The sequence below is a fragment of the Oryzias latipes genome, chromosome 3 (assembly GCF_053564925.1).
Source record: "Oryzias latipes strain Hd-rR chromosome 3, Olatipes_Hd-rR_3.1".
In the NCBI taxonomy this organism is placed as follows: Eukaryota; Metazoa; Chordata; class Actinopteri; order Beloniformes; family Adrianichthyidae; genus Oryzias; species Oryzias latipes.
The window spans coordinates 35203972-35276060 of NC_136239.1; the positions used below are offsets into that span (position 1 = coordinate 35203972).

At 40.6% G+C, this 72089-nt stretch overlaps 2 protein-coding genes across 8 annotated transcripts in view; one reads left to right on the plus strand and one right to left on the minus strand.

The window, feature by feature from the left end:
• The window catches only part of LOC101168446 (homeobox-containing protein 1), a 16270-nt gene extending 1672 nt beyond the window's left edge, over positions 1-14598 (plus strand). Inside the window, exons 2-10 of one of the 6 annotated variants that reach the window (XM_078944653.1) lie at positions 8258-8749; positions 11410-11495; positions 11572-11682; positions 12353-12509; positions 12592-12674; positions 13010-13123; positions 13306-13394; positions 13494-13577; positions 13652-14598. In XM_078944653.1, the coding sequence (XP_078800779.1) occupies positions 8259-8749; positions 11410-11495; positions 11572-11682; positions 12353-12509; positions 12592-12674; positions 13010-13123; positions 13306-13394; positions 13494-13577; positions 13652-13981 (1545 nt within the window). In that variant the 5' untranslated portion in view covers position 8258 and the 3' untranslated portion in view covers positions 13982-14598. Of the gene's footprint in view, positions 1-8257; positions 8750-11409; positions 11496-11571; positions 11683-12352; positions 12510-12591; positions 12675-13009; positions 13124-13299; positions 13395-13493; positions 13578-13651 lie in introns of all 6 variants that reach the window. The other 5 variants (XM_011493848.4, XM_078944651.1, XM_078944652.1 and 2 more) reach the window with 5 other exon arrangements.
• Positions 14599-21235: 6637 nt separating this feature from the next.
• On the minus strand, positions 21236-56753 carry kif13ba (kinesin family member 13Ba). Of its 2 annotated transcripts, none has more exons than XM_023953661.2 (39): positions 56613-56753; positions 56047-56389; positions 50642-50735; positions 43911-43923; positions 43233-43293; positions 43021-43113; positions 42393-42573; positions 41392-41479; positions 40854-40988; positions 38495-38607; positions 36836-36947; positions 36532-36744; positions 36340-36450; positions 36112-36246; positions 35712-35842; positions 33588-33674; positions 33319-33509; positions 32948-33227; positions 32711-32873; positions 32488-32643; positions 32225-32374; positions 31981-32106; positions 31675-31848; positions 31419-31576; positions 31207-31339; positions 30961-31116; positions 30778-30877; positions 30527-30653; positions 30387-30442; positions 30179-30303; positions 29832-30107; positions 29598-29750; positions 29445-29522; positions 29310-29360; positions 27693-27846; positions 26943-27040; positions 26795-26854; positions 25231-25819; positions 21236-25143 (listed from the first exon to the last, which is right to left on the minus strand). In XM_023953661.2, exons 2-39 carry the CDS (start codon positions 56114-56116, stop codon positions 24950-24952), a joined length of 5385 nt encoding a protein of 1794 aa, XP_023809429.1. In that variant the 5' UTR covers positions 56117-56389; positions 56613-56753; the 3' UTR covers positions 21236-24949. The 2 variants fall into 2 exon arrangements, with proteins under 2 accessions (XP_023809429.1, XP_023809427.1); XM_023953659.2 differs by having other exon boundaries at positions 26943-27073.
• Between the last annotated feature and the right edge of the window lie 15336 nt (positions 56754-72089).

Sequence of the window (72089 nt, forward strand, 5' to 3'; positions counted from 1 at the left end):
TACAAATACAGGATGAAAACAGAGTATTAGTTGGCCAATGATGCTTCATGAAAGGAATAAATAAATAAGTTTGAGAAAAAATTACTGTGAAATTATGAGATAAACAGTCTGCTATGATTGTGTCATATAAGGTTGTGAAAGTTAAAATGCGACTTATAGTCCAGTGCGACTTATCTGTGTTTTTTTCTACTTTATAATGCATTTTTGGGCTGGTGCGACTTATACTCCGGTGCGACTTATAGTCCGGAAAATACGGTAAATACGACACAAAAAGTGTGTTTGGAATAAAATGGACGGATAAGTGGAGTTGTGAAAGCTCGACTGTCTGATGTCTTTCTCTGCACAGACCTGTTGCGGTCCTTAGACTTGTCGGTACACCCATGTACCTGAAGACAAATAAATTCAAGCCGTGCAGGTCTCAGGGTGTTTGCAGGTTCAAGTGTTGATGGAAGGCTGTCGCATCACAAATTCTCAGCATGTTTAATTGCATTAGGAATGCAATAGCACTGCTTCTATAGTGACTGGTGGGACCAATAGACTAATGCAGAACTGGTAGGGGGAGACATCTCTAAACCATAAAACCTGAATGCCAAAGGTGACCTCCTGTAACAGCTTTGACTCTGTTACAGACGTTTGATTTAGTTAAAGGTGTTCCCAGTGGTCTTTTAATTATGATAATTCTGTTTTCATGCATTCATTCTCATTTATCTTCTGCTGTTTTATCCCTTTCGGGGTCACGGGGCTGCTGGAGCCTATCCCGGCCATTTGTGGGCGAAGACAGGGGACACCCTGGACAGTTCGCCAGTCTGTCGCAGGGCAATATTCTGTTTTATTGTCAAAATTAAAAAAGAGAAGCTGTCATTTTCCAGGGCATAGTTTCTGCAGAGCAGTAGGAGTTCTTTAGAGATTTGCCTCTGAGCTGTTATGGCATAACACACCTGACCCGTTTCCCATCATCCATCTGCTTGCATCCTCTCCCGCTAACTTACAGCTCCTCACAACCCCAACCTAACATTAGCAGTTCAACAAAAATGGTGAGCAGTATTGGAGCTATTCAGCTGTACATTTTTCTAAACCAAATACCAGCCTGATTCACAACAATTGAAATAAAGAAGTTCAAGAAATGCAATTTTAAGAGGCATTTTCTCTATATGTGTCCTCTTTAACGTGCCAGAAGAATATGGAGGGATATTTCTGCCACCACGTTGCACACAAAACTTTCTAAGTTGCAAATGAAAATATTAAATATTTGCTTTCCAAAACTACTTTGCGTTTGCTAAACATGTGTTTTCGCATGCATTTTTATCAAATCTCGCTTTGACTACTTTGAGCTCGATTTAACGTGATACGACTGCCACTGCTAAAAAAGTTGTCATCTCACTTTTTTCCCTATCTTTGATTTTGCTGACATTTGTTTCAGTTTAGCGCGACGAAGCAGCCATCAAACAGCTGCTGATTGGTCCAGATTTTAACCAATCAAATCGCTGTATTTATCTAACATGGTGTCTGCTACTGAGGCTCAGAAAGCGAAGCAACTCTGTTTACCCTCAATTTTGTCTCTTTGGATGAAGACGTTTTCATTTTTTATCAATTTAACAATAATTCATACTTTCTTTCTTTTTTAGCATTGATTAATTTTTAATAAGTCAGATTTGTGAATTTATGGCAGAGGATCTCCGGAAACTGTAAAATAAACTGTCAAGTTTATCTGCTGACATTAAATCAACAGGCCAGTGTGTGATCTGTGAATCCTGCAGAGCAAAATATTGGTAAAAAGTCTGAATTTCTTTAAGATCTGTTTGTTAAAACAATAAAATATTTAAAGCACATATTATTTCATGCTGCACAAGTGTTTGGGATTAGATTAGAACAGCAGTGAAGAGTACAATGATGATGGCTCACCACAGTAGATTCAATGTATTTAGCATAAGAAGCATTTTTAACTTTTATGTTCATTTTCACAGTGTCTTTATCTTTTAGAACACGTGAGCGTTTGTCCAAAGTAAAAAAAAAATACTCATGAAAAAAAGGCTATTTTTTTCGTAATATTTCAACGTTTATTGATAAAAATAAAACAATAGTTCAGATACAAATCTTAAAAAGTGTTACTTCCGGCTGGACAGAGTCGGAGGTCAGATGTTTTTTTTCTGCTGCAGACATTTTAAACACGTTGGTCACTAAATAAATACAAAACTCTGGTTTATTTTAAGCTGCTTTGCTGCTCTTTCTGGGTTTTACTCTGAGAGAAACGGGCCAGAATGGTTGAAAACGGCAGAATCCCAGAACAGAACCGATACAAAGTCCAAAGTCCATGTCTGCCTCCCAGACGCATCGCTATGAGACAAAGACACCTGATTGGTTGGAGCAGCTTCGTCACATCAAACTGAAACGTAACTCAGCAAAATCAAAGATAGAAAAAAAGCGAGATTTGACACAACGCATGCGAAAACGTGTGTTTTGCAAACGCAAAAAAGTTTTTGAAAGCAAAAAAAAAAATGAAAAGCAAATATCTAATATTTTCACTTGCGACTTAGAAAGTTTTGTGTGTAACGTAGTGGCAGAAATATCCCTCCATACAAGAACAAGTTAAAAACACCAAAGATGCGATTTTCATTGGAGTGTGTCTTTAATTAAACAAATAACAGTAGTTTGAAACTACTGCTGTGCTAAAGGGATAATTATAGGGCGTTGAGTTTAAAGCTGTCAGGAAGGAAGCCCAAGGAAAGACTAGAGATGAGGCTTGTAGACGCTGTCAGAGATGACAGGAAGTTGGAAGACGTCAGAGGATCAGCTTTGAATTCCAGTTGGACACCATGGTAGCAGCGGTCGGTAGTTAACATTTAAAAACCTAATTTATTGTGGAAAAACAATCACTTACCATGATCCAAAAAAATGGATTAAGTGAAAGAAAAAATAACCCTTTGATGGCTGAGGTCACAACACTAATTGCGATCCAGCAGGAGGCTACGATCCCCAAGTCTGTAGAAAGACGTTAAACTCGAGAAACGAGTGGATGACTTGAATAACCCAGTGTAATCACCGGACTAAAGATGATACCACGGTCATGTGCACATGCAGGGACAACGAGGAGGAACCCAGTGAGCTGGTGAGGAGCTCTGCTTAGCAACAGGTGGAGGCTCTACTCCAAAGGGATTTCCCAGGATGTAAAGCAAGAACATACTGAAGGGAACAGAGTCTACTAGAATGAGCATCTGACTAAAACAATTGTGGAAATTGACAAAAAAAACTGGAAGAAAAAGGAGAAAACTTAGAACACTGGTGAGAAACTGTAAAATATTTATCAAATTAATATGGAGGAGTTGGAGAAGGTCTTGATCACAGCAGTCAGAGTATAAGATATGTAGCAAGACATACAAACTGAGATCTTCACTGGATGTTTGAGGCGAGAAAACAAACAAAAGTCAACGTTTGATACGGAGAATTCCGAACTGTGAACAACTTGACCTCAACTTACTGATAACAACCCACAGGAGGACCATGATAGCACGTTTTTTTTTCTTCAAGAAAACATGGACAGCAAATATAACAGCTTAGAGAACTTCAAAAAGTCTTTTAACCGAGCAGGAAGACTGTTAATCATTCACTTTAACAGTAGAAGAATGTATACCAACCTGGAGCCATCATGGATCATCTATAGAAAATGGAACATCCATTTAACACCATAACCATACCTGGAACTTGATGCGTCCCCTGAAGACAGAAGTCAAACGTCGTGAATTGTTTTTTAAGTGGTTTCGGTAAACAACCCTCTGAAATTGGAAGCAAACATTTTCCAACTCACTTTAAACTTTAGGGTTGTTTTATTACAACGATTTGAATGTAATGTAACGAGCTAGTATTCCTCACATAAATGTGAAGTAATGCTCTCAGCACATTTAGGAAAAATAAACAGGTTATTTACATTTATTTATATTGTTCCTTTTTATTTTTGATAAGAAAAAAACATTTAGTAAAGAATTAAAAAAAACTACTGGGGGAAGAATTTTCCTTACTTTGTGTTTAAGTCAAAGCTGGATTATGTCCTTTTCTAGAGCATTTTTTTCAAAGGACAACAGAAACTGTTGCTTTGTCTTTTAGTATTTGCAAATGTTTGTGGGTTTTTCATATCTTTTGGAATTCAATTGTTTTTTCATAAGGGAGAGGAAGCAGAGTTGCAGGAAACAAGATATCTACATATGCTAAAAATATGTTTAAACAAATGAACAAAATAAGGAAAGAACCCCCCCCAAACCTCTTGAATGGGGGATACTTTAATTTGATTTTAATGTACCACAGAAAAATCATTTCTATGTAACAGTTAACAGGTCATATTTATTTTGCACGCCTGCATTGATTATTTGTATCAGAGCAACTGTGAGTCATTCTATGCAGCTGGGTGAAAATTATGCATCTGCTTGAAATGCAGTTTTATTGGCATTTTTCCCAGGATGCACAGTTTCGCTCGCTTTCTTTCTATCCCTCTCCCTTATATCTGTAACGCTGACATGCCTGCTGACTTAGATTTTCTGATATTGCCTGTTTTCTCCTCTGCGGCTGAAAGAAAAGAAAGCTGTTATCTTTTTTATTTTTATTTTTTATCGCCCTCTCTTTGCCAGAGCCCTTTTGCTCTCAGACCAGCTTTATGAATATCAGATTTACTTCTCTTATGCTGCAGTGATATGAAACATAAAAATATACCCCATGAAAAGGAACGGTTTATGAGGCAGAGCCACATGGAAAGTGAGTATGCATTTTGTCTGAACACAATAGCTCCTGATGAACGGGGCTCATTTGCATAACTTCAAATGAATAGTGCATTTAAAAACATCTTCAGGGGGAAAAAAGGCCTAATTTAGTCTGGAGGAATGCAGTTAATAACTGGATCACAGCTGCAGAACAGTGTTGAGGGTTTGTTTGTGGGCCTGTTCATGTATTATGTTCTGGGGGCAGGAAACAGAAAAACGAGACTGTTGTCTCTGTATGATCCTTGTGCTGTTTAATAGGTGAAGATGGTATTAATTTAATTTACAGATGATAATTTTTCATGCACTAGTTATTCATTTCATGTGTAAATGCTTAATTATTTCTTAATTTCGTAACATTTAAAGTGAGGTCAAAAGTAAAAGCCTATTCAGGATTGCAGGCATGACATTTTTCTGTCTTAGTATGTTATTTCTAGAGGCGATGAATGCACATTTATCCATCTGATGTTCAGAGTTTGGATAAAAAATGCTTCAATGTTTATTAGAAATACAAAGAAAAAAAAATCAGCATCAAATTCATAGAGCATCCTTCATGTGTGATCAGTTACCCAGAATTCACAGTTCTGAGGAACGGTATTGTTTAGAAATATTGCTGGGTATCCAATTAGATAGTTTTTAGGCACAGACTGAGTGGCCACTATCACTTTTGAAAGAATATTTTTATTCAAAACCAGTTTCTTATAAAGAAATTCATGTTGTCAATCTGAGTGGTAGGCCTGCAAATGTATTGTTTGCACGATATCAAGCTGTGCAATATGCAAATTGCAAAAGTCGGCGGAAATTGCTATACAGTTTTTCTCAGTCGCTTTAGTACAATTCTCAGATCAGAATTGAAGTTTGCAAATACGTGTGTGCATTTCTCCAAACAATTTGTACAAACAGCAAAACACTATGGATTTCTTGCAAAAGCCTGTAACTTGCTCAAAATCTTTAGTTCATCTCTCAAAACTAAGTCTTTATGTCATTGAACATGTCAGTGCCATCAGAATGTCAAGTCCTTGTGTCATTGTCTACGAACAAGACAGTCAAATTACTTAGTCATGTTGTCAATATAACTGTGTACTTTAGAGGGAGGTTCTGATGTGAACTATGGCTAAAGTTTTAATGACAATTATTGTAAAATGTAAGTTACACATTTTTTGTTTGATTGCAAGAGACTGGACAAGATTCACATTTACAGTTTTACTGTTCATTTTGTAATTTGTTGGCCGACCATGTCATACCAACATAGAAAAAACCCACTGCAAACAGTAACACAAAGGGAAAAAAAGATAGGACAATATTCTGTACAACAGTGCAGGCAGTGCAGTAGGAATTGGTGTGGTCTTCCTACACCTCTTGTCGTTCCTGTTTGTTAGGCCACACATTCTCATCCACATTACAGCGAATATCCTCTCTTGCAATGCAGCGTGGAAAGAATCTTTTAGAGTGTCTTATCCAGCCTCTGCAGACGTCTGCTGTGATGTCATCACACGCTGCATCCATGGCAGCCAGGAGGGTCATTTGTGTATGTGGCTGGCGATCATAAACTTTCCATTTCCATGCTGAGAAAAATTCTTCAATAGGGTTACAGTAAGGAAAGGAGAGTAGCGTGAAATGAACTCCATCCGCATCTCATCAGGAACACGTACATGTCTTCGGCCTCTTCCTCGGTTTTGCCCCCTAACTCCTCCACCACGCAACCTCACTACTCTTCCTCTTCTTCTTCTCTCTGGCTGTTGACCCCGCCCAATTCCTTGTCCTTCCATTGTCAGACATAGAACATTGTGTTGTGCTTCTGCCATATACAGTATATACTTGCCTTTTCACTGTCAATGAGATGCACCTTTGTTAGAGGAAGTCAAGTCACCTGAGAGCAATTTACCAATTCAGGACAGATTTAGACAAAAACACATACTGGAGATGTATAGAAATATGTTTGTCACATTATGACAACTTGGTCAACCATTCTGCAGTTAATGACTTATACGATGAACTAGTGACTAGGTGTTTTGAGGAGTAAGACTATTGCACAGTGAACTACATAATACATTTTGATCAACATGACATAAACAATTGATAATTTAGCAAAGAGCAGAGAATTGTACTTAATTATTTGCATGGATGTACCAAAGCAATTGCAACTTGTTCAAAGAAGTGAGAAACTGCTTATATGATGTGCACAAGTGACATCATGATGTGAAAATTGAACAAATAGTTTTGGGAATTTCATTCTGATCTGAGAATTGTACTAAAGCGACTGAGAAAAACTGTAAACGGTAATCTAAATACTTCAAGCTACCATAAGATTGTTTGAAGACATTTCAATGAATCAAATAAATCCCTTTATACGTTTGACCAATCGGATGAAGCCCTTTTATGTTAGATGTTCACCTCCTATGTAAGCATAATAATAAGTTTTGTTGACTCTTATTTGAACTGTTTGCAGTGAAAGGGAAATTATGTATTTAGCTGTTGTGCCATTTTTTTATGTGTCTTAAGTTATATCGTCATCGCAATGTTGATCACTAATATCGCAAATGGCGAGTTTTCCTCGCATCGTGCAGCCCTAATCGGTAGGCTCCTGAACCTCCCACTACGGTTCATTCAAGTGACGCTCAGAGTCAGTGAGACTCACATAAACCGGATTATTTAGAATTTATTCAACTTATTAACGCTGAGGCAGCACAGAACTTTGTTCCTTCTGATTGTTACTTTACAAGTAGAAAATTAACAGCGAAAAATAAAAAGTTTGTGTGTTTTGTAATTTTGTTTGAATAAATATGCATTTCTCAAGGGAAACAATATCAGAATCAAATCATTTGGAAATGGTGTCCAACCCGATTCAGAACCCAGATAAGAAGTTCTTAGTAACATCTGATGCCATTGAAGGTCAAAGCCAGCCTGAAAGTGCTGTTGGAGACAACTGAAAGCCCCGCAGGTCAGAGGTTTTCACTGCAGCCAAAACCAAAAACAATTCAGATGGAACAAAGGAAAGCTTTTTTTTTTTTTTTTGAATTCCAGCTTTTTCCCATATTCTAGATAAATTATACTCTTTTTCAGTCACATTTTCAGCTTCATTCATGTGACTTTAGATTTTCTCTCTCTGGAGCTGGTGCACATTGATTCTATGAAACAAATATGTTTGTCCAGATGTCTGCAATCAAATGGAGGGCTGGGTTTATCAGTGATTCCATCTTTATTCAGAAAATGAACATCGATGTATCAAATTCAATTATTTAATTCATGAAAGTTTTACATTTATTTATTTTATACAATTACTTACGTCAAAGTGTTTTTCATAACCAAATAAAATGCGTTTTGAAGAGGGGGAAAAATTTGAATTAAACTCAACTGTGAACTTGTGAATTGGTTCAGTATTTTGGCAGTGATGCACAGTTCTCATAAAATGTCCAAGTCCAGTTTGATCATCTGAAAAAAGCATTTAATTTGAACTTTCCAATGAAAATCATCCCTGAACGAACATGAATCTTGCATCTTGCTTTTCTTTGCAGAATGTTCCAGCAGAGGGAGGAGCCTCGCTTCACCATCGAGCAGATCGACCTCCTCCAGAGGCTCCGGCGGACTGGAATCACCCAGGCGGAGGTCCTCCATGCTCTGGACACGCTGGACCACATAGACAGGCAGCATGGACACAAGTTGGCCTGTAAACCCTCCTATGTACCACCCACGTCTTCCTCCAACCCTGCCTTCGCTTCTTCCTCCATGACTTCCACCTCAACTCAGACAACTTTTCCCGAACACCGGCTCTCACTGTCGCCCACCAACAACTTCGACACCGCGTCTCCACCTCTGCCGGTTCCCGCCTCACCGGTCATGGTGCCAACTGTGGTGCAGAACGGCCTGGTGCCCGTCACCAATGGGAAGCTTTCCCCGCCCCGGTTCTCACTCGGTGTGGTGGGCGGGAATGTACCTGGATCAGGTTACACCTTCGAGGCCAGCGAGGACTACCTCGACGTGGATGAGAAGGTGGAGGACTTGATGAGGTAAGACCTGAGCAGTCTGACCGGTCGGTCCATGTTACCTCTCATGTGTCATCAGGGATGGAGAAAAGACTCACTTCTTAAATGTCGTTTCATAGAATGGATCTGCTTGTGCTGGAATGTTTGTATAAAGCTACCAATTAAACTATGATGTTATAAGGAAAAGATATATAAATATTTTTTTATTAGACCGTATTTATCCCACAATGGGAAATTTGTTCTCCGCATGTGACCCGTCCCCTGGGGGAGCGGTGAGCTGCAGCCGAATCGCGCTCAGGAGGCAGTAGCGTCAAGGGCCCTCATTGGGTGATGTTAATTGCTCGCCCTTGATATGGCAATTGCCCCAGTACCATTGTTCATTCCCCTCCGGGAATCGAACCCTGGGTCCCTGCGTGGTAGTCACCTTACCAACCGAGCTACCCAGCCGCTGTTCAAAATGTGTCAAATAGGAAGAGAAAGGTCATCCAAAAACTAGAATTAATGTGCAATAATATAGTTATTGTTATTCTGACAGATCAGCTGATATTAAAGATAGATGAAAGAGAAAAGTCCAACATTTATACTTCCTGTCGGGCTGAATAAGAATGTTCTCAATAAGTAATGGACCAAAATGCTTGATTTTTGTTATTAAAAAGAAAATTACTGAAACTCTGACCTTTCATTTGTGCCAAAAGCCAAATATGCTGTTTTCTTTGAACTCCTAAGAACATCAGAGATTAATTTTAAACTGTTTGTTTGGAAAAAAACTGAGCTGGACCTTCTTATGGCAAATATTTCTGACAAAATACTGAATTGGATTTTGATATAAAAGTTTATGACTTTTATTAATTAGATTTCCATTATAAATCAATTTAATTTGGTTAGATTCACAAAAAAAGGAGGAAATTCCATGAATAAAATTATACTTTCTAACATAAACTACCAAAAAGCAGTTTTTCAGGAAAAGTTATCAATAAGTTTGATTAATGGAAATATATTTTTCATTTAAAATTGATTCAGTATCATTTTATTTCTTTAATCCACCTGTAATGATGATCAGTCAGAAATAAGGCAAATGTAATTCTTTTTCCTGTTCTCATCTAAACATTGCTTTGGTTTGTTGAGGTTTCCCAGCTTTTGTTTATTCTCTTTCTGGCACTGCTGGCTAATCAGATTTATCGCTGGAATTTGAATGAAACTGTTTCAAGATCTTGATCTTTTTTGAAAATGTACATTTTTGTTCTCATGCATGACGTGAGTGGAGCCAACTTGAACTGTTGCATAGACAACATCACATGTTATGTGAGAGTCTCAGGGATTAGTGTATGATTTGTTTTTGTAATATCTTTTCAGTTATTGACTGTATATAAGAACTGGGAAGAGTAACCCCTCCCCTCTCATGTTCCAAACAGGAAGTACCCGCTGGCTCCCATTGACTTCTGTAGAGAAATAAGCAGCTATTTCTCACTCATTCTATTGGTCAGAATAACCATGCTTGCTTTAATACCTTTTTCTTAACATTTTCTTCTTGCTAGTCCTAATTTTTTTTCTGTAGTTAAAGGTATAAACCGACCAATCAGTTACCTCGGTAAAAGTAGGTAGGGCCTCTTGTCCTCCATATCCACTGTTTGATTGACAGATTGTGTAGCCTGCTTTTTGGTGTAAAATGCAAGAAATGATCCGTTTTATTCAGGAACGTTCCACCCACGTCTAGCTTTGTGAAGAGTTTTTCATAACCAAATGACATTGGTCGGAAATGGAAATTTTATCAATCAACTGTAAACTTTTAAATCAAAGTCACATGTATTCAACGACCTCTCCACACCTGATAATGGGTTGTTTTATTATTATGTTCTGTGTATCAGCAGCATCCGTTGATTTTATTTACACACTGGTACTACAAACCATTTAACATACGATTTTTTGATCTACCATGTTACTATTTTCTGTTCATTTGGTTCCTCGTTTCATTTAGCTGCTCTTCAGCTTTAAAGCTAAATATCAGGTGCCTTTTGTCAAAGAAGAAAAATAAATCTACCTTAAGGAAAGCAGGTTCTCATCATCTACTAACCTGCTTATGGAAACCTGTAACCAAGAATGTGGGTACTTAGGGAAATTAGTTATAAATGAGTTTGTAAATGTACTCAAAAAGAACATTTCTACTGGTATTTTTCTTGTTTTCCTCTCCTCTGTCTCTTACATGAAACATTTAGACATTATTTGAGACTAGATGAGAATTTATGATCTGAATGTCTGTCTGTCTGAATTTCTAGGGGTTGTCGTGTCTGATCTGATGGCAATAATCAACAGATTGTTAGTAATGCACATCCTTGCATGCATGCACCTGCTGCAGAGGCTGTGATGGTCCCGAAGTCGGCCGTAATCAGAATATGTTTTGAGGAAATCTGCCCGACTCTGTCCACGGAGGCTGACACACACACACACACACACACACACACACAGCCGTGCTGCTCATTTGTAGTCTGCAGCCGCCTGATGGCAGTCAAAGCAATATTGATTTTAACATGTGTGAAGATTGAAATCAAGTCGGCATGAGAATGATGAAGAAAAAAAGAATGCAGCAGGATTCGGGCTCTCGCTGCCATTTGATCTGGTGATAAAGTGCCGTGTGTAAAGTGCGTATGCAAATGTCAAGCTTGATGTTTGTGTTTGTTTTGCCGTAGGAGAGACAGTGCGGTGATCAAAGAAGAGATCAAGTCTTTCCTAGCTAACAGACGCATCTCCCAGGCAGTGGTTGCTCAGGTAACAGGTGAGCATCCGAAAAACCAATAGGTATAATCAAGTGTGGCTTCCGCCGGGTGACCCCCGCCTCCCTTATTTTGAAGGGATCAGCCAGAGTCGGATCTCTCACTGGCTCCTGCAGCAGGGATCGGACCTCAGCGAGCAGAAGAAAAGAGCCTTCTTCCGCTGGTACCAGCTGGAGAAGACCAACCCCGGTAACAGCAACCAGTCTAGTGCATCTTTGAAGTCCAACTCCAATCATCTCTTGGTGCATTTTCAAGCGTTCCCAGTCCTCTTTTAAGTAGGATTACGCTATTTATAGCCAAAAACATAAACAATGTTTTGTTTTTAGGGACATTGCTTCTTTTAAAGCGGCAGAAGTTCAATAAAGTGACCCCACCCTCCTTCCCCTCCCCATTATGGTCCATCTGCCTTCAATGCATGGCTGTTAGAATAAATACTCAGAAATGCACTTTTTTTAGCTTAAGTTTCTTTATAAATGTCCCTGATCACCAGAGAACTGACGCAACAATGTTAACAGCACGTTAAAAACACCAATTCTATTGGAGTGGGTCTTTAAATGACATTAATTAAGAGTAAATCCCTTTTTTTAAACGCACATTTATGTGTTTTGGGAGGTATAAATCAGTTGTATTCAGAGATTCTGTTGATAACTGGCCTGTTTATGAATTTTCCTCTGGCATTGTCAGATGTCTATAATTACAGAAACAAAAACTGAAACCAAATAACAGTTATTTTGGGTTAAATTTGAACCCTCAGTGTCTCGTAAAAACGAGCTTCCTCACTGGCCTGTGAGGGACGAAACGTCTCTATTTTTAGCTGGACGAGCACTGAATTATTGAAGCTTAATTTCTCCGACTCCAGGTGCCACCCTAGCCATGCGAGCTGCCCCTCTAGCTCTGGACGACATGGTGGAGTGGCACCAGACCCCGCTCCCATTCAACTCGGCCCCCACGGGCTTCCGTCTGAGACGGGGGAGCCGCTTCACGTGGAGGAAAGAGTGTCTTGCCGTCATGGAGAGGTGAGCCCTCAGAAAGAGGAGCGTAGGCTAAACTCGCAGGTCTGAGAAGAAGAATTCAAGCACAATGTTTTCTTTCATGCAGCTACTTCAGCGAAAACCAGTACCCCGACGAAGCCAAAAGAGAAGAGATTGCCACAGCCTGTAACGCTGTGATTCAAAAACCAGGTGAGTGGTTAGCCATAGATCATGGACACTCCTTACTTTAAGCCTTGGTCACATCCACCTGTACGGGTTTTTGGGTTGTCTGGGCCCGTGGAGCGTCATAGAGAGGAGAGGGATCGCAGGTGTGACTTACAGTTCCCGTTTAGGCTCATGTGACCACATCATGAAAATGGAACGTCCCACTGTCATGTATATGGTAAATGTATTGAAAGACATTAAAGTAAAGAACCATGGCTGTGATGCTTAGAGAGAAGGCTTTGAAGGAACCACTAACCAGAGTCAAAGGCATAGTTTAAGGAGTGGAGATGAATGTTTAATTTTTTAACGTTTATCGACAGTTGGTCTGTGTGTTAAAGGGAAGAAGCTGTCTGATTTGGAAAGAGTTACTTCTTTAAAGGTCTACAACTGGTTTGCCAACCGCCGCAAAGACATCAAGAGACGTGCCAACATAGGTAATATCTACCTCTGTTGATGTTTAAGTTGAATGCATTTGCTCGCTGCATCCCTCAGTCTGGAATTTTCTGTCTGCAGCACCAAAAATGAGGTTTTTCTGTTAGAGGGGCATCGGATTTAGCGGCTGCCTCTCCCGCTGGAGTTGATATGCTATGATGACTTTGTGTTTTTGAAGAAGCAGCCATCCTCGAGAGCCATGGGATCGAGGTCCAGAGTCCAGGAGGTCAGTCGGTCAGTGATGAGGTGGACGGGAATGAATTCCCCGACCAGGTGATCCTCAGATGAGGTTATACTCTTCCACTCGGGACATGCGTGTGCATCTTTTATAAACAATTTTGTTTGCATTTTCTTTCTCGTGCACTGACGCAGGCTTGCGAGGCGTCCCTATTAGACAAGAGAGCTTCAGCCAGGCAGCTGGCTTTCAGTCGAGCTGATTTGTCTTCTCCAACCCAGGTACGTCCCATCAACCTCCAGACAATCCTAAGCTTTCCAACACCTGCTAACCTTCCTTCTTCATTCTCCACCAGGTTCCCACACCATTTCCTGGCTGGTTTTCTGCTCTGGCCAGAGGAGGCGTGTCAGGACAGAGGGGCATCTCTCTGATTGGCCGCTCTCTGTTATCGGCGTCGGTCGCTCCAGCAGAAGGTTCCAGGCTAGCAGGTGCGTCCTGGTCTCCACCCTCCCCTTCTCTGCAAGACGAGCCCAGCGTTCACAGAGCACCGTCAGAACCTCAGGACCCAGCAGGTTTGGGGAAGAACGCGGCGGACGGCGGAAGCCCGGCTTCGGCCGGCCAGCTGGAAGAGGCGGGGAGCAGCGTGGGGAACGAGATCAAGATGGAGTCTCTGGAGGACGACTGATGGAGCAGCAAAAGCGGAGCAGTCGGAACAGGTGTCACTATATGCAAGCAGAATATGTGGGAATGTATTAAGAAAAAAGAAGAAAAGAAAAAAAAGACCAAAAGTTGTGTAAAGTCCAATCCTGATATACCTCCCAACCCTACCTCCAACCACCAACCTGCTCCACTACACTCGTATAGCAACTATCAGTATATCATTATAAAGGTTATAACAAAGTTTTAGTAGAGTGTTCTCCAAGTTTCTCTGAAAGTTTCAAGATGCCCCTGAAAACAGCAGAGACTTTTTTTTAACCACCTCATTTCTGTGGTTTGTGTTTTTTAAGGTGAGCCTCTTCTGAAACTTTCACAGAAAGCAGCCAACGAGGACACGGCGCTGTGTGCAGGTTTCCTCTGGAAACAGCACAACAACACTGTATTTGGCGCGGGAATCGAACCGTTTCAGGGTCTTTCACTGTGATCGCAACACAACTGAAAAGCCTCAATGTGTGTACAGTTCAGAGCTCATACTCAGCGGTTCTTTTCCATGTGGTTGTGCGTTTTCATCCGCTTTCTGCACTATGGCTGTGCAGGAACGACAGCATTTCTGACGGATGAAGACATAATGCACAGGAGAGCAAACCCAGGAAGAAAAAAAGTTTCTGTGGAAACAGAAAAAGAAAAGGCCATAATTTCAATTTTATAACTTGTAATAGATGTTAATGTTGCAGTTTAACCAAACTTACAATTTATTTCTCCTTGTTTCACATTTTAACTTGTGATTAGAAACCTCTTTTTGTCCTTAAAGACCCACTCCGATCATCATTTTTAGGTATTTTGATTACGACTATGCTGTTTTCTTTAGCCAAAATCCAAAAAAATCTGTTGTTTTGTAGGACAGTTTCTGCAGAGCAGCAGTAGATCATTAAAAATTGATCTCATGAGTTGTGCAGCAACCCCGCCCCCCCTTACCTTCCCCACCGCTTAGAGGTGGGAGCAGGGAGCTTGTGGCCCGCTCAGTGCATTTTCTACGACACAAATAAGCTCTTTTTTTTCTCCCTCTGCTCCTGACTCACAAGGATTTGAATAAAGAAATATTCAGGAAAGCAAAGTTTAGTTTGCTTTCTACATGTCTTCCATCGTCCATAAAATGCCACACGAACAGGTTTTCTCATCGGAGTGGGTCTTTAACAGCCTCACCAAAGTTACTCGTCGTTTTCTGTTGTGTCGCTCAGACACATTTTTAATCCTTTTCTTCGAGTGAATTCTTAGAGAGTGAGAATTCAAACTCTATAAACGCTCTCAGCGCTTTCCCCTCAATATTTTATTACTATAAACCTTAGCGGTATTTAAGCAACTTGTACTCAAACGTCAGTGTTAGACTTTCAGGTTCTTCTTAATCTTTACAGCCGGAACTGTATATAAACCCTTGATATCTGCCTGATCGGCTCTTATTTATTCATTTATGCCTCCACAATGATTGAACACTGTGAGATAATCATCCATATAGATCAGGAGAGAAAAGTGAAAGATACAGTTGTACATACGTGCTGTTTGTAGCCTAATGCATTTCTATTTACACTGCATGTGCATTTAAGCATCAAAGGAGAGAAGCTATCAGAATGAGGCTAACTTTGTTATTTTTTGTTATTTTTGGTAAGAGGCAAGTGAAACATTAGCCAAAGTATTAAGTTTTAATATGTGTGTGTTTTCTGAGTGGATGATGGGTGGAGTCATAGAGATATGCTGATGAAAGGCACATTAAATGTGCCCAATTATTGCTAGAAAAATATCTTCCTGATACGTGTATCCGTGTTGTGTTGTCAATGCGTTGTGTTGTAAACACCCCCCTTCGTTGTGTAGAGTTGTACGTTTATTTGAACGACACTTTATTGTGCACTGTGCTGATCAGATTCACTGCTGGTCTCACATTTCAGCGACGGATGGCACAGCCGCTGCGGAAGTCCAGCCTCTGCGAGGAGCTTTTGCACTTTTCAGGTCAAGTCGTGCCGTTTTTCCGGAAAAGCCCCCCAAGTTCTCCGTTTTAATAATCTGAAGTTTTCCTCGGCTACGTCCAAATTCCTTCACTGCTCACTATATAGCGTGCTCTCCATTCTGTGGTGCTGTCCGAATGAGCAATTCCAAAATCAAGTGCTCTAGAAATTTCCCAGAAATCTCTGCAAAAAACCATTGGGCATCAATGCTCACTTGAATGGTGAATATAGACCATAATGCATTGCGTTTGAACAATTTTTGAGACGAATTTAAATATTTTTTAAATAAAATGTCAAAGTTTTCCACTTCAGAACACAGCGGGTTCATAAATGGTCGTCGCAAAAACGCTCATATCAATGAGATTTACACTTGGTGAAATCGATGACATCATATCCGCTGTTTAAAAAAAAAAAAAAAAAAGTAGTGAGCATGGTGTCCGAATAGCTTTCAAAATCCAGGTCACTACACATAGCACCATTTAGTTTAGTGTTTGGGGATCAGGGTGGGAATTCGGACACAGCCCTAGTGTTTTCTAAACCCATTTAGCAAAAATCATCGTTTAAACCTAGAATTCTCTGATCACAGTGGCTCTTAGTACCGACCAGAGACGTAACCATTTAAACCACACATGAAGCCAAAGGGGAACATGTGGGCAATAATATGTACCTTTGGGATTCAGCAGCTGGCCTTCCCTGCAAGACCTTCCTATGAACAAATACACTCTCATTATCAGGAAGGAATTTAATCTGTTTTAAAGTCACATGACAGCATCTTTTCTGAACTTGTCTCAACAGAAAAGAAATAATTTTCTGCCGTTGAGGAGTTTCTCCCTTTTTGGCTTTAATCTCCTGATGCCTTTTTTAAAACCTGGTTTCTTTTTTTCCAACACCTTGTTTCTAATGAGCTTTGAATACCCAGATGCACTAAAGTGTTTATGCTCGACTCGGTGACCAGGTCTGGGTTCAGTTGGCTGCAAAACAACCACCAGTCACTTAAAGTTGGCTGTCAAAGCTTTGATCACCAGCTGGTAGTGCCCTCTGCTGGATACACGCTGCATCACCTCATGCCACATTTTACTAGCATGTACGTCTTCACTAAAAATGCAACTTCCTGCGGTACTTAAGATTGCCCACATATTCAATCTTTCATTTTAACATCATGTAAATGTGTCTCCCTGACAGAATCTCTTTAGCTTGTTGCTGCTGAACACAAAAACCCGGTTAGATCCCATTTTCTTCCTCAAAATACTCCTCACACTAAAAGGCAGCGCTGCATTGATGAGATCTATTTCTATTTTAAAGCACATTCATCTAAAATGTGTGCAATCACAACACTACAACATCTCTAAGCAGCTTTTATTCAAACACACTAAAGCTCTTAATGTTCTAATTAACATTTTGTTGAAAGATAAAGAGTGCACATACGCTATTTATCAAAGTTTGTGCAACGTATAAACTCACAAGCTTCAATAAAGAGTTAAATTAAGCTTTGAGAGCCAATGACTGTGCTTTTAGTTCTCATTAGGGTCAAATGTTAGACATTTGATGCAGATTTCTTACTTTCAGAGTAGAAAACGTTTTAATAACGTGGGGTTTCCACAATCTCTGAATGTTTTTTTAGGATCACATCAGTTTTTGTGGCCTGATTCTGAAAGGGAAGTCAGTTTTACTTTGAAGGCTTCAAACTTTTGTCAGGTTTATTATCAAAAACGTAAAGATTGCATCCTATTTGCACTTAATTCTACAATTTTTTAGCTAATTAAACAAAAACACAAACAAATTCTGCATATTTCACTGTCAGACTAAGACTTTTTAAGCCCAGTTTGATTACGAAGAAAACAGAAACTTGAGTTTTTTTGGTGTCTAACACTAAAAGCTTCCCTGTGGGTTGAACAGTGAAGTGCAGTAAAGCGGGGTTTTATTTTGAAGTGCCTTCTGTTTGGAGGAAGACTTCTGCGGTGGCTGTGCACACGTCAAAGCAACACTACTACGAGACGTTCCGTCACAATCCGCACGTGACGCGTCTTTGCTCAAAGCAGGTGCTGTGCAACTCGGCAGATACCTCACCCTCACCACCCCCCCCAGCGATAAGCTCGTCCCTGCAGGTCGCTCGGCAGTCTGAATCCGTTTTTAGACCACTGCTGGGAGGGAAAAAAAAAAAATCTGTGATGAGTCTTTAGAAAGATAAAGGGAACTCCGCCTTCAGTTGGTAAAGTTTAAACTTAAGGGGAAGTTTGTTTCTAAAACAGGCCTCCTGCGTTAGCTTGCTTGAGTTTTCATCCCAAACCAACGAAAAAGCGTTCTGGTGGAGTATAAATCTTCAGCGTTGTAGCCAAAACGTCAGATAAAAATCTAAAGTTTTGTGTCTCTGTGACTGAGCGGCAGCAGAGCTGACCCCAGTCTTTATGCTTTAAGCTCCATTTCCTTGAATTTTTCTGATGATACCAAAACCAATGGTTTTCTTTTCAATCTGCTAAGCAGAAGAAGCCGTCGGGGAACGAATCTGTAGATGTTTTAGACCATGTGCTGTTTGAGATTATTTCAGGACTGAAGGTGAAGTTGCTGCCGTCAACGTCCTCGTGTTTTTGCATCTGAGGTTGCTGTCCTTTGGTCAGATCATCTTTTTGCCTTTTTGATTAAAGTCAGGGTGCAAATTTTCAGGGCCACCGAGACACACTGCAGTGTTACACATTTATAAAGACAAATGACATTAAATAAGCAGTATTTGGTAGAAGATGAACTTATCAGCGGAAGCATCTCTTCCTGTGTTTTTAGGATCCAATACCTGTGAGTTGATGGATTAAAAACACAGGGCAATTTAGGGTTTTAGTTTGTTTTTTATTGTTTTTTTTTTTTTTCCTGAACATCTGCCTTTAGTCCTCTGTTGCCTTGTTTAGAAAGCTGCTGCTTCTGTTGCATGTAACCCTTGTGCTATCTTAGATGACCCCACCCTTTGGCGTGTTCTCCCTACCATTACAAAAGTGGAAAGATTTCATGTAATCCATGGACACCAGTGAAGATCACAAATCATTGAAGAAAAAAGGTTCAGCGCACCGTCTAGTGCAGGGGTGGGCAATTCCAGGCCTCGAGGGCCGGTGTGTCTGCATGATTTCCAGATAGTCTTGCCCTTCTCATGGCTGATTACCTGGTTCAGGTGTGTCCAGCCAATTAGAACATGCCAGAGCAGGGTATGCTGGAAAACATGCAGGAATGCGGCCCTCAGTGCCCACCTCTGGTCTAGTGGGTCTAGATGACCCAACTCCCAATGTTAAAGTGCCTAGGATAGCACAAGGGTTAAGTCCGTCCCGCATCCCTCCTCTCAGCCCAAAAAAAATGAGAAGTTTAAACTCCAAAGGCTCCATGAATGTGATTTGATATCTGCTGTCTGAGGAGATTTAAAGATACGTCTGGGATCGAAAGAAGACAGTAGTCTGGAGCGCAGAAATGTCGTTATTCAGGTGGGAAAAAATGACCTGATGGAGGCGTCGGATTAAAGGCGTTCTGGTCGCTACAGTTAGAGACTGGAAAAGGTGAACAGTTTTAAAGGTGTGGTCGTCGTTTCATTCTGGCAATAAGCTCTTCAGTAAATCTCTGTAAAAAATGGAAAATGTCAAACTTCAGCTGGATGTATGTTCTATCAGTTCAATTTGTTTTGTCTTTTTATATTTCAAGATTTAGTGCCTTTTTTGGACAGTAGACTGTTGTGTAATCGCTATGTAGAGAATCTACATATGCCTTGTTACTTTTTCATCTGTTGGATAAACCTTAATTTGTTATTTTTAAGGTGTGTTTTTATTGATATTCTATTTACAAGGGAATAAAACTGATCTAATGTTTCTTTGTCATTTATTAAAAAAAAAAACTTATCGTATGCCTCCTCATGTACAGCAATAAAATTATGTTTGCACTTTGGTAGAAACAGCAGAATAACTGTTTTTTCTTGGTCAAAAAAAATGCAGCTTACAAGTTAAACAGCGTATCTACCGTCTTAGTGCACAAAAATAATACATCTCTACATAGAAAATACACGACCAAGCTTTCTAAAACAAAAAAAGTCTAAGAAAATATTTAAAATGGTCAAAGATTAAAGTGCAGCACATTTAATCAGGGTAAATTATTTAAATTGGGACTCACGCTTATAGTCAAGACACACTTCAACATTAAGCTACATGTTTTATTAACCAGTAACCCTTGTGGTATCCCCATAGGGGGTCAAGGTGACCCTTGAAGAAAGAAGTTCAGTGCACTGTCTTGTGGGGTCTAGATGACCCAACTCCCAAAGTGCCTAGGATAGCACAAGGGAAAACAAAAACACGTCAGAATTGACAAAACTGAGAACGCTAACGAGCTCATTGCACATAAACAGTACAGCTCTAATATTCGGCCACCAAAACAACAATAAGACGAACATTAATTGAATAAAAGCAAATATGTGCAAATCTAGTGGTTTAACAACAACTGAAATGTTTTGACCAGGCGAGTTCAATTTTAAAGGATAAACTAACTAAATTCTAGCCGGCAACCATTGAAAGCCGGAAGAGGTCGTCAAGTGACCCGGATGTTAAAGCCCCCCCCCTCGCAGTTAGCGGAAATGGCGTTTTAGCATAACGTGTAACAAAACGAATAATTTATTTTAATCCCCTCCTCTAAGAAAACTTTGTATTATAAATATTATTATTATCATTATTTTGTAATCCCCTTTTATATATTTTAAGATAACTTATTTTTCTATCAGCATATTCTATTTTGGATATATTTCTGATTATTTTATTATTATTATTTTTTTCTTCTTGAAATGATTCAATAAGTTTGGATTGATGACATTGACTATCACTGCTGATGCTCTTTCTGAGTCTTTGATGCTGGATTTTGTATGCTTATGCTTTGTTCAATAAAGTTGTAAAAAAAAAAAGAAAAAAAAAGAGACCATTCAATTGGCTGAAAGCAAAAAAAAATAAAAATAAAAAAAATAAAAATAATTTATTTTAAAGATTTTTAATTAATTTATAGTGCCATAGATGAATTTTAAAAATATAAAAAACGCTGATATTTGTCGCTTGAAATAAACATGCCTGAACGCGGCTCAGGTAATGCTCATTTGTGGGGAAAACACGACAAATCCTGGTGTTAAATAAAATATTTATCTAAAACGGCTAGAACCGATCAACTGTGTCGATAACTATTTACAACACTTTTGAAAGCATGAAACTAAAAAATAATTCCGATCAAGTTTAGACTATTGTAAACCTTTTGGAATAATTTGATAAAATAAATAAAGGCAACAATCACTCTATAACTGATTTATTTTTTCTTCACCAGATTACTGTTCAGATTTAAAAATGAAAACAACTGTCATAGTACAACTGTATTCTTTGGATTACAGCATGGAATTACATAAAAACAATTAAATTAATCAGAATCAAACTTGTGCTCAGTTTTCTTTTTTTATATATATATATATATGTCTTAATATGATCATATTTACACACACAGGACCATTTACTCACACATTCCTCATTCAGACAAAGCTCCTCACAGCAGCAGACTCAAACATTAGTTACACTGATAATAATACTGTTGAACAGGCCAAGGCCACGCTGAAACACATCTGAAGAAAGAAGGTATAGAAAAGTGTCTTTTTCCTTCGCTACATACGTGTGAAGTTAAAAACTAGAAGGGCTTGTTTTTTTCTTCTTTTTTTGCAGCAGTAACGGCAGGACTAAATGTCCTGACTTGATGAGCACCAAACCCTTTCAACAGCTCTGTTAAACATGGCTACCTGGTACCTCAAGAATTACCAAAAAACGTTTAAAATGCAGAGCCGGATCTGGAATCTTCAGCGATCAGCTGGGTATTGCTTTCTTTTGAGTCGTTTCTTTTCTTTTTTTTAATAGTTGATAACACAGTGAAGCAGGGAAAGGTACATCTATACCTGCGTGGTAAAAAAAAGGTGTTTGAACTGCCAGATAACTGATTAGAAGGGGGGAAAAGTCACCTCCAAATGCAAAAAATGTAGTAAAAACCTGGAAGATCTGATTGAGCAAGGGCAGTGCTCAGAAGATTTTTTTGTACACGAGTTATGTTTAGTTTTTGTACATAAAATTCCCTGTGAGGAAGCTTAAGCCTCAGTTAAGGATCTGTTCCCGCTGAAGAGGCAGTGAAGAACCGGACAGATCAAATAGCAGGCTTTCCTCGGGTGCCACGTTCGTTCGTCTCATCTCCTTTTCTTTCGTTTCTCCATTCTGGAACCGGACCAGTTCCAGGCTGGAGGTGGAGGCCACATCAAAGCAAACAGAAGTGACACAAAGATATGGAGAGAAGCAGGCGCACTTAAAACCAAAAACAGGGAAAAAACAATGTGAGGGGCTAAAAAAATGAATGTTGCTCTAATGGCTGATGCAGCCCTAAGTAATGCAAACTGTGAAATTCAATCCAGCCTGATAACGTGTAGCGTTGCCGTGGAAACAGCCAACCAGCATCACTGTTTCCTGTCAGAGATGAGCGCTTTTCTGTGATTAATCTGAGCTGCTGGAGGTGGAAAGTATGACTGAAAACGCACACAAATAAACACTGATATTGTCTTTTCTTGTGGAACATGTAAGGCGAGTTGACTTGAGTCCCCGCCCCCTGTGTGGCAGACGTACGTCTGCCACACAGGGGGCGGGGACTCAAGTCACTCACCTGTGCGACAGACGTGTTTTGAGGCACAACACTAGTCTAGAAACTAGTCTGAGGTGATCACAGACTTCCACAAAACCAGCTTCTGAGCACATTTCCTGTTCTAGGTCCACTCAACATTCACACACACACACACATGTATTTACAAGCTACACACACACACAACACACCTTATTGCCGTCCTTCATCACAACCTAAACTGAACCACAGAAACAACCAATCAGAACCTTCTGAGCTGCTTTTCTTCAGGCAGCCTCCACCGTTGTGCTGCACTTCCTTAAAGGCCAAATAATAAATATGCAAATAAACTCCGCTTTGACGACATCGTTGTCGCATCTTAATGCAAATCCATTCCTTAAAAGAAAAAAAAACCTTCCTTACTCTCCTTTAAAATCAACAAAGGAGTGATTTCCTATCTAAACCACGGTTTTAACCTTTTTCAAGTGCCTCAATATTTATCCCAAAAATATTGCCCACTGAACCCGGAGCACCGCCGCAACCTCAGCCCCCACTAAACATGAAACTTAGCATAGACTGAGATGGATAATCAGATAAATGATTTACAGGTACAAAAATTAACAATGCTAATAGCAGCAGCTTCCATGTCATGATCTGTGCAACATTTAATTAAAAAAAAAATTGATTTCCATGCAATAAAGGCATGTGTACAAGTATTTCTACATAAATACTACTGTTCCTCCTCCCCTCGTATTACGAAGGCGCATGATCAAATAAAGGAAAGCACATGGTGTTCATATGGGTGTCATTACTTAGAATTCCACACCAATCACCAGAGAACTCTGGGGTCGTGAAAACTGTCACGACAGTGACAACATGAAGAGAACCGTTGACTAGAAACCTAAAAAACAACAACAAACGCTTTAATCTCCCAATTATTTTTAGCTTTAAAACCAAATCTGAAATCCAGTAAAACCGACTACAGCTGAGCTTTAAGCCAACTGCTCCCCGCTGCCCCACTAGTGACAAAACGGCGAGGGAAGGCGAGCAGCTGGATCCCCGTCAGGGCGGGGTGTCTTTGTCTGCATCTTCTCTGACCTGGACGGTGTTTCCACAGGCTGCTGTAGTGACGGGACGTGGATTTGAGCTCATGAGCGCGACAGAGCCGATGCGTGCTTTAGAACACGTGTGTAGTAAGCATGTCAGTGGAAAACATTACAGCCTCTCAGGAATGTTTTAATAAAATAAAAGCAATGAAACCGCATCCCAGCTTTTCTTCACCGTTTGTCAGGAATGTTTTAGATACTCGAACCTTCAAGTTCATCTTTTGCTGTTTCAGCCTTTAGTTTAAAAAAAAAAATAAAATAAAAAAATAGGTTGCTGTGTCAAAGTAAAAACTATTTTCCTAAGTTAACTCTTTCTACACTTTCCTCTTTCTGTCACCTCCTTGCCTTAATACTGCTGAGCGCCCCCTGATGTCAGACAGAGGTCACTGCAGCCCCGTTCTGTTCACTTGCACAAGCTTTTTATCCCACGTCTCCAGTGCAAAATCTACTTTTAAAGCCTCTCGGTTTGAGCTTTCTGCCACTTGCAGCATCTCCAAACGTGGACTTTACTCTTCCTGCACACCAGCGCCAACACACAACTTCATCTGTGCACACGGGACAAAAAAAAAGCTGTACATTATCTACTCTCACACACACACACAGGCACTCACACCCCGCCTCACCTTTCTCTCATCTACAGTCCCTGAGATCTCCTCACACTCAACACAAACACCGTCAAAAACACACAAACACAAAGCAGACCACGGCGAAGGCACATTCTGGGAGCATCCATCTGCAAAGGACCAGGAGTCCAAGAGGAAGGGTCCAGCCTGCATCGGTTCAGAGGAGAGACACCTGCAGTAGGGAACTCTGGGAGTTGAAGTCTCAAGACTACATAGATGAACTCTGCAGGGATGGAACGACACCACTAGTGGGATCTATTTCCTCGAAGAGAGGAAGGGTTCTGTCGTTAGCTCAGAACACTGAATGTGGAGCATGTTAGCTCGAAGATCTTCTTTGACAGAAGCTCGGATCCACATTTTAGACCTTCCCTCTGAACATCCTCCTGACGGACTCCTCCTACCTCTTCCTACAGGAATAGCAGTCCTTCCTAGAACTTTTGCAAACTCTGGGGAGGCTTTTAAAGAAACATCAGCATTTTTTTTCCATTAGAATGCTTCATCTAGATCTTCTGTTTTGGTGTTGTTTCTGGAGTTGCCAGCTCTGGGTTGCCAGGCACCCGATGGGTAAAGAAGTGTGAGCCTCGGAGGAGAGGACAACAGGAGTTCCCTCCTGCTAAGTTCCCGTTTTGCTGTTTCAGCTGCTCCAAGACTTGCGGTTCTCCCCTCTGCGAACGGTGATGGCTTCTCCTCGCAGGATGGGGACGTGGACAGAAGGAGGAATCTGGCTGTTCCGATCTCGGCTGGACAGTCGGTCGGGTCGGACAAGCACCCCATAGCCCGCTTTGCAGTGGAAATAGCGATGACCCCCCACGGATCCGTCGTTTTTGCCTGAGGAGAGGAAACAGGACAGGCGAGTCTAAACACGAGCTCTTCAGGGTTTAACAATGACAAGGTGGGAGTGACCTGCACACTTACCCACAGGGGTGTTCAGCTCCACCCCGACCCAGACTCCTTCAGCAAAGTGTGTGGTTCCGATGTAGCGCACCGCTCCTGCTTTGTTGCTCCCTACTGTGACATGACACCCTTCAACCAACCACTCGGGCAGAGAGTCGTCATGAGCTCGCTCTTCGTCTTCCACACAGATCTCCAGCTTTTCAACGGCTTCACTTCCTCCTCCTGCGTTCTGCAGCCTCTGCTGCGAGCAGAGCTCTGCTCTGACATTGTTGTGATTGGCTGAGCTGTAGGGAGTAGGCGGGGGGACGGCTGCCTCCTTGGTGCCGCACTGAGAAGGAGAGGTCACAACATCGATCCGATCAGCACCCTGCTGCTGCTGCTGAGGGGTTGTGGGGGATGTAGTCTCGGCAGCCAGGAGAGAGGAAGACGAGGAGGAGGGCTGAAGAACATCAGACAGGGTAACTGTGGAGACGCTAGTGGAGAAATAGCCGCTTGACGACTGGCTGAGGGGGCTGAGGGGGGTGGTGTCATGCGGGTCATGCACAGGAAGAGGAGGGACTTCTGGCAACTCTGTCCTTCTGTCTTTGGCAGATGGCCGTAGAGCGGCGGCCTACAGGGAGAGCGAGGGTTACCGCCGGATACCGCAGGAACGGGGGGGGGGGGCAGGCCAGAGCATGCAGAGAGGCAGAAGAAGACAGTAATCATCCAGTAAAAAGCTGCTGCTGCTGCAATATTTTACCACAACATTTTTATTTAATCCATGAGAAAATGTACAGATTTTTTTATATCATCTTAGAAAACTGACCGGTGTTTAACTGAACCACAACTAATTTGTAAATTTAAAAAAAGCTGCATGACGAAGAACAATTCTGAGCCACGGTCTCCACCTCGTTTGTTTAGATCAGGGGGCCCAAAATCCGGGCCTCGAGGGCCGGTGTCCTGCTGGTTTTCCAGACACCCTGCCTTATTTGCTGCTGATTACCTGGATCAGGTGTGTTTAGCCAATAAGGAGCTTCAATGGCAGGTTGGTTGGAAAACATGTAGGACTGGATTTGGGGACCCCTGGTTTGGATTGTTCAATCAGTTGTTAATCATTTTTATTTGAAAATATATATATATTTAAGAAAAAACTAGAAATTTGACTAATATGAACTGAAATGTTCCTTGGCTACATCGCGGTCTCACCGTTTTGTGGATTCGTCAGTTCAAATTTCCATGCTTTTTTTCTTCTTTTCTTTAAACAGCGCACTGGTTCTGCATCCTGATTAGCTGTTGACCTTGTCAATCAATCACCTCTGTGCGTCGTCTCGATCAGATCGATCAGATCTCTGTGTTCATTCTATAACAATGGGTGTATTTGAACTTTGAGAGTTTAAACAAGAGAAAAAAATGTGAAAAAGTTTGCATCTGTCTGAAAAACATGTATAACGTGTGTAATGAGGGGTTTTGGAGCCTTAAAACATCTAGAGTAAAAACTATAGATGACTACTTCATGGATTTCACCGACTGCGGTCAAAAATAAACGAGGGAACGCTACGTTATGCATCAGTAAACAAAGGTCAGCAGATAAAGAAATGACCTTTACCGTCTCAGGTTTAACTCTGCTGTCGTCCCCTCCTGTTGGCGACATGATTCGAGGCACATGCTGTGAAGAAACGATCACACATTTGTTTCATTTCAGGATCACCTGCAAAAGTGCGATGCGGCGAGTTTGTTGCTGCGTCTGTGCTGACCTGCTGGCCATGCGGCGAAGGCCTCAACTCTTTTTTGTCGTCACGAGCCGGAAACAGAGATTTGAGCAGTTTGGGCATTTGAGGAACCAGCGCCTTAACTGAAAGATAAGAGGCAGCAAGCCCTAAACGACCTGGGGGAGGGCGGGAGGGAGGTGAAACCAGAGAGGAAGAACAAAAGAGGAAGTAGGAGAGGAAGAAAGCAAGGGGAAAAAAAAGAGGAGTTCCAGGAGGTGAAGGAGGTGTAAAGGTTTGAGACAGAAAGTTGTAAGCAAGCTTAGAAAATGGTAAAAATCACAAAACAGTGAAAGGCTGATACAAACAGAGCTACACAGAAATGGTTAATTACACTATAATGATTCCTAAAAACACTTAAATTCATTGTTATTCTGTTCATCACTGGAAAAAAAAGGAGTGAATTTCTGTTGCAGTGAAGAGAAGAGAAGGCCTGACGGAAATACTGACCACGCAGTATCAAACAGAGATGAGAAAATGGAAAAATGAAATAGATTTGAAAAATGATGCTGGGAGCGATGCAGGCTAGACGACATTGATGTGTGAAAGAAAATACACAAAAATCGATAATTTTTGGAAACAATGATGGAAAAAAAAAGGTAGAATTGATGGGAAAAGTTGTTTGTAATATCAATGAGCTCCAATGAGAATAAAAAAAAGACAATGCAGAGAAAAGATGAGTTGGTGAAAGAAAGATCCCGATGAGTGGAACAGATGTAAAGAGGAAGAAAGGTTTACCTGGTTCTGGTTCTTGTTGTGGTTGGGGGTTTGAGCTAAAGGGGTTGGGGGGCGAAGAGGAGATGGAACAGGTGGATGGGGAAGAGGCCGGGCGGGGGAGAGTGCGGTGAAACTGGGAGGGCATGAAGATGTCCTGCTGACTCTCCCATCGAACCTGAGAGGAAGACGCAGACGAGTCCGGTAAGTGACAAAACAAAAATGACGTTTATTCTGAGGGAGGTGAAGACCTATTGATACTGGATTCTCATGTCTGACTGTCAGTTTTTTGTGTGTTTTATTTTACGACTGCTTCAAATGCAGCCAACGAATACGGCCTTCTTTTTCCAGATTTCAAGGTTCTGGTGTATCCTTCTATGCTGCACATATCCCAAGATGCATTGCGGCCGAACACAGAGATTTTCTGACAACAATGGCGGCATGAGAAACGGGACCCGTAGTTGGAGATATTTACACCTTTTTATGATTACACCTCCAAGATTAAAAGGTGGATCAAGTAAGCCAGGAACATTTTTAAGCTCCTCTCTGTTGGGGGCTCACGGTTGCTAGGCGACAGGACACTTGCTGACGTAACGGCTGGAGTAATCCGAAGGCTAGACTCGACCGAATTCACAGGCGTTAACATCCAGCCTGCCCGCCAACGCCGCCCGGGAAGGCCGCGGCCATTGAAGGATCCAGCCCTGGGATTTGGACACACCCTTGTTTTCATATGAGGTGTTCCTCAGAGATCCCTTCTGGAAACCTTCATTATTTTTATTTTAAAATCTGCAGGTCAAAATTCTATTCAAACAATTATTCACCCGTCTGTTTAGAAAAGTTACACTGTTTCCACAGCAGGTTGCAGTCCCCTCCCGGCTTATTTACTTACTTAATAGACTGTGAGAAAATCCATAAAATACAGCTCATTTTCCAGTAACAGAAGCATAAAGGTTAATGAAGCTTACTGTGTCTAATTTAATTGAAGCGGCCAACCCAGTGACCTAGTCGTAGAGTGTCTGCCCTAAGACTGGAAGATTCCATCGAGTTATACCAAAGATACAAATGAGACGCAGAGCCTCCCTGCTTGACACGCTGCATGAAAGGGTTGGACTGGGGGGGTTAAACTGCCAAATCTTTCCTGAGCGCGGCTGAGTCTGCAGCTCAACGCTCCCCCAGGAGATGGTTCAAATATGGAGAAACAAATGTCCCCCCCTCCCAGATGTGTGACAGCTAATGGGACTTCAACTTTGAACATGGAAAAACCCAAGTCTGATTTTTGTAATTATACATCAGGAAAGAAATGAAAACATTTCCCCTTTCACAATTATTTCAGTTAAATCCAGACTGCATTTAGAAATGAGTTTATATCGGGACAAAACTAGAGGAAGGGAAACTGGACAGTCAAAGTTCAATGAACGTTTTTGTCCGTTTTCGTCCAAATCTAATGGTGGGGAATTCCATAGGAAGCAGTTATTCATACTATTTGTTTTTTCTACAGATAACAAAAAAACTAAAATATTTCATATGAGAAACACTGCACAGATTTTTAACAATTAAGTCATGACGATAAACGATGCAAGTGTGCAAACAAAGAGAATTATTACTTTAAGCCTTCAATTTGAAAGTGTGTGTGCGGTTCACCTTATCATCAAGCAGGCAGGTTGTGGACAGGTCCTGTCTGCTTCCAGACAGCTAAGAGACAGAAAGCATCAAATGAAAATATTTTCTGTAATTCAGCGGAACGGGATTTCTATAATGTGTTTATCTGTGCTTTACCCTGTGAACTGAAGGGGAGCTCAGACTCCGTCTGCTGCTCTTCCCTCTGCCAGACAGCTGTTCTTTCACCGCCACTTCCTGAAAGCCCAACACACCCTTTTGATGACTGAATCATTTCCCTGCTTCCCGATGAGACGTGGACGCATACTCCACCTGTCTGAGTCTATCCAGAGTCAGAATGTTCTCCAGACTCATGACGCTGCGGAGGTATTTCTCAATGGCGGCCTCGTCGTCACCTGACTGGCTGTTGTGTGCACTTGCAGCGAGGTGGGCGAGCATCTCCCTGTCCTCTGACCCAGAAGCCTCCTGCAGAGATACAGCAGCATCAGCACTTCACAGTCTGCAGGGGGGGGGGGCAAATACAGATATTTCTTTTCAGAGCTTTACCCCAGGAATGTTGGAGACCACCTCGAAGGTGACCCCGCAGCCAGGAATGGTGCTGCGGGTCGACATCCTTCGGAGGAAATTGTGGGCGAAGCCCTGGCGGCCCGGGTTGACATTCACGCAGATCCTCTTTCTGAGCACCAGCTGCATGTCGGCGGGATGGCTGAGCTGAACCACCACTCTGACTATCAGGTAGACGCGCTGATCCGGCCACACTCCCCCCCGACTGAGCTGGGGACACTCGTGGACGGTGGAGTCCCAGGAGGCTTCGGCTTTCACCTGAGTTCCACAGAGAGCTCCGGTTGTGATGCGGAGAGTTGCAGGAGAAGCTCCGGCAGGCGGACCTTTACCTCGCCATCGTAGTGTTTTACTATCTGCAGGTCGAAGAAGTCGTCTTCATCCTCTCCGCTCAGAGTGGCATCCCAACCTCCAGCTTCAGGAACCTCAAACTGTTCTTGGGAGCTGAGGTCATCAGCTGAAGATGAAGAAAAAAAGAAATTTAAGAGTAAAAAAGCACGCCTGGGTGTGTTTCACCTCTTCTAAAAACCAACTGCTTACGTTTAAGGTCAAGGAAGAGGACAGGGGTGTGATTCTCCATACCAGGAAGAGGAATCCTGTAAATGGACACACCATTTCTCTTTAGCCTCTCCTTTATCTTTATGTGGCATTCAAAAAAATGCTTTTTTTTATCATTGTACCATTCGGCTGGAGCTCCTGGAATGCCGCTGCCAGCAGAGGGCACCATGACAGAATTTCTCTCCTCCGTGAGGGTCAAGCGCCACTCTAACAGCTGAGCTTCCCTCTCCATGTCATCCTCTGTCTTTTCTGGAAAACAAAAGCATCTCATTTTAAACCCATCACCTTATTTTGAAAGTACCTCCAAACCATTCACCCATTTTTCTTTTTCAGGAGAGGAAAAGGGGTAAATATAGGCATTTGAATGCGTTACCTGCTTTGCTAACCAGACTCTGCAGATGCTGGTCGAGGTATTCTTGTCTCTTGGTGAGGGCGGCTAACCACTGCCGCCTTAAACGCTCCAGATCTCTCTCCTATTTCATAAAAACCACTCCACGAATGACTGAAAAACTCCAAGAAATGAGTAAACAAGAAAGTTGTCTGAAGGAGGCGGTACCTGGTAACTGTCCATCTCGTCTCCCTCTTGGATTGCATTGATGTTTTGGATCTCTACACAGCCCACTGATACGGACAGCACGATCTCTGAGATCAAAGGCATGGTGCCGGAGTCCTGAACGGAGCGAACATCCACCTGAATGCGCCTCGACTGGCCCTTAAGGAGGAACAGGAAGAGGGAGGTGTTATAACAATAAATCCTTCATTAAAAATGATCTTCTCCGCTGCCAACAGGTTCATCGTCTACCTGCCGCAGCTGAAAAATTCCTCCGGTCCGAACATCTCTGGCAGGGACCACCTCCACTGGGACAAACTCTCCGTTTTCATTAATCTCCAGAATTTGAACCCACAATTCAAGGCGGCGTGTGACCTCACTCCACCTTCAAAAAGCACAGATAACTCTCACATCAAAGCAGCTTCCAGAGCACGGGTCAAAGATGAATGATGGCGCCCGTTTACCTGTCTCGCAGAGTTCGCGTCTTGGCCTGGATGATGCTGAGGTCCCACAAGGCCGGATTTCTCCCTGCATCCGTCTGTCTGTGTCCATAAACCTCGATGGCAACGGCTCCTTCTGTGAGGTACTCAATAAAATCTTCTGATACAGACACTGCCAGCTCCTGCGGAAGCCCAGAGAGATGGGTGTCATACGAGTTCTCACATAAACACAGGTACTGGCAAATGCTCAGGCTGAGTCTGTCTTCAGCTTTCTGTCCACCTTGCAGCTGTCGAACACCACCATGCAGTGAGGGTCCTTTGAGCTGGGGGACGAGGAGGAAGGGTCGACTTCGGGAGCCACGATGAAGGGCTCGCGCTGGTCCCAGAAAGAATACTGACAGAAGACGAAGTTGGAGAGGTGCTGAGGGAGACCTGTGGCCTGCAGGATCTTAATCTGATGAGGAAATACGAGAACATTTTAATGTGATCGTTTGAACAGAAGTACAGTTTGAATTCAACAGCTTTGAAATGCAAACAAAAAACAGGTTTGGTAGAAAAAAAAATACAGCTACAGCCTCCATCTCACCATGCAGACCAGTTTGCGGTCCTCCACTTCAGAGTCATGGTTGTTTTCGGGTTCGTCTCCTCCAGCCATGCTGTCTTCTAAGAAGCCTCCAACCCTCACCACCTCCACATGCAAGCGTCCAGCAACCTGATCGGAGAGAGAGATGAGGAACAACCTCATGGGTCTGCTGGCTTTTAAAGACAAACGGTGAGCTTTTGTGTGTGAGCACATTCAATGAATTCTTGTCTTCTTTAGATCTGCTCACCTCTCCCTTTTGGTTGATGATTGGGACGGCATACTGCAGCTTGACATCATAGAAGAGGCTGGAAAGGAAGACGTTGGCGACACCTATCAGGGTGTGGTTCTCCTGATCGTCAAAGAAGGGATCTGCTCTTCGGAGATATGATCTCATTCCCTGAGAAAAAAAAAAGAGTAAATGCGATGTTGGGAACTCTGCGGCGGTGCCACGCCTTCTTTGATGTTAGTAGTAGTGGGCTGAGAGGCAGACCTGTTAAAAAAAATACTCACTTGGTTGTCTTGGTTATGGAGGAGATAGTCTTGCCACTCTTGATAAAGCTCTCTCATGTCGACCAAACGATTCTCCATCTTCTCCAAACTCCAGATCTGTTTCCCTCTGCATCGCCGCCGGACCTGGATGGCGGGTTCACTGAGCACCGCATCCCTCTGCACACACACACGTCGTCATTCTCTACAGGAATGGAAGGCGTTTGTCCTTTGGAACGGGTCAGACCTTGCGGTTTGCATTGAGATTGTCTGCAGGGATCTGCAGGGTGACTTTGTATTCCGTATGACGTTCCAGCTCGTCAGAGATGAAGCAAGCTTCCTGTACCAGAAGGTTTGCTCTCACAATCTGCTCCCGTAGCCTCCGGAGGCTCCTCACCAGCACCGCCTCCCTGCAGTATGAGGAGGAAAATGAGGCAAACAGAGATAGAACAGGAAAACATTTTTTTTTTCAGGACACACTCACCTGTCCTCACTCCACTGCCTCAGTCTGCTCTGAGCACTGCTTGAATGACTAAACCCTCCCATACTGAGCCTCTCCATGCTGCGGTAATGCGACTGCTGTCCCGGACCCTGCTGACCCGTCATCTGCCCTCCGGACTGGCCCATGGACAGACGATCAGGGTTGAGCTTCTTGCGGAGCTGCTGAAGCTCCTGCTCGTACATCTGCCTCTGCCTCTCCAGAGCAGATCGCTTCTCCTCTTCGTGCTGCCTCTCCAGGGACTGGAGGACTGCCTGCATGGGGTCTGACGGCGCACAACTCTGATGAGTCAGCGGGGAAACCCGAAGCACAGGCCTCACAGGAAATGAATATTCAATTCCCTCAACTCGGCTCACCGTTGTTGCCCAGCGCTTTCATCATGACCTCCGTCTGTGCAAACTCATAAGAAAAGCTGACTTCACTGGACACTTCACTGCTCGTGTCGCCGTCGGCATCCAGCTGCTCACTGCTGCCGCTGTTCTTCATCACGCCGCCTTCCCCCTCTTCATCCTCAGCTGTCCGGGAGCGCCGCTTTGCCAGGTTTATCCTTAAAGTTACGAGAAAAGTCAGTGAATTTGTGACCCTCAATTGAATGGACGAATGAATGCTCCTCAGTGGACGTTACCTAAAGAAGTGGTTGTTCCCCCAGAAGATTCGGTCACCGTGGTGAAGCTGCAAAGCACTTGATGCTGGAGAACCGTTGACACATGTTCTGCGATACCAGCACATAAAGGAACATTAGAGAATAATCAACGTTGCTATTGATGATCATGTTTTGGAAGGAGTGACTGAAATTGAGGTAATTATGGATGACAAAATAAGCTGGAAGCCACAAATAAAGCGAGTCAGAGCTAAAAGAATGGCAGTGTTGGGAAGAGTAAGCGTCATACACTCACTCACAAAGCACTTCTAATATATTCATCCATAATACTACCACATTTACAATACAGTGTAGAAGTTTGGGGAAATACTAACAAATCTAGTGTTTGCATATCTTACAAAAAAGCTATTCTAATAGTTCACGGTGTGGATTATGGGACACTTACAAATGAACAGTTTTTAAAGGCGGGTTTATGCAAATTATGGGAACTACTGAAACTTAAAAAAATAGCCAGAAATAACTTACTTCCAATAAAAATACAACAAATGTTCAAGGACAGAGATGGGAGTTACAATTTAAGAAACCAGCTGAACTTCCAAAGCAGTGCATTTGTACTACAAAAAAAGAAAATGTGTTTATCAATTTGTGGTGTGGATTTATGGAACGGACTAGATGAAGGTTTAAAGCAAACCAAAAGTTTACATGCATTCAAAAAAAAAAACTACAAGATGTCACTGATGGAACCGTGTAAGGCAAGAAATGATCAAAAAATACAAAAATGTCACTTCTGCACAGGTGCAATGCAGGATGTAATGTGAATCATACAAAATTTCTCTTTAACCCATTCCTTTTCAAGCACACTGTCTTGTTTTATTTGTCCATTTTAAACTCTTGTTTATTTTCCATTTGTGTTTAAAATAAAGAAAATTGAATTGAAGTATGCTTACTCTCTGCATAGAGATGCTGCAGAGTTTTAAAAGAGCTTCATCAGAGCTGCGTTGCCTTTTTAACCCTTTAACAACCCCAACTCTTCAAACATCTACGCAGAATTAACAGAATTCCAGCTGATTGTGAAGCAGAGAAAAGCGGCTTTTCTCTGCTTCACAATCAGCTGATTCATACTGATCATGTAAATGGTTAAAGAGTTATGGTAAGCCAAAGAGCGTTTGCGACAGAATAACATTACGCTATTGTTATCGTCTGCATCAAGGTCAAGGAAATGATGTAATCTTCGAAAAATTAAACAAGAAAATACATTTCTATGTGCACTGTGTGTTTTTGTTTTGTTTTTTTGGCGTCAGAATGAAACTTTACATGACAGATAGAGATGAAGCTTTGACCGCTTATATTGAGATTTTCCAGTCTGAATTAGCGCTCTGTCCTTAAAGCATTTGAAGAAGTGAAGCTGGTGTGAAATCTGAACACAGACTCCTATAAGGTTGTGGGTGTTTTTTTTTCCTGCCTAAGGTAACAAGCATGTTTCAAAGTGTCATGTGATTCCACAAAGACAGCTTTTTCCCCCTGAGCTGTAGGTCTGATGAACTCTTGACCAGTCAGAGTATGAAACCACACACATGAGCCTTAAACCGGATCAACTCTGGTCTACGGTATTACCCTCTAGTTTGCCTTTTTCCTTTTGCTGCCTAACTGTTTTGTGGACTTTTTTAGTGCAATTTTGCTTTTTATTTTTTCTAACTGAGCTCTGTGTTCTGCGTTGTTTGGCTGTAGAGCTTTCCTGCGAGCAGATTTTTCTTTTCATTCTCTAATACTGAACTTATTTTTCTACAAAGTTTTCAACTTTGAGAGCTTAAACAAGAGGTAAAAGTGTAAAAATATTCCTGTCTGCCTGACAAAAGTGTAGTAAGGGCTTTTACAGTCTTAAGACATCTATAATCCTATTCCGAGGGAAACACTGTATATCTTTATCTTTTTCCTATTTTATTTTTTACAGCTATTTATACTTTTTTCGTGAGAGCAAAGGTCATTGCAGTCAAATTCCTTGTGTGTGCACTCATACTTGGTCAATAAAGCTGAGTCAGATGTACACGTTCTGCATTCAAAGCCTTCTTGTCACAGTCTAATTCTACGGCCAAAGTCTACAAAGAGGGGGAAACAAAGGACGCCCTTAAAGTCTTTGGCTGCTCTTACCGAGCGTTACGATGAGGCGTGAGAAAGACGGTGCCCTCTGCTGTGATGTCAATGACGCAGTGCTCTGCCTGGATGCCCATCCCACACAGCTGGATGTCCTGGGAGTCTGCTGAGCCCACTTTTGTGTGTTCCTGAGGCACAAAATCAGAGACGCTAAAACCTGCGTGCAACTGAATTAGACAGGCACATTATTGTTGAGCAACAAATAAAACAAACACTTTTTAAGATTTTGTTTTGGTTTAGCACTAATTATTTGTTGGGATTAATAAAATAGCAATTTTCAGATTAAATATCTCAAAAGACAAAAAAAACAAAACAGGAATCTATTGATAGAACAATTGTGTAAATAGGCTTTGTGTAATCCAAAGCATTAAATGAAAGCTTACTGAGGACTGTTTACCTTCAGGTAGTACACTAAGAGTTCATTAAGAGCAGGATCAGCATTGAGATTGACAAGAAAACTCTTATCATCTCCAACTTTGATCCCTGAAGACTGCAGAGAAATCCCCAGACTCTCCAGCTGCTTCTGGCGCTCCTGCAGTCACAAACAAAGCGTAGAATGGCATGATGCACTTGAAAAACACAAAAACGATGAGGTTAAGGAGCTAAAACGGATGGGTTTGCATACTTGGGCGATCTCTTCCGTTTTGCGGAGCTTCTCCTCCCAGGTGACCGTCATCTCTTGGATCAGCTTTTCGGACTCTTCCAGACGCTCCTTCAGCTCCGGGGCTTTCAGCGACTGGAGACACGACGGCCGATGAGAGCAGGAAAAGCAGCAGCTCCAACATGGTGCCCGTCGTGACGGAGAGGAGATTCTAACCTCTGCCTGCGTCAGCTGCACCCGCAGCTTCTCAACTTCTTCTCGGAGCTCCCTGATGATCCGAGCGTTGGGGTCTTCGTTGACGACCGCGTGGTTGACGATGTTCTTCGCTCGGTCGGCGTATCGCAGCGTGGAGAGAGTTTCGTCGTAGTTGTCTGCCGCCGGGCTCACTGTGGCGACCATGGCAGTGCGGCTGTTCCCTCCCAGGCAGTCCTGGAGGCAGGAACACTCCGTCATGAAATGTCTCATTCCCTAAACAGATGAAATGTTCAGTACTGGGGTCTGGGATGCCCTACAGTGTTACCTTCAGCAGCCATGTCAGGACCGAGTCTCTGTAAGGAACGAACTTGGTCTTGTTCTTGGTGGTTCCCTGCTCAGCGAGTGCAGAGATCACCAGACCAAGTGTGGTGAGGGACCTTGAAAACACACAAAGACAACACCAATCATATTCTGCTCCATGTAACCGCTGTCAAACATTCTGGTTAAGATTTAGGTTATGCTAAAATAAATATGCAGGAAGTCTCCATTTTGACAAGACAGATGTGCTACTTTGAAACTTTATTTGCAAAAAAAGCCTGTTTATTTTATTTTATTTTAATGTTCCATCAATTCTATTAGCAGCTGCATAATCATTTGAATTTCTAAAACACGAGCAGACATTGTTACACCAGTATCTTTTGCTTTACATGCAGGGAAGAAATCAAATTACTTTTAGACATTTTTTTTGTTTCTCTCCCTATTGAGAGAATTTTCCAGAAGAAAATGCAGGGTTGAATGCTACATTGCTGAATGAAAAGGAAACTTAAAGGGTAATAATTGGCACAAAAAAAAAAACAATAACAAAAAGGATATTTTTGTGAAAAAATCCCAGTGCTGGGTCTCGAACCAGCGAGCTTCAGCACCAAGTGTTCCCCATGTATTTCAATGGAGGCAAAAATCCTGGAATATCTTGAAAGGTTCAAGGATTTGAAGGACCAAAAGTCACGGCTGGAAAAAAGCTGAACATTATAATACTAGAATGGTTGAAATAGCTGCTAAATTGTGGAAGGGGTTAAGCGGCAAAAAAATGGCAAAAAGATACTATAATTAAGAAAGAAAAACAGGAAAGCAATGGGTTAAAAGCTTTATAGCATTCAACCAAATAAACAAATACCAAATGCTTCTATCTTCTATTTTCAAAAATGACAGCCATAATCAGGACATAAGCTGTCTAATCTTAAGGCTTTTTTGGCAGATTTTTGTAGTGTTGCAAAGATCCTCATCTCAGAGTGCCACGTACTCCCCCTTGCCCTCTAGGCGTTCCTGTAATGTCCTCACTCTCTGTGGTCAGCTGCTCCTGAGAAGGAGGCTTTGAGAAGTTGGGTGCATCACCTCACCCTGTCTTACCTTTACGTGTTGTTTAAATGTTCGCAGGCCCGTAGACCAAAAAAGGGATCATTTTGCTCAGTCGTAGACCGTTTTGCCTTGATATTGCAAGCATTTTTTTGCCCGCAGACAGCCCATGTCCACCTGTAAGGGCAGTTGTGACTAAGGCGCTATGATATTACTTTATATACTTGTTACTTAGCAGTAATGTATATTTGTCTATCTGGGTCTGTTCACTTATAGTTGATGCAAGGCTTTTTAAACAGGAACCAGGATCAGTTTGGTCAGAGATTAGGATTCATAGGAGGTATTTAGTGGTAAAACTAAAACTGTGAAAATTGTAAGCTCAGTGAGAGAGAACTTGTCAGATTGGAGGGTTACTGAGTTTACATTGGGCACGTAAGGGAGGAGGTGCACAGATCTAAAAGAAGCGTGTGAAACAAAAGAGGGGAGAAGAAACAAAGCTGTAAATAGAACGGAGCAGAACTGTCAAAGCTCTGCCACAAATTGTCTTATGAAGCATCTAAACATGCCCAAACGTTGTAGAAAAATCACAGATTGGTTTGACTACAAACCCAGTTCTGGGTTTGTTCCTTACTTGTTGATGTTGCTGCCCTCCTTTAGTCGTTCTCCCGCAGCTCCGGTTTTTGCAGCTCGCTCACTCCCAGCCAGATCCACCAGACTTAACCGACTCACCTTCTCCCCACTTGTCTACAAACACAAAAGGCAAAGAAAGTCCCACTATTGTTAGTTAATACGCATTATTTGAGAATAGGAGGATATGTTGGTTTGTGATACACTTGAGTCGGGGGTCATCCTCTCGTCTGTCAGTTTACTCAGGTTGCCCCCTTCAGGGTAGGAAGATTTCTTGAAACCTTTAAGATGCTCGAGCCTAACGCTTTGTTGGGTGTGTGTGTGTGTTTTTTTTCTTTATGTAATTCTATCAAGCAGGTAGAAGCCGCATCGCCTCTCAGCTTTGTGCTGATAGTCTCCTTCTGTTAGCTGTGGAAGAGGAGGATATCAAGTCTCTATCTGGGACTGTGCAGCTGCTGACAAGGAGGAATCGAACACCTGATCACCACCTGTGCGATCCTAACGCTGGAAGTCAGCATTACACAAACAGATGTAGTGACCTTTCAGCCGTCACGTTCTGGTGTGTTTCAAAAAGTCGGAATGAGTGTTTTTACAGCCGCACACATCTTAGCGCACATAAATGTTTGATCCTGTATTCATAGTAAACTTTTCCAGAGTGACAGAGAGGAGTTTTTTTTTTGGTCAAAGTAAGTTGAGGATGTGCGTTTGTGTGCCAACGGGGTTTTTCAAAGTGGCAAAAACAACTTATCTTGGGATAAGGATACTGAATGTGTGAAGTGTTTCCTCTCACATTGCTTGAAAATAAGTCAAAGGAGAAAAAAAACAAGACACTCACAGGCAATTGAAGATAAAGATCAACAGGAGGGATCAGTGATACAGATAAGTCGCAAACCAGTGCAGCTCTGACCCCCAGGAAAATATTTGAAAAACCAAAAAGATAGGCATCTGAAATGACGCAAGTTAAGATGAATTTTTTTTTTATAAATTTATGACATCTTTGCTGTGAAAAAAATGTTCTCCAGCCTGTGGACGGTTGTAGAGAGAAGTGGCTGTATCTTAGCAGAAGAATGGAACGTACCATTGTCGTGTGTGTGGTCATCATTTATGATGTACGGTTGATGCTGTTCTACGGTGCCCTTACGCCACACTCTAGTCCTTGGTAAGGTGCGCGTACTGGCTCCTTACTGACCGCACACAACACAAAGTGTGCAGGGGAAACACAAGCCCCCGTAGGATGCCCACACAATGACACTCTGATTGTCTAAAATCCTCATTTCTAACAGCCAGGGTGCACTTATCACGTATTCCCCCATAAGAGCAGTTGTAACTAAGGCGTAACACAGCAGTGCAGACGAGGAAATAGCCAAAGCTCAGGTGATTCTAAAAACAAAAGTCTTTTGTAAACAGACTGAAGTCTAAATGTGGCTACAACTGTATAAAATCAATCATGGCTTACTCAAGTCCCTAATGATGACAGTTACTTATTGAGCTGCTATTGACTTTGTTACTAGATGAAGTTTACTTTATTGTATAGGTCAGTTGATCATAAATCCTCTACATTCAAACACGAGTGCACCACTGGGGGGCAATGATGAGCCTTTGAGGGCCGATTAACAGCAGCTAACCCTCTGAAGACACCTGAGCTTTTTATAGCACTTTGAAATAGTGCACATTTTGAAAAACAGGTTGTGTTCAGGCTGCTCCAGCAGCAAACAAAGCTTGAAGTGAGAGGAGAAAACAGAAAATCGAAACAAATCTGTCAAAGAGAGTTCTTAAACTGGAAAGCTGGACTTACTGCGAGGCTCAAGAGTCAAACACTAAATGCTCTGAGTCAGAACTGGAAAACTGAGCGACTGGCTGGGCGTGTGCTGAAAACGGAGCTGCCTGTATCAGCTGACACACTCACAGTCATGCCTGTGAATTATTAACCAGATTTGTAAGCAGATAGAAATAAGAGCAAGCGTGGCAGGAAGGGTAAAGCAGGCTGGTAGGAGAACAAGGGTTTTTTTTTTTATTTGAAAGAACCCGGTTACACTGCTGACATGACATCATCACTTCTGGATCCCTCAAAGAGCTCAAATATTACTTAAACTGACCTCACTTTTTACAGCTGTTTCACCCACTTCCATTTGTCCAGTCTGACAGCTTTTTGGAAAGCAGCTTGGTTTTGGTGGGAAGTATCTCAATAGAGTAAGAAGAGTCTCTTTTTGTATAACTAAGGCCTAGCAGTGGAAAAAGTGAATACTGTCAGTGTGGAGGGTTGTGTGAGTCAGTCATGTCACGTTTGTCGTCTCAATGTCAAAGCAGCGGTGATAGCAAGACTCAACGGACACCTGCGTGTGTGTTTGGTGATTAAACCTCACCCCAGACTTCAGGTCTTTGAGCGTGTGCGTGAGGATGATGTTGAAGACGGCGTGCGATCGACTGCTCTCCTCGTTCATGTTGGTGGCGGCGACAGTGCGGGATTTATTCCCCTCTGACATGAGAGACTCAATGTCCTGATGAAAGACGAGCAACTGGAATTAGTGCACAATTTGATAACAGTTTCTTAATATTAAACATAACATGTACCGTGCTGTTTTGTCTATCCACATTAAGAGACCAGTTTTACCACAAAAAGAAGAGCAAACGTGTTTCCATCTTTGTAAATCCAAAAGTAAGAAACTGGATGAAGAGTTTGTGTCATCCTGATTATCTTTAGATCTATTTTGGGATTGCGTTTTTTATCAAACACCAGCTAAAGGGCTTTCATTTCTCAAAAACACTTGTGTGTTGTGTTCTCAAGTGGCTGAGCTTGGATGTAACAGGAAATGTCAGTGGTTTGAGTGGGATTTTTTAGTAATAATACAAACTGTGTTGGATGCAACAAAAACAAAAACAGTGGAAGAATAAGATGTTTACCTTGTAACTGGCCACTGCTAGTCGTGACAGGCCGTCCACATATGGACCCAAGACTTTGTGCTCCCTCACTCTCAGCGTTTGCCTACTCCTTAAAAAACAAAAAGACCAATGTAAAATAGAGACAACCAGCATGGTCACTGATAGAAAGTTCCAGCAGTCCTGATGGCCAGCAGTCTGTGCCGACTCTATTAACATTTGACCCCTGGTTTTAACTTTTTCTGGACAGCAGATCTTCATCATTTGTGGAAGCGCAGCAAAAACGCATATGGCTGTCAGATGGCGTGCTCCGCTTTGGCCCTGCTTTACGGAGGTTAAAGGTTTTTTTGTACTGAGTGAAAGTCAAAGGTTATGGCGTCTGGGGCAGCAGACGGAGGCCTGCAGGCCTGATTTATGGCTGACCTGCTGGACGTTAACTGGCTTTAGCCAGAGACTGCAGACTGGGCTGGTAATCTGTCCAAGCACTGACCACTGCACACCAGCGCAGTGAGCACAACCTCCTTTATGCTAATCTGTTTCACATGAAATGAAGCTGCTACATTCTGAAGTCTATCTAGCAGCTTTCCAGAACCCAAAAACATCTAAAACCTTTGCAATTTAACAAAATAAAAGCTCCAATTAGGTTTCATATTGATAGTTTGTTTGTTTGGAGAACCTATGTTTTATATTTAAGGAGATTTGGATTAAAACCACATAAGGCCTTTGCTTTCTCAGCACACTTTTTAAATTTGTGCATATTGATTCTGCTTTCCTGTTTTTTATTTGGATTTCTCTTAAACAAATTAATATCAAGTTTCAGTTTTCTTAAACAGGATTTAAACACTATAGTAATAAAAACTCCACTAAAGAGAACTATCTGCTAAAATCATATTCTATTGAATCCCAGTTTGGTGAAAGAAAATGGGGAAGAGGATGCAAAAGAAGCAGTTCATTTTGTCAATATCAGGAAATATCAAGACAAAAATATCCCACAGAGTTTGGACAATGGCTGATAAGGTACATACCCTTTGGGGTCCAGCAGATCTCGAACCTTTTCATTGTAGATCTCCATGTAGGACACCTCCACAGTGAAGCTCTCCTCCTCCCTCTGTTCCTCCTTGGTCCGTTCAAACAAAGCACTGCAGAGGCGAGGAATCAGCCCAGGCTGGTCCCCCGAACCCATCATGGTGTACGACTTTCCGGAACCTGAAAGCACACGAAGAAGCGTTAAATAGACAGACTAAGAACAATAACCTGAACCAAATGATTTAGAATAAAGTTATCAAAATATTACAGCTGCCTTGTAAAAGTACAAATACAAAAGTATTAAGAATTTTTTTCTGAAAGACATCCAGAGTCCCAAATTAGGAGGTCGTCCTTCTTTTGACCTTCAAAGACTTTCCGTCTTGTTCTTTTCTTTCGGGATTTAATCTGAAATCTCTCTGCTGGTATTTACTTTGCTGTTTTGCCTAAAGGAACAATCTATTTGAGTTCATGTCACAACTGATCCACAGTGACAGCAGAACAACACTGACAACAGAGAGACACTTTAAAAAGATCTTCTACATTTGTGATGGTGAGGCAAAAACCAAATAATACTATAAGAAAGGATAATCTCATAATAATTACGTCAACAGTTATCCAACAGCTTACCAGTTTGTCCATAGGCAAAGATACAGGCATTGTAGCCCTGAAAGGCGTTGTGAAGGAGACTTTCCCCAAGGCACTGGAACACCACCTCCTGACCTGTAGAGATACACAAACAAATATTCACTCTTATGCACTCTTTACATTGTTACTTCTTTGCGATTTTTTTTGTCATAAACTTTAGATAAGCAAATGTAACAGTCTTCTCAATACCAGACCTGCAAATCTTTCCTTATCCGTCTCGTCCATGGACCAGAAGCAATAGTCGTAAGCAAAGACCTGAAGAGGTTCAGAGAGAAAGCAAAGTGAGGAGCAAGACTACAACCATGTGAAAACTCAACTCGTTCAAGGAGAAGGTTTGTTAGAGTGATGCTTGTTTTTTGAAGCAGAAACAGCTGATAACTCATGTGAGCAGTCATACGTAACATCTTAATAATGACAGGAATGAGTTTCTATGTGTAGAAATGTATAAAAAGTGTTGATACGATGGTCAATAGAAAAATGCCACCAATTTTCTTTACTAATTGACATGGATGGAGGGATGGAGGGATGGATGGACGGATGAATGCATGGATGGAGGGAGGGAGGGAGGGAGGGAGGGATGGATGGATGGATGGATGGATGGACTTGTGAGCAGTTCAGGTCTGCTCTAGCTAAAAAAAACTCTACCGGTTTGTATTAGTTTGGTCATCTTGTCAATAATATCAACTTTTTTTCCCCCTCAAACACAGGAGTTAATGTTTTCAAATGTTTCCAAGACTCCTTGTACCCATAACTTCACATCCAATGAGATCCAGTAGCGCCTAGAAGTCAGCGTGTTTCAACTGATGAGTCATGAGCGAAGATTAGCTCAGTGTTGAAAATGTCAACATGTGTTTGGGTGTGTGTGATCTTGCCTTGGACTGATTCCTGGTGATGTTGGGGCGATCAAGGTTCACAGGTATTTGTGGAAAGATAAAAAAGACATTTAGTGCATACACACACACACACACTCACACGCCTAAATGTTAGAATCACAAACTGAAAGAGAGGAAATAGTTAAGTCATAAAAACTTTGTCAGTTACAGATGTGAATACCTGACTATAAAGCATCAATTAGTTGCAAATTAAAAAAAATCTGTGGATCTGGTGCATCTTTGTGAATCAGCAGGCATACTGTGATCACACTGAGTTAATTGTTCCGTGAATGTCTGTATTTGTCGCTGACATGGTAAAGGATAGCCGAGTGGATGATTGCGCAATTTCTATTCAGATGACGTCATAGAAGGGTTACAAGGTCAAGGTCCCATAGAGGAACTTTTAAAGGCATGTTCTGATCCAAGAAACACACAACACCGCCTTACAGCTTTTAGGTAACAGCCACAAAAATCTGTGATCTTTCACAGAAAACTGAGATAATACAGGTCACACAAACAGTATCACCTACCGGAACTGTGACAAAACCGAAGTCCTGAACAATAACAGTTTATTCACCAGTAACACTTCAAAAGAAAATCAAAGAAAATCACTTTTTTTTTTTAAAAGCAACAAAAAAATGGCCAAAAACCTAAACTTACTGAGTAAAACAAAAAAAAGCATTTTTGCATTTGGGTTGAAATCTGACAAATACATTTAAAAACATTTTCTAAAAAAGAACAGCCCCTTCACATTTGCATAATAACAGGTCAAAGCTATGACAAAGTTATGACGAACAACTGAAGATGCATTATTCCATATTCCAGCCAATTATTTATAAGCATATGACTAAAAAAGCAGGTTTGGTGCCCAAAGAGAAAAAAAAAAGGGTTGGCAGATCAATTTCCGATTTCCTGCTGCGGTTTTGTGTGGAAGTATAAGCAAGTGCCACATAACAGTTAAAGGTCGATAGTTTAAGTACTTTACGAATATGTTTGTGCCTTTACACTCACTACTTGTGGCATAAATCATATATTAACACGCTTACAAGCAGAATCTGTCAAAATGATTATTAGTTTAAGCATTATTGATTGCTATAAAGATAAAAACATGAATTGCATGCAGACTCTACAAAAAATGCAATTTAATGACTAAATAGGTTTATTTATGTTGATTGACGGGTAACTAAGAGAAATGGTAATAAATATTGAATGGGCTGAATTTATGATAAGGCGCTCGTGTCGTGTTCCACAAACCCTTATAAGAAGATAAAAAGCTTTCAAAGATAAAATAGTCAATAGAGGCCAAAAAGTGAATGCTTTTCTCCTTATTTGTGGCTAAATTCACAGCCGTTATGAGAACATAAAGCCAGATGTAAAACACAGTTCAATGGTCAAACACTCATAGTTTTAACTTTAGGGGAGCCGTTTGCTTCAACAGAAACTCTGCTACTTAGCAGGCCTGTCAAAAGACTCACTCTAGTATGTCATTAATTTACCGGTTAAACTACACTGTTCTAAAAACAAGGTCATCTTTGAAAATATCTTTACACAAGTCTCTACAAATCCTGCTGGAAAAGATTGCACAGACTAAAACAAGAAAAGAAAAATTCCACACACCTGTTTTGTTTTACCCGTGCACATTCTTAAGAAGCCACCAAGCCTGCAGTTCTAAGACAAGGCAGCCAACAATCTGTAGCACTTCATATTTCACTGATGCTTTGCTGCTGACGCTCCGAGTGTTTCCCAGCTGCACTTTAATTGATTCCAGTAGCTTTTAAAAATCAAGATCCAATTAACACCACTTCTCTCCAGTCCTGTTTTTAGATCAGCGTCTGTGCTGTTGGGCTCTTTTGCGCCCAACTTTTAAAAATTCTGAACAAACTTCTACAGACTTTAGTTCTTACAGATGTGTGACGTTAAAAATTGTGTTCAAGATATTTTTGTTGTCCTGAAATTGTCTCTGAGGCAGCCAAGAGCATCTGACGTGTTTCCCACGTCCAGAGGTCAAAGCTCCTTCAGGTTTTGACGTCCATAATGATGACAGCTGCCACGATTGCTTCATAAGCTATAGGAGAGGGTCACCCAAGTATTGCACTCAAACATCCATAGTCGAAAAAGAAAAAAGAAAAAACAACCAATGAGGATGGGGACAGGAGCAGTCAGGAGAGAGGAGACCCACCTCCCTCCGTCCTGAAACAATTCCATTCGCCTCTACTCTCTTTGGCCTGTCGTTGTCATTTAAAAAATTACTGAATGCATGGCTGCTCTCCCCCCTGCTTCCCTCCTTCGCCGTTCCCCTTAATGTTCTTGCATTATTTCCCCCTCCCTCCCTTGTATTGTACAATCCAAGGCTGTGGAAGATGGAAAGAAGAGGTGAAGGTAGCTAGAGGGAGTAGAGAGGCTGGGCCTCAAACTGGAATTTTAATTCAAAGGTCATCATAGTAGGTCAGACCTTCTTGATGGAATACCACTGTTGGACAGGAAGGAGGCTAAAGCTCAAGTCCATAGCATTAGTACTGCTATTACTCTAATGATTACACAGATTCCTCTTTGCATTCCTGGCTGCACTTGCAATCTGTACATCCAAGGACTTGAGCTTTGTTATGCAGACTGGGACTGACTCAAGGAAAACTGGGATGAGAGCAAGCCTGGGTCAGATTACAGCCAGTGAATCATGGAAACACCAGAGAAATGCAGAGGAAACAAAACCTAAATACAATCAGGATGCCACTTTTTATTTATTTGTAATTGTCTTAACGAGTCTTTGTTTGTTTGTTTTTCCTCTGTCACATCCCAAACTCAGTCATTGCAGATGTAAACATAAGCAAACTAAGATTAAAACAAGATTTGTGGCCACAAGGGCGTTTTCTGCAGGATCCCTGGAGACTGAGCTGCTGAGTCTGAACCACTGACGTGTGACGGCAGGCAGATCTTTGTCAGCGTGTGTCAACATCCAGTTTCATTAGTCCAGAGCAAACAGCCTCAGGTCATCATGCAAAGAGCACAGCTGAAGGGGAGTCAGCAGCGCCACGTTTAGCAGACGAACCCACGCAGTGTGGAATTCAGAAGCACAATGTAAGGAAATTCCTGAACTTTTTAAAGGTTTAGGAATCGTCCACAACACTGGAATAAATGAGCATAATGTCATTTGCTCTGGGAGTGGTGCTGATGAATGAAGTACTAAAACTTCAAAAACAAAAGGCATATTTATAATAAAATGCAATACATTATAAATTTAGGAATCACATTTTTAAAAATTGGTAGCCTCTAGTTAGTTTCCAGAATTACTTTCACAAAAAGAAAACGAGCAAATGTCCCCAAAACCAAAACAAAAATATTGGCACCAATACTTTTTGATCAATCCAGAAAACCCTAATAGCAGGCTAAATCGTAAAAATCACTAAATATGAGTCCAAATCAGCACGAAGATTAGAAAAACAAAGCTCTGCTCCGTTGTTCTTTAAGGATATCAGAATAAATCTGCCACCGAATAGAATAAGTCATTTGAATTTCAATGGGAAACCCTAATGGCTTTTGTTTGTGCTTTGCATCTCTTGTTTACCTAAACAAAGCGCGGTTTGTAGAAACCCCAGCAAAGATGACGGCGTCTGTTTTTGCATCCATACAGAACCTAAACAGAGCAGATGTAGAGCCGGCAAATGAGCTGGCAAAGTTCTCATTGCCTTTGTTCCACACTGTGGATCCAACACTCACTACTGGCTTTATCTTGATTTAATGCTGCTAGAAAATGTTTGCTAAAGGAAACTACACCTTCAGGCATTACTAGCTAGGACAAATCAATAGTAAAAGATCCAATCAAATAGAAAACAAACGCTCAGTAAAGCAACGAAAATCAATATCACTAAGGAGCTTGAAAACAGTGAAGCTTTGGCGCAATTTGATAAAGAAGATCTACCTCCCCTGACAGTCTGCTGTGTTGTTACGTCACTCTACTACACACAATTATCAATTAGCGCTTCACTTTGAACCAATAACTAAACAGCCCGCCTTCTTCACAGCCAATTACAATTCATTTTGTGCCTTTAAATTCATGAATGGTTGGATGTCCATCTCAGCATTCTAGACAGTTCGTTGCCCCCCCCCTCTCCACCTGCAGCGAGGCTTTGCAATGGTCTGGTCTGTAACCACCATCAGCGTCTGGGTTGTGCCGTTCCTACTCTGTTGATTCCCAGAACTAAACAAGGGGAATCAGCGTTTCAATATTCTGCAGCTAAAATCTGGAACAGCCTCCCTGAAGTCGTAAGACAGGCGTCTTCTGTGCTCATGTTCAAATCTAGACTTAAAACATTTCTGTTCAGCCGTGTATATGACTGAAAGGTCCTATCTGCACTTTTCTTTCCTTTCCTTCCTTTATTTTTAAATCAATTTTCAATTTTTTTTTTCTTTTCTTTTCTTTTAAAGTAAATTTTACGTTGATTATTTCTATGATGTATTGTGATTTTAATGCATTTTTCTGTTTTGTGAAGCACCTTGAATTACTTTGTGTACGAATTGTGCTATACAAATAAACTTGCCTGGCATTGCCTTGCCTATGGGCCGAGTTCACCCAAAGCATGAAAGACGTCATCGGGCCAGAGCCTGACCACAAAAGATTATAGACTTCTCTAACACAAATCAATCTTTACTGACATTTCAAATATTTCTCCTTATTGAAATAATATTTTGTCACAAAAAGTGTTTGATCATTCGCAGAATAATCGTTTTCCTTTCAGTTTTACAAGTGAAATGAAAGTTCAGTTTCAAGTGTTGCTTTAATCATCAATTCAAGTTCAATCAATGTAGATAAGCTGTGTAATTGCAGAAAAAGGTTTGGCTTTTTTTGTGTTTACTTCAATATAAACACAGGGAATCCTGCTGGTTCAGTTAGCTTAAGCAAACAGCCAATACCATGGGCTTTATTGGCTACTTCCTGGTTTTCCTCAACAGCGATGTAAAGCACTATGTCAATGTACACTGTGGCCAAGATAACAAAATTAAAGGAGCATCTGCACACTAAGAGCAACAGCAAGTTCGCCCATCCTCCTGCTGTTTCCTGGCCTCTTTGTCACGGCGACACAGAGGGAGAAACTACAGCTCCACTCTTGTCCAGTCCTCCATAAACGTCACGGAGGAAAGTTTATGGTCGACAGATGCTCAAGTAAATGAAGCTTCTTGCCCCTCTTCTATCTTCTCCTCCCTCACGTGAGGGGCTCCGCGGTCAGCAGCAGCGACCCGGAGTTAACCTCCCACTGGGTTACCATGGAAACAAAAGAGTTGAGGAAAAAAAGGAGGAAGCCCGGCAATGGGAAGCTACAACCCAGAAAAGTGACGAAGACAAGACCGGAGTCTGCCGCTTTTTTTCCTGCTTGTGTCTCAATGCCACTGTCCTTTCTACACTTCTACACAATCACACACCACACACACATGCAGCTGCTGCTGCTGTCTGATCCTGAACCGCAGCTTGGAGGCAGATTTATTCACACACTGACAAAACAGACTGCAGTTAGCCTCACCAGCTCCAAGGGGAGACTACTGCTGTCATGCTAGCTTCCTCCAAGAAGATCAGTTAGTTCCCATGAGCTAATTCCTTTTAAGCTAGTCCTCAAAGAAATTCCAGTCTCACTCAGCAACATTCACAGATCCACATTTGCGTTTGTTTTGAAATATACTCCAATGCATCCTAAACCGACCTTTGACACAGAGATGATGGAAACACCAAACAATTCCAAGCGGAAAATGAGCACAACTGCTGGTAACAAAGATCAAATCAGAGCTGAAATACAGTAGATTTCATGAGGCCTTCCAGGTGTTTAATGCGCTTCCTGCCATAAGTGACATCACCGGGGAGAAGGAACATACCAAACAAACTATGGCAAGACTGTTTCTGAAGGAGCATTCAAGAGGAAGGATATGAGTACGGTAGCTTCCCAAAGACCAAAGACCGCTCTCTTAAAGCAGAACAATCATTAAAAAAAAAAACACAACAGCTACAAATCTGAATGGAAAGCAGCAGAATGATGGGAATAAGAAGTGAATGTCAAAACTTGTTGAGCGCCGTTCGTTCCTGGCTGTGAATGCGATGGTGAAGTCAGGGCTGCTATCAGACTCACAGCACTCCCCCACATCTTCATTTTTTTTTTAGCTTTCAAGGCCTCCAGGACACACCGGCTTTCAAGTACACTTAAAATATTGGAATGTCATTGATTATTTATAAGGACCAAAGAGTTTTATGAGTTTGATGTAGGGGAAAAAAAGCCAAACATTCAGCTATTTTTATACAGATGTACCATCCGACAGGTTTTCTAGACAAGCAAGCCATGTAAAAATGTTCTTTTTCAGAACAATCAATGACACTTTTCTTGTTTTGATTTATTTTAAGATTTTTTTCGTAAAATAAATGTTGACGCTCTAAAATCCGGACAAGCAAATACCGTTTGATTTAGAGGTAACAGTTATGCATCACGGAGAATGAATAAAGTGTTCACCTTAACCAGTAAAGTCCATTTCAAAATCAAAATTTTTTGGGTAATCAGTGTCTGGAAAAAAACAACTTAAAATATACAGACTTTATTTGGATCCAACGATTTGTGTCAAGATTAGGTTCAATTTAATTTTTTTTTTTTTTAAAACCCTGAAGCCTTCACTTAAGAGCACAAATTGTGTTTTAGTAAAGGATTGAACAGATGAGTCTCAGACAAATATGTATAAAACAAAGTAAACAGCAAACATACCTGGAATCTGCTTTTCCAAGGTTGGCTCCAGCTGGATGAAGGATGGTCTGGTTTTTCACCATTTCCACAACGCATTTTGTGTTTAGTTCCTTTTCTGTGAAACGTAGAGAGTATACACAGTGTTACCGCTATGAACAAAACAAACCTGTGACGGGTGTGTAAAGCAAAAAGTAAAGTTCCAACACAAATCACAATGTTAGGCCAACTGGGATCAAAATGGCAAATTACATTCTCCATCAAAGAAAAAAGGTCATCTGGTCTGATCAGACCAGATTGAGCCTAATCCAGAGTCACCAGCACATCACAGAGAAAGCACAGAAGAACGGAGGTGCCTATAGTGGCTCGTCTCTACCATGAAAGCCTGACATGAAAAGAAGGCAACCTAATCCATGTTCATCAGGATGACACTAAAACATACAATACAAGATTGACAATGCAAATATTGTTAGAGCTCCTGCACTGCGTATTTCTTTAAGTCTTTGGTGGCCTTTCTTGTGATTTAAAAACATCGACTTAAAGACCCACTCCAATGGAAATCGTGATTTGGTTGTTTTTAACACGTAGTGGCCTTTTTCCCCACAATGGAGGACATATATTATTTATTTATTTTTTTTTAATTGCATTTCTGAGTATTTCTTTCTTCAAATTGTTGTGAAGCAGGAGCAGAAGTAAAATGGCAATGGAAAAAAGCTTGCAGGTGTGATGTAGGAAGGTACTACTACGGCAACCCTCCATTCTGATGCATCCACTGCAGACAAATAAATCCATGAAGGCCAGAGTTTTCCTCATCCAGGCTGGATTTCTCACATATTGCTTGCCATTTTTGTTGCACCGGTAATGGTAGGTTGGGGGTACGAAGGGCCGCAAGCCAGTGGGAGGGAGTGTAAAAAGACAAATGCCCGGAAGTAGGGATGGGCTTATTCCACGCCAATGATCCATCCCGAAACTCAGAAGCAAATTTCTGATGAACTTTTTTTGTTTTTTTGGCTAAAAACGGCGACATGCTAACTAAAAGAGCAGTTGAAACAATCTGAAAATAGATCAAAAGATGATCAGAGTGGGAATCTAAAGGTTTTTTTTTTTAAACGTCTGAACAAAAAGTTCTTAGCATTGCAATGATTCTACTACACATTCAACTTTACTTTGAAAATGAACTTTATCTTGGCCAAAGATAATCAATAAAAAAGGACCAATATGTGCTCTTTCACCTACTAGACCTGACCCCCCACACACACATTAAGAAAGAGGGTACTTGTACTTTGTTATACTCACACTTAGCTAAAAGTAGTACACTTGAAGTTTCTTTTTAAGTATACTTGAGTATCAGTATACCAAGTCTAGACTATGTACACATAGTGTAGGAAGTATACAAACTGAATACTTCTTTAGACTAAATTGGAACATTCAAGTTTACAATATATAGATAGTATATATCAAAAAGTTAACTTTGGTATACTGGCTCACTCTTAGTATAGACTAAGTATACACTTAGTACACTTAAATAGACTACTTTTTTGCTAAAGGGAGTTGATTTCTCTCAAAATGCCAACAAATCTTTTAGTCAATCCAACAGATGCACAAAACGAAATATTAATAAATAAAAACTTAACTGAGCTTTTAGAAAACAATTAATTGTTAAGCTGCAGCATTTGTTGATGCAATACAAATATATATTAACTCTTATATATGTTAAAATCTGAATTACATTATTAGTTATTCAGAACTATTGACTGTAAATACCTGTGTTCACTGGTAAAAGTCTGTCTTAAACTGTTGTAAAACTACGATCTACAATCTTGAATCAGCAATACCGGTTTTGATAAAGATAAATCTGAAAACATGAGCTCAGTGAGCAGCATGGCTAAAGGTCACATGTATGCTATCAGGAGGCTTGTTTATAAGAAAAAGTGAAAAACTAAAAGATGCCTTCTTGTAACTCAAAGTAACCAACATGTTCAAAATGGCAGCGGGATGGTTTGCATCATCCTGGGAGGATATCCTCCAACGTTTTACCCCCTTACAAAGGCAGGTCAAGGGTCAGGCTTTAAACTGCACCCCTTCAGCTGCAAACAGTGTTTGCTGAAAGGAAATCCTTTCCTTCAACACTGGCAGAAAGCTCAAAGTCCCCAGAAAGACAAATATTTGTTTTCTTCCACTGGCACAGGTTTGACTCTTTATTACATTTTTAATAACTTTTGAGCACAAAAATATATCTACTAGCTTTTTAAAACACAAAATAATGTGTTTTTTTCACCAAGCTTTTGTCAGTTTGATTTGCAAACATATTTAGGTGGAATTATATTATTTATAGATATTAAAAAAACATTTAAAAAAAGAGAAAATAAAGAAAACGTTCACACTTGAGAAAAGAAAAGAAAAGAAACATTATTATAAACACAAACACATTATATTATGAACAATTATACAACTATACATATTCGAAAAGGAGTGAAAAGAAGTATAAACTTATATAAACTATTCCTCATCAATATTAATTACATTAGCAAGCAGCATTGTAACAACATATTTGTTCTATAGCTGTCCAAACAAGTATAATATGAAGCAAGCTGGTGTCAGTCATTCTGCAGTAGGCCAGCATGCCAGAATGTAATCCTTAACAATGTGTTCAAACTAGAAAGAGAGTTTCACTTCCGTTCTGTTACGACACACAAGCACACTTTTTATATGCACACTTAAGTTACTGATGACAGAGCAACAGCTACTGCAGAGCAGGGATGAAGAAGAAACTAGGAGCTCAGTGGACCTGACAGGTGCTTTATCATGTGGAACAATGGATCAGGCCTCCAGGTTTAAAACTATTTTGGGCTTAAACAACTCAAGGGCAAATTTCAATCAGGAATTTTAACAATTTTACAGTAAAACAACTCTGGAAAAAGTGTAAAACTTTGTAGAATTCTTTTTCTTTTACTTCCTTAGAAGCTATTAATTAAAGAGAATTCTGGTTTCAAAAGATCAGGTTTTTTTTAAAGTTGCTTCCTTAAATATATATTTTTGGACTATAATAACTTTTATTTTAAAATGATGATCGATGTTATTGATGATCTAACCTGAAACGTGATATTTCAGGATGCATTGTTTAAAAAAACTAAAACACATCCGATGAAAAGTTGCAATAAATTGTTTCCATAAAAACTCCACAAATCCTTTAACCAGAAGAGCAAAACGCTGACAGGAAAATCCAAAAATACAACGAGAAAGTCTGAAGGGGGAAATCTTAAGAGGAAAGATGTTCTCCATGTGCTTTTCTGCCCTGGTGTTCTTCTACGGGCTGCAGCTGCACTTCCTGGAGGAAAGTGTGATGAGGTATGGTTGGGTGGACAAATGAACCCGTTGTTATTAGTCTCATTTTGCCTCACAACCAGCTTCCACTTTCCACTGATGTTTTCTTTGGTTCTTCCCCGAGTCACCAACTGTGTTGACGTTCGCTCCGGCCAGAGCCGGGAAAGCTGATTGGCTGCAGTGCAGCTGTTGCTACGGCTGAGCGTTGCTGTGTTCTTCGAAGGCCAACCACCATGGGAACACGGAGCATTATGCAACGTTAGCAAATACTCATTCAGACTCACTCCCTTCCTGCCTTTGTCCGACCCGGCCGTTAGACCATCTCTGCTCCTCAACCTGGGATACGAGGAGCCAGCGGCCTCCGAGCTACAGTCGCCCCGGTCATTACTTCAAAGTCGCAGGTCTGAATCCCTGCACTGCTGGGAAAGTGAACCTGCTCATCTGCAGCCAGTGTGTCCTGTGATTTACAGGAGTAAAACAACAGGTAGAAGATGGGAGTAGGAGCTGTGGTTGAACTAAAGTGCTTCAATTTGAAGTCAAAAGGTTGGAACCAACCATTTCAGGAAGACAAAGGACTCCAAAGGCTGACATTTTCAATCGACTTTTTTCGTGCCGACACCCTAGCATTGAGAAGACAGAAGGACCATTCACCCAACAGCCGCTGGCGAAGGAACTACTGGAAACGTGGCACCGCTGGTTCCAAACATACGCACTGCCTTCAGCCAAACCTCAGTTTCCATGCCTATTTCCTGTTACCGGCAGCGATGATGGTTTTTTTCTCCATTTTAACCTTTTTTTCACATAGGTACAGACACCTCCAAGCTAAAACTAAGCCTCAAACAGCAGCGTTACATCACTCCTCTTTTTGAAGTTTTACAAAATACCAACAGAAGAGTTCTCAGAGTGATGCACGAACTATCGATTTACACTAAACTAGAGGAAAAATGGCTGAAGTAATGAATCTCCTATTGATTCTCATCCAAATAAATGAATAAAAAAACATTTAGTGCCAAAAGATTTTTATGTGTAAATCAAAGGTCTATTAAAGCAGCTTTATTTCAATAGCGTAATGGATGTTAAACCCTATAGGAACAGCGCGCGATACACTGCCCTGATCTTGTGACCGACATCTCCACCTCCCGAGTGGGAAGACACACGTGATTCATGGAGCCAGTTGTTGGTCCACCACTATGCCTCAACAGCTCTCCTCCTCCTCCTCCTCTTCCTCCTCCTTTCATTGGACACATGGCATCCCACGGCACAAACGAGACTTGGCAATCAACCAGGAAATGTCATCTGTGCCCTGCTATGAGGCACCAAAAACCTGCCATTTAATGGAGCAGACCACTGGAGCATGACTGAAGATTTGTGCGACACTGAGTCTTTGTTTGCCAAGTTTTTTCTGGAATTAGACGCGAGGATGCAGCAAAAATGGGAAGCCGGATGTGTGACATACAGATAAAAAAAATGGTAAACAAAAGGAGAGGGACCACATTGACATCTGTTTTAAAGAGTGACAGTGTGATGATGCTGCATGCGTTTGTGTGGTTTCTTAAAGAAAAACCAATTTGATAAAAAATAAATAAATAAAAAGACAGAAAGTGGTTCATTTAAGAAGCGGTAAATTAAGTGTAACACCTAATGACACTCCCATCCGCCAGTAAAAAAAAGGCAAAGCGTTTGGACTTTAACAGGGCATCTCACACAGCAGTTCGGCTTTAAATCTAAGCGGATGGCAGGCAGCCACACGGCCAGCGCTCCATAAAACATGTGCCATCCAGACCAGCCGCTCCAAAGCTTTTCCCCTCAAATCTGCAGCAGCTCATTTCATTAATGGGCAGTGATTTCTGACCGCAATCCCATTCCCAGGAAATTAGCCGGAGTGCTGAAATCAGGGCCAGTCTGATGTGGGCAATTTTTGTGCAATATATGAAGCTTTGATTCAGGTTAATCTTTTTTTTTTTTGGGGGGGGGGGGTGCATTCCACAAGAGCCTACAGTGATTTGAACGTCCATGCACTCACCCTCAGATTTATACTACAGATTTAGCATCAGAATATGCTCTCCTTTTAAACTTATTTTGGGGGCAGTCTGCAGCCCACTCACCTCTTCTGTTCATCGGCCGAACGCGCACAGCCACCTTGACATTGGAGTCGTCCAGGCTGGGCTCCCCCATTGCTGGCTCCTTTGCTCCAGAAAGCAGAGCTGATCCGAAACAAAATCAGCTTCTCAGCCGAACGATCATCGAAGATCCAGAAAACCCAGAGCTAGCCGGACTGTCGGGCCAGCTAGCCTCTCCCCGCTGTGCTCCATAGACCAGACATGTCAACGGAAAAAACAAAAAAGCCTGGTAGAATCCTGCAGGAAGGAAGCCAGCCGCCGCCGCCGCTTAATTTCTCCTTCTGCTCATGATGTTTCTGGTTATTATCAGTCCATAGACGCGTCGGAGCTAAAAGGGAAATAAAAGCAATGAGTAAAACACATCCGCAATGTTAATAACCAAAAATATATGCAAAGAGTCCCATCTTTCACAAAATAATAGGGGCTAGCCAGCTAATTTGCAAACTGAGGAGGGGCAACGCCAACGGCAGGATTGGAATAAGTTTTTGGCAATCCTTCGCTATTCGACGGCACAACAGCCCCGGAAACAACTGGGTTTTCTCGGTACATACCTAAACGGATTCATGCCGGAGGTGACAACGCTAACCCAAAGACACAAAGGTCCACATACAAGAGCCCGGCGATGGACTACACCTTCCTAACGGAATCTACAGCCCTGTCTCTGTCGAGCTAACGCCAGCAGGACGCATTTCCGGCCAACAATTTCCCTCTTCAAAATAAAAGCACATTCTTCAAAATCTGAACATTTTGACTTCCGATGACATATAAAAATGAAATCGGGATTTTAATCAAATGAATAAAACCTACACGTGTTAGCAATCGTTATTCAAATACTTATAACTACGTTCTTTGCAGTGTGCGTTGTAATAGATGAGACTAGTGGCACACGTGTTGCCAAATCTATCCGACGGCAGTTTTTCTTTTGAAGCAGCAAAAGGTTGTGTGAAACACATAGAATGTGGTCCAGAATGATTAAAAAAAAATTTAAAACCGTCAACACTATAATAAGAAAAATCACTACATATTCTGCCGCTAAAGAAGACAATAAAGAGGAAGCGATTACCATACGTGCTCAAAATCAAATGCTCAATATGACCCCGGTCACGCGACACTTCCTCTGTCCAGCTTCCTGTGTCCTTTCAGAATAACACATAAAAAATGCATAAAAAAGTCAAGTAACAAAAACAAATGTTGAAAAACAAACAAACAATCCATAGCAGGGAGTCTAGTATCAGCTGTAACAAAGACACACAGCTATAATAGAATAATAATTCCATTATATATCTTATATTGCTGATATCTTATATTGCTGCTGAAGATGAGAGAATTTCCCCATTGTGGGATGAATAAAGTCTATCTATCTATCTATCTATCTATCTATCTATCTATCTATCTATCTATCTATCTATCTATCTATCTATCTATCTATCTATCTATCTATCTATCTATCTATCTATCTATCTATCTATCTATCTATCTATCTATCTATCTATCTATCTATCTATCTATCTATCTATCTATCTATCTATCTATCTAATAACAACATAATTGAATATGTATTAATGAGGTTGTTTTTGTATTCCTCATGGTGTTTAAATGTGTTAACGATTTCATTTACTTTTTCAAAGCACCTTTGATTTCACAATATAGTTAATGAAAAAAAAATCATTTTTGGAACAAATAAATTATGATTACTTATTTTACACAAATACTTGCAAGATCAACATGGTCCATAATGGACCATGGACCAAGTAAGTTTTTATGAAATAACATTTTAATTTAAGATCTTTCTCAAATTCTAATCTCAAAACACGTGTTGTAACTTGCTTTAAAATAAGGTTAAACTCCAGAGTTCCTTATTCTGATATGTCTTTTAAATATTATTCCCCAGCAAAGAGGGAGTAGAAGAGTTAAGATGAAATTCTATCAAATTAAAATTACTCCAAAAGTAAAGGAAGTTCATTACAAAGTAGGATAAACTAGAAAACATGTCCGCAGGAAGTTCTCCCAAATTTGTTTTTATCTGAATAAAATGACTGCACTTTTTGTGGTTTGGACACTGAAACGGTTGATTGTTTATATTTATTTGACTGTATTTTCCGGAAAATTTTCCAGGAAGACTTTCTTTTCTCTGGAGCTCAGCTAAGATTCCAATTCCATCTTATTTTTGGACCAATAAAATGTCTTACAGTTTTTCTCAGTCGCTTTAGTACAATTCTCAGATCAGAATTGAAGTTTGCAAATACGTGTGTGCATTTCTCCAAACAATTTGTAAAAACAGCAAAACATTATGGATTTCTTGCAAAAGCCTGTAACTTGCTCAAAATCTTTAGTTCATCTCTCAAAACTAAGTCTTTATGTCATTGAACATGTCAGTGCCATCAGAATGTCAAGTCCTTGTGTCATTGTCTACGAACAAGACAGTCAAATTACTTAGTCATGTTGTCAATATAACTGTGTACTTTAGAGGGAGGTTCTGATGTGAACTATGACTAAAGTTTTGATGACAATTATTGTAAAATGTAAGTTACACATTTTTTGTTTGATTGCAAGAGACTGGACAAGATTCACATTTACACTTTTATTGTTCATATTGTAATTTGTTGACAGACCATGTCATACCAACATAGAAAAAACCCACTGCAAACAGTAATACAAAGGGAAAAAAAAGATAGGACAATATTCTGTACAGCAGTGCAGTAGGAATTGGTGTGGTCTTCCTACACCTCTTGTCGTTCCTGTATGTTAGGCCACACATTCTCATCCACATCACAGCGAATATCCTCTCTTGCAATGCAGCAAAATATGTTTTTCACATTATGACAACTTGGTAAACCATTTTGCAGTTGATGACTTATACGATGAACTAATGACTAGGTGTTTTGAGGAGTAAGACTATTGCACAGTGAACTATATAATACATTTTGATCAACATGACATAAACAATTGATAATGTAGCAAAGAGCAGAGAATGATCATTTGCATGGATGTACCAAAGCAATTGCAACTTGTTCAAAGAAGTGAGAAACTGCTTATATGATGTGCACAAGTGACATCATGATGTGAAGATAGAACAAATAGTTTTGGGAATTTCATTCTTATCTGACAATTGTACTAAAGCGACTGAGAAAAACTGTAATTGACTAATTGATGTCTGACAGCTAAAAGATCAAGCTCTTTAAGTTTCACCAAAGTCATTTTTTATTTTTATCTTATATTAGTTATTACTTTTTATGTGATGATTTTATGGATACTTTGTATGAAAAAGGAAATAAACAAAATAGTCAATTTCAAATTGGTTCTCTGGTTGTGCAGACAGACCTCGACTGACACCTACTGGACAGTACATGAAGTGCAAAAGAAAATGAAAATATTAAGGCCTTATCAAGCGTGTGTGCATGAAAATTCACTCATAGAACATTTTTACTCGAATGGCCTTATGTTACAATTAAGCTGCTTCATGCAAGAAAAACTCAATAGTTTTTTATTCAACAACACATGATCTTCTGAAAAAGATGTGTGTTTTTTTTACAAAAAATACATAATTTGGGTGACCTAGAGGTTAAAGTTAGAAACTTACTTGACATTTTTTCCACTGATCAGCAGTTGTTGGTTCAGCAAATTATTAGAAAAATACCAAAAGGCAGTCCTTTTAACACTTGTGCTATCCTAGGCACTTTAACATTGTGAGTTGGGTCATCTAGACCCACTAGACAGTGCTCTGAAACTTTTGTCTTCCATGATTTGTGATCTTCACTGGTGTGCATGTGAAATCCTCTTCACCTTTATCCACCTTTATCATGAAAGGGATAACACATCAATGTAAGGGTGGGGTCATAGGATAGCACAAGGGTAAAGTAGGCAGGTTACCTGGTTTCGTTTGATAGCTGTTAGTCATCTTATTTTATGTCAGGCACTTTTGTTATTATTCTTAATCCTTTACCTGTTGTAATTTGCAGCATTGTATTGTGAAGCACTTTGTGAATTTAATCTATAAAACGTGCTGTATAGAAATAAATGCACTCACTGGAACCACTAGAGGGTACTGCGTCAAAAGAAATCGCAAAATTAAAAAATGGAAGTTGGGATACCAAAAAAACGCATATGAAACAATGTTGTTGGTACAAGTTTCATTAAACTGTAGTTTTGGAAATCTGAATTTAATTTTTTGCTTTGCATTTTGGTCTCCGCCTTCTACCCCCTTATCTAAATTAGTTCTGTTAACAATTTTCCACTCTGCTCTCGAGGAAACATTTTCTTTCACAAATGCATCTCAAGTTCCTTTGAAACAAAGCTTCATTTAGACATGTTTTTCTTCATTCATTCATTCATTTTCTGTACCGTTTTCCCCTTTCGGGGTCACGGGGCTGCCGGAGCCTATCCCGGCAACTTGTGGGCGAAGTTTTTCTTTTTATATGAATTGAAATGTTTTGACAACAAATATATGAGAACAACAAATAGCTCTGCAACATTATAGACCAGCTGCAATCCTCTTTTTTGTGTTAAGAACAACTGAGTACAACCATCCCACCTTTCTTCCTTATACAGCTAGAGTGTTTATTTTTGCATCTATCACTGACAGAAGGGCAAACAATTTACCACATTGCTTTGTAATGTAACCCTGGTTGTCAATGACAGAGGTCAAACATTTCCTGTGAGTCCTCACCAGGTTTGCACTATAGTTGCCATTTTGGTCCGTTCTTCCGTGTAGATCTTCTCAAGAACTGGAGGGGTCGCTGGGCAACGCAGACTTTTAGCTTTCTCCACAGATTCTCTATTCGATTCAGGTCCAGAGACTTGCAAGACCACTTCAGAACATCTAAGGCTTTTTACACACTTATTCCAGTGTGTTTGAGATCAGTCCTATGATGGAAGATCCAACCTCATTTTTTCCTCATACTCTCGCTGATGGAAGAAGGTTTTTACCCAAAGTCTCACCATAAATGGCCCGATTCATCTTTTCCCTCATTTCAGTCCCACTGTGCTCTTTACAGAAAAAGCAGCTCCAAAGCATGATCCATCCACCTCCATGCTTCACAGAGAGTTTGGTGCTCTCGGGATGTAACTTAGTTCTCTTCTCCCAAACACAGTGAGAGACGTTTGAAACAACGAGTTCCTTTTTGTTTCCATCTGACCATATGACCCACTCCCTCCCAATCCTCCCTCAGATTTCTGGCAAACTTCAGACCTGTGTTGGTTTAAGCAGGAGAACCTAGGAAGCTCTACAATATTTTAATCCATTACGGTATAAAGTTTTACTACTCTTTTGTTACTGTGGTCTCAGCTCTCCTCAGGTCATTGGCTGATTCTCCTGTGTAATTCTGGGCTGTTTCTTCACTGTTTTTCATGATCATTAGTACCTCCACCCGGTGAGATCTTTCACGGTGCTCCAGGTGGAGGGTGGAGGGATCTTGTGTTTCTTCAGTTGTCAAAAGAATCCTTCAACAGTTGATCTCTTCTCATCAAGCTGATTGCTTGTTTTAGATCGGCTCATTCCGGTCTTGTTCAGGTTTACAAGATTGTCACTGCTATCCTTAGACAGCTCTTTGGTCTTGGTCTGTTTAAGGTTGTGGACAGTTCCCCTTTATACAGATAACCAGTTCAAACAGGTTAATACAGGTATGAAGTGAGCTTTTTAAAAACGAAGTAACACGTCTGTAAGGGTCAGATTTCTTGCTTGTTTGTAGGACCTTAACACTTGATTTATTTTTATTTTCTTCTTATAATTTCTATTATGCAAATTAATTCTGTAAAAAATGTGATTTCTACATTCTAATGTATTTATAGTGAACATTACAGATGTCTATCTTGTTTCAAATGAGACAATCTGCAATATTAAAGACTAACAATGGCTTTTTTTCTCCACTGTTTAACTGTTGCCTATTGTATTTGTTTAAAAAAAAAAACAACCTTCACAATCGATGTTTTTCTTGATTAACAATAAAAGTACAATTTGTAAATGAAAATATAGATATAGATGTCAAATTTTCCAATCCAGTTTAAGAGTTTGGTCATTTAGTTCACTTATTATACAAAAATGCCTCAATAATACATGAATAAAAAAACAATATTGAACTATAACAAGCTGGAAAAAAATAAGGGGAAAATGAATTTGACCATAATAAAAAGCAGTACCTCTATACTTTTCTTTGTTTGTCAAAAGAAACAGCTAAAACTATTACAAAATAGCAAACCTGATGCAAAAAGTTTCAAAAACTGGTTAAAGTTAGTCATCTTAGTCACCTATTTTTGGAACCCATTGTGTTCATTTTGATCATCATTTCTTTTTCTGATATAATATAATTGTTTGAGGTCTGCCTTTCCTTCTGCACCCCCATCCCGTCATTCTGCAGTCGCCACTTCCGTGACGTAGACAGATGCGTGAGTACTGGGCACAGCTGAATTGGAGGATGTCAAGCAATTACAGAGACACACCACTCCTCCTTTACGTCAGAGAGCTGGAAGTAAGAGATTAGAGTGCAGAAAAAGTCAAAAGTGAACAGATTCAACAGAAGACTCTGGTTAAATTCCCACAGGTTTATTTACTTCATTTCAGGCTGCATAATTTAAAGCAAATGTTTGAACCGCAGCACCAAAAGGCTTAGAGAGATTAAGACTCACATGGGGTTTTCCAGTGCAAAGGTCAAGACTTTAAAGAATATTAGAATTTTTCTCACTGTTTCTATTATTCTGCATTGCTCCATCAGAGCAATAAGGCCCGTTGTCATCTTGCCCATACAGATCCATAAACTGCAGCTAAAATAGTTTATTTTTAGAGGTGAGACTGGTTCATAGCTTTATTTGCTTTAAAAAGCTAGATGTGTAACTAAATTATCATACATTTTTTGTAAATGAAGTCAGAATCTGTTATTACGCACCTGCAGGCTTTTGACTGAATGCTTTGATTACATCAGCTGCAAAAATGGGACTGATGGTTTTTCTAAATAAAGATAGGAAGCAGCAAAAATAAAAAAATCTGCATTTCCAGCAAACAAAACTGTGAGAGTTTATCAAGTGTTTCCATCTGGCTTCCTTCCATTATAATAGAACAGAGTTTATTATTTGATCTTTTTTAATGAAATTACCAAGACATCTTTTCCTTTTTTTTAAATAAATTGCTGATAACAATTTCTTCTAAAGCATTTAAAAAAATCTAATTTGATGCCAATGTTTTCTGTCTATTACCCATCCATCCATTATCTATACCGGCTTTGTCCTGTGAAGGGCCACGTGGATGCTGGAGCTTATGCCAGTTTGCAACTGATTAAGTTTAAACTGAATCATCACCAGTTAATTCAATAATTATCACACTCAGTGAAGGAATGATTTCCAATAACTGAGAATCATTTACAAATGTGTCTTGAAACAACCCCAGGATTTTAAATCCTTGAAAGTTGAGCAAGTCCTCTAGTAAGTAGTCTAGTAAGTCCTGTTTGAATAGCCTTTCTTGCTTAAGGTAACTGTACGAAAAATAAAACCACCAAAAGAGAATATTAACATAAAAGTTACTGCCCAATTACAAGCATGGCAAAAGATGTTTCCTGAGATGAAAAATGTGATTTTCTTTCACAACTAAAGTCCCTTGGTATTAGGAGTTAATATACTGGGTTATCTGATCTCACTTAACATTTAAATGCAATTTAATCCTAGAGAACCCATTGGGTCGAAATTGGTCGCATTTTTTAAATTATCTACGTATTAATTTGATTTATAATTTTGAATTTTTATCATTTTTATTATAATGTTTTGGGCCACTGTTAATAGTTGCTATCCAAAATTAACTAACAAAAAACCCAGAAGAAAATTACTCCATATATGTTTTGTAAAGAAAAAGCAACAGTGTTAGTACAATGAAGGACTATGGTGAGAAGAATACTTCTGGGAAATGACTACAGGCTCCATGAAGTCTGTCAGACTCCCTGAGGAAGACATGTACCCCGAAGCTTTCCTATTTTTATAGCCTAATAATACCAAGCTGTGATAAATACCTGTGTTATTTATTATTATCTAGTTATTTTATAGACTCTATCACCCTAATTTCTCATTGGGGATTTAAAAAAGCATTTATTGCTATGAGCTACATTTGAAAGGTTTCCGATGATGTTGCTGCTTGTAAAAAGCAAGATTCTATGCATCTCTACTCTGTAATATGCAAGTTAAAGTCAATTTAACTTTACAAAAAGGATGTCTAACTTATCATTTAACAATTACTGTTTACATGTTTCCATTTATTACAACAGTCTAAAAAACATCTAAAATTCAAATTTTTCCAACATAAGAGTTGAGCTTCAGTGCTATGCTCAGAATGAGTGTGTAGCTGTTATGACATCTGTGTAAAATGAAAAATAAAAAAAGACACATCATTGTCTTTGTGTGTGAGCTTTTGTGTTTGTTTTTTCGGGTGGGTGTGGTAATGGGAGTGATAAGGGTGGAAGAGGGAAGAGGGAGGAGTCCAACTCTTACTCCTTATCTTTTCTTTCATTAAGATGACAGGATAGCGGTAATTGTTCCGGGCACTAATCTGACCGGTGCAGGAGACGTCCGCGTTTGTGTGTGTGAACACATATACCTGCTTCGTAGGCCACGATTAGACGAAAGAAAGATGGGTGCAGGTGATTCTCTATACATCAACGGAAAAGTAGCTGACATGAAGAAATCTGAGGGGCCAAAGCTGCAGTTTGTGATCCAAAGTTGTATCTTTTGTTGTAGATCTCTAAAATATCACTTAAGGGGTGTTTACAGATTTTCATTTATTGGAATACAGCTGAATTCCACATTTGGAGGGTGGGTCTTCTCTTTTTGGCGATAGATTATGTGACATGTATAAATATGTTTTGATAAAAAGAGCTTTATTTATGTTATTTAATAATTAATCTGCACTTGGACTGAAAACACATTACAGTAATACCAAAAATTTGTGAATTAGAATATGACAACAATGTAAAAAAAAAAAAGTGAAGTAAATCAAAATAAGGGTGGGATTGTATAAATTTGCATCTTCCCATTTCCTTTCTGGAAATTAATCATATAGTTGAAATATCATTATATTTATTTGATTAAATGTGACATGGGAGTTCTGTATCTATAGCTGCACATATGTCCATTTATGACATGGAGCAATTATTATGTCAAGAAAATAAAATCCTTTTACCTTATTTACTTTTTAATCAGTTCATGAATCAATTTCTCAAATACATTTGATATAGCTATATTTTTTATTTTACAATTTACCGGTCGATCTTCATTCCAATACTCACCTATGGTCATGAGCTATGGGTCATGACCGAAAGAACGAGGTCCCGAACACAAGGGACTGAAATGAGCTTCCTCTGTAGAGTGGCGGGGCGCTCCCTTAGAGACACGGTGAGAAGCTCGGTCACCCGCGGAGAGCTCGGAGTAGAACCGCTTCTCCTCCACATCGAAAGGAGCCAGTTGAGGTGGCTCGGTTATCTAGTCCAGATGCCTCCTTGACGCCTCCCTGGAGAGGAGTTCCGGGCATGTCCCACCTGGGGGAGGCCCCGGGGAAGACCCAGGACACGCTGGAGAGACTACGTCTCTCGGCTGGCCTGGGAACGCCTCGGGGTCCCCCCAGAGGAGCTGGAGGAAGTGGCTGGGGCAAGGGAAGTCTGGGCATCTCTGCTTAGACTGCTGCCCCCGCGACCCGGTCCCGGATAAGCGGAGGAAGATGGATGGATGGATGGCTTGAAATATCAATCAACCAGTCACTCAAAGGTTGGTTTTTTTGTTCTCTGGCTTCTCTGTTGTACAGAGTCAGAGTCCCAACAGGCTACAGAAGTCGGCATAAGATTGACAGGCCCCTTTATGGAGCCACCTTTGAGAGTGTTTTACACAGACAAACACATTTTTATCCCTATTTTGTAACTTAAAACTAATTCTATTATTTCAATGCCAGGTTGAGATGCAGGTTTAATAGTCACTTTTACTGGTTTACTTGTAAAATTCTGGCTTTTGTTCTAAATGTTTTTAATGCTCCACAAAAACTGTGGTCTTAGACAAAGCCGTGGGCAGATCCAGATCCATAACATGTCCAAATCTGTCTGAGAGAAAATCAACATTTCATCGTCAAGGATCAATATCATGGACTGAAATAAGGCAAAGTGGTGATACCCGATAGCCATCAGTAGCAAAATTCTTTTTAGTCAGAGGTGTAACGATTCATTTTAACGATTTGATTCAAATCTTAATGATATGATTCATCGTTGATATTGGTTCATTTTAAACAATCCAATTCACGGACCATAAATCGATTTAGGACATCTTTAGCCAAAAGTCCAGCCAGTGAGACTAATAACCTACCCGGTAAGGCAAGGCAAGGCAAGGCAAGTTTATTTGTATAGCACAATTCGTACACAAAGTAATTCAAGGTGCTTCACAAAACAGAAAAATGCATTAAAATCACAATACATCATAGAAATAATCAACGTAAAATTTACTTTAAAAGAAAAGAAAAAAAAAATATTGAAAATTGATTTAAAAATAAAGGAAGGAAAGGAAAGAAAAGTGCAGATAGGACCTTTCAGTCATATACACGGCTATACAGAAATGTTTTAAGTCTAGATTTGAACATGAACACAGAAGAGGCCTGTCTTACGACTTCAGGGAGGCTGTTCCAGATTTTAGCTGCAGAATATTGAAACGCTGATTCCCCTTGTTTAGTTCTGACTCTAGGAATCAACAGGAGGCCGGCCCCTGAGGTCCTCAGAGTACGAGATGGTTCATATGGCACTAACATGTCAGAGATGTACTTTGGTGCTCGGCCATGGAGAGACTTGTACACAAGCAGAGCTGCTTTGAAGTCTATTCTTTGAGGTACAGGGAGCCAGTGCAAAGACCTGAGCACAGGACTAATGTGATCATACTTCCTGGTTCTGGTCAGGACTCGAGCAGCAGCATTCTGGATGTACTGAAGCTGTTTTACAGCTCGTTTGGAGAGGCCGGTGAGCAGGCCGTTACAGTAGTCTAACCTACTGGAGACAAATGCATGAATAAGTATCTCCAGGTCTGGCTTTGACACTATGTTTTTGATTTTGGCAATGTTTTTCAGATGATAAAATGCCGCTGATGTTACTGACTTGATATGGCTGTTAAAGTTCAGGTCAGAGTCCATGATTACCCCTAGATTTCTGACTTGATTTGAGGGTTTAAGAGACAGAGAATGAAGGTAGCTGCTGACACTTTCTCTTTGTTTCTGTGGGCCAAAAATAATAACTTCGGTCTTGTTTGAGTTTAGCTGGAGAAAGTTGTTCTGCATCCACGCACTGATCTGTTGGAGGCAGTGGCTGAGTGAATCCACCGGCCCATATTCACCTGTTGTCAGTGACACATAGATCTGAGTATCATCTGCATAGTTGTGATAAGATATGTTATTACTGCGTATTAACTGCCCTAGTGGCAGCATGTAGAGGTTGAACAGAAGGGGTCCCAGGATCGATCCCTGGGGCACACCACAAGTCAAGGCCATGTAGTCTGAGACACAACTCCCAATTTCAACAAAGTATTTCCTGTCTTCCAGATAAGACTTGAGCCAACTTAGGGCAGATCCAGAGATGCCAACCCAGTCTTGGAGTCTGTGCAAAAGGATCCCATGATCAACAGTATCAAAGGCAGCACTCAGGTCTAGCAGGATTAAGACAGTGACTTTGCCATCATCAGTGTTCAGGCGGATGTCGTTGGTTACCTTGATAAGAGCAGTTTCTGTGCTATGATGGGGTCTAAAACCTGACTGGAAAACATCAAATGAATTGTTTAATAAGAGAAAATCAGTGAGCTGTTGGTAGACAACTTTTTCAAGGAATTTTTCTAAAAATGGCAGATTAGAGATAGGTCTGTAATTATTCAGTACAGTGGGATCAAGACCGCTCTTCTTCAAGAGAGGTTTAATGACTGCAGTTTTTAAGGCCTCTGGAAATATTCCAGATTGAAGAGACATGTTAACTATTTGAGTAATTGATGGCAACACACTGTTCAGGACAGACTTTAGAAATCTAGTGGGTAACACATCAAGGCAGCATGTAGACGAGCTCAGACGGGTGATGGTCTCTTGGACAGTTTGGTCAGTGACAGGTATAAAGTGAGTCAGCTTAGAGTGAGTAGGTGGCCGTTCGATAGTTATATGTGTTGTGGAGTTGATGGCTTTTTTAATGCCCTGAACCTTGTACTGAACAGGTGAAGTCCTTGTATTTCTTGCAAGATAATCAGATATAAATTAAATATGTGTACAAACAACCAAGTAAACAAGAATTAACGGTTATAGTAAAATAAATTCTAACCCTGATCCAAATGGTATTTTCCAAGATCGATCTAATCGATTTGTTGCATTTTCAAAACTGACATATGATGCTATAGGTCAATTTGATTCAATTCGATTAACAACTTGCCTCAGACAGATCCATCTGGTTGGATCGTTGGAATGGAAATCAATTTATCAATAAAGTCAATCAATCATTACACCCCTACTCTCAATCCAAAACTAACCCAAAGAACAAGTTAATTCCTAATTCTAATTGCATTTCAAACGGTTGAAATGTTATTGCTTGCTGCTTTTGCAGAGTAGAAGTCAGCCTTCAGTGAATGGAGGTATGAGGCAGGAAGCAGGGCTCTGACACGAAAGCTTTAAGATGAGTCTTCATGGCCTTCATGTCCTTTGTGGCAAAGGCTTTGCCAGAATATCTCTGTTGATCACAGCAATTTATGTTCCGTTAATGGATTTAGCTTTGTGCTCATTACTTAGACAGGCCAATCTAATCACCAGCTGCACGAGCAACCATGAGCATAAACGGGTTTGTGGGTCAAAATGGACCCAAGGGTTTTCTCAGCAGTAACATTGTGGTTTCTGTTTTGAACAGGGTGTTTAACTAACCAAAGCCACTTGACATAAACAGTTTAGTGTCATTTACGAGAACGCCTGTGGACATTCACCCCTCTGAACTAAATTAAGAAAAAGTGTTTCCATTATTTATCTGCATTTTTTGACACTAGTTAGAATCAATTGCACTTCAAAGTTGGATCGATGTCTGTGTGCTTTATTGCTTTGCGAGTACACACTGAAACCAGCTTTTTTTCAGTTTAAGAAATATGTGTTCTCACATAACACAGTGCTGTCCAGCATATGTATGATCCTGTAAATGGTATGTTTTTAAGTTTGAATGTTTAGGATTATGACCAACACTCACACACATCGATGGAATACAGCCTCAGCAGCATCGGCTGCTCCTGCATCGACTCGTACGGCTGCTGCTTCCTGAGTCGACAGTGTTCAATGTGAAGCTGCAGGAGTTTGTTTGGTTCGTCTCACACATCAGACGCTAACAGGGTTATTTTCAGCATCAGGTTTGATGAAACATAGTGATCTGCAGGTTAGGGAACAGACTGGAGCTGCAGAGGCTTAGGGAGGGCGGGTTCCCTTTAGTTTCACTGCACTCCTATGTTGTCTTCTCACTTTTGTGTCTGCACATTTGAAAGTTTTGGCAGCTAAGTTTTTATTTCTAGTGTCAGGAGTATTTTAAAACTGACATTTTTACTTTACTCTTGAGATTTAGAAGTTGTCAGCGCTTGAACTCTATGAAATTGCCTGTTTTTGTGTCATTTTCTTCTTGTTTACACATTACATATATACAAATATAATTGAAACTTTACATGCAACATAAATTGCATTCAAATGTTACAAACCCTCAGCAATCCATTGAAGACTAGAACTAAAGAAAGTAAGTAATAGACTGCGTCTAAAATCTTAAAACACAATAATTGAACAGATGACATTCCATTTAAAACAGTTAAAAGATGCTGTAGCTTGCTTGATGAGACCAGATCTTTAGAATATTTCAGTTTTAAACCTGAATCCAAGTTAAGAAGGCTGCATTTTTAGGAGACATTCAAAACATTAGAAGACCTGATCCATTGAATATTGCGTTTTTGGAATTTATTATAGTGTTCTTTGGGGATTTTTCTGATAAATGAAGACATAAATAAATAAAGTTGGGCTCCAAAAGGCACTTCTCAGTATTTTTGTATCCAATTCACTGTGAATCAGGAGCAGATGAAAAAATGCTGTTTCAGAAAGAGTGTACTGGTGATGTAGAAGTGATCAAAGTGGCTTTTTATAGAGAGGAGCAAGTGAGAGCACAGATTGTATTTCACATGTATTCATAGGCAGGATTAGAGAATGCAAAGATTAGCTTTATAAAGAAAAAGACACCCGTTTTGGGTGAACAGGACCTGGCCCTCGTAAATTATTCACACCATTTTAATCTTTTTAAAAATCATTCAAACTATTCAGCCACAATATCTGTGCGACAATTTCTAATACACCGCTTCAATTTGTTTTGTTCGTGTTCAAGCATGTAGGCAACAGAAATAAAGTCAGTTATAAAGAGCAAAGTAGCACTTTCTGGTAAAGACTAGTGTTTGTAAAAAAGGCAAATGTCAAGTGACTCCAGGTCAGGCCCCTGAGAAACAACCTTATTGAGTCACAGCCTCAGCATTTAAGATTGTACTAGTTTTCTATGAAATTTAGCAATTTAAACACTTCCTTTTCAAATATTGACTAACTGAAAGCTAAAAGAAAAATCTGATTGTTTTTGCATCCAACACATTTCTAAATAATAAGCATGAAGCAATTTAACTCACTTTGGCAGCATCTAAAGATCTGAACAAGTAAAGTCTCATACTGTGACATAAGGCAGGGGTTTGGAGGCTTTTAACACTGCTCAAATAAAGAAGTAAGTGATTCCAGTCTTTCCTTAAAAAGTGAATAAAAGATAGGGGTGAAAGTCTAAAAGGAATTACTTTTTAGTTTTTATTTTCATTTGGAGAGTTCCATTTTAAAGTTTCTTGCAGGTTGAAGAGAGCGGAAAGTAGGGTCCGTTTGGAGAATGAGTTGGTAACATTGATGGTGAAGCCAGAAACACTAGAAGCCAAAGAAACAGAATTTTACTCTAGAAAGGTAATGAAGCTGCAAATTTACCATTTCATCAAGTGGATCAGGACTGTAAATGGTTTTGTTCCATTGGCAAGTTTATTATATTTTTTAAGCCCCTAAAAAGTGAATGCCTCCATTTCTCCCCGCTTACTGTAAACAATTAACTTCCTTTCTCTTCTCCACTAGAATTTTCACACGCAGATCCACTTTTACTCAAACAGCCTTAAAATCTCAAACATTTCAGTTCCATTATTTTTTTGAAGCTTTGCATTTCACCAACGTCAACCCCTGAAGCATTACTCATTTCTGTGAGCTGTCCTATCGCAGAGTTCCTCAAAATTTGACAGTTTGAGGTTAAACATGTCAACCACTGACATTGTTTCATTCCACGAATCCTCTTCTGAAGTTAATTCAGTTTTCACACTGTAAAGAACATCCGTAGATTAAGCGCTTTGTGCCACTCACTCAATCCAGCAGCTGTGGATATGTGCGTGCGCACACATCTGTGCTTGTAAGTCAGTGGGTGCATGTGGTTGTGTGTGAGACGGAGACAAGGCAGCAGAAGTTAGGCATCCAGGGAACAGTGGTAGATAATGAAGTGTTTCTGTTCTTCGCTCTGCTGAATACCAATCACTTTCTCTTTTAGATAAAGCCCAGAGGAATGAAAACAGCCGAATGAGTCCTGTGTGTGTGTGTAAGCAGGGATTTGTAAAGTTAACTATTTTAAAAACCACATATTAAACATTTTTGCAGTTTTGCTGACCCACCTGTCCTTGAGTCAATTTTCTCCTCCTGGGTTTAACTGAGGTACTGGAGGTAAAAAAACAACAACAAATCCCTGCATCGCGCATCTTTCAGTCCCTGATGCTTTGGCCTGCAGCCCACATACAGATCGCCCGGCTAATAGTTCCGACCTCTATTAGTGCCCCTTTCCGTTTCGTCTCAACTCTCATCCACTGGCTATACCTTCTGTTGTGCATCCCCTCCTGCTGCCTCTGCTTCTAAAACTAGTTTTTTGAAGGACATATACTATTGATCTTTACCTTGTTAGTATAAAGTTGGGTTAATTAGTCCAAATGACTAACAAATC

Excerpts from the sequence above, each read along its gene's own strand:
- kif13ba (XM_023953659.2), bottom strand. The coding sequence starts at position 56,116 with ATGGGGGAGCCCAGCCTGGACGACTCCAATGTCAAGGTGGCTGTGCGC. Across the intron at positions 40,989-41,391 it reads TAGCAGTGGCCAGTTACAAG|GACATTGAGTCTCTCATGTC; the intron begins GTAAACATCTTA and ends GTCTTTCATCAG. Across the intron at positions 29,523-29,597 it reads CTCTGGATAGACTCAGACAG|GAAGTGGCGGTGAAAGAACA; the intron begins GTGGAGTATGCG and ends TTGGGCTTTCAG.